Raw genomic sequence first — 72,089 nt, forward strand, 5'->3', positions numbered from 1 at the left:
TGGTTGCTACAAAACTTAATTTTCTAATAGTTTCCAGGTTTCTTTGGAGGGAGGGTGTTTGGACTGATTCTTATACCATTTTACTGGCATCACTCAATATATCAATATATATATATATATTTTGGGGGGGGGGGGAGGTCCAGTCATGGGGCCTGAACTCTGGGCCTGGGCGCAGTCCCTCAGCTCTTCAGCTCAAGGCTAGAACTCTACCACTTGAGCCACATCGCCACTTCCGGCTTTTTTCTTTTTGCTTATGTGGTGCTGAGGAATTGAACCCAGGGCCTCAGGCATGCAAGGCAAGCGCTCTACCACTGAGCCACCTTCCCAGCCCTCGATAAATATATTTTTAAAATGTGTACAGAGAACTTTCTTACCCTAAAAAAAGAAAAAGGTTAGTTCCTTGTAATGACTTAGAACAGCCTTTCTGAAATGGCTCCATGTGTGGGATTTTAATTCTGATCTCTAAAAAGTCTTAGCCAAATAATCGGGAAAAACTTACATCTCAAAGACGTAAAGAAATGGGTTGAATGTTTATTTTAGTCATTTTCCAGATTTATTTCACCATAATATCCTTTCTTAATGGCAAAACATACTGGCATCTAAAAAGCACCAATCCTTATGTTTAAATGAGAGGGGCTGGGTGGTGGCTCAGTAGTAGAGTGCTTGCCTTGCATGCATGAGGCCATGGGTTCGATTCCTCAGCACCACATAAGCAGAAAAAGCTAGAAGTGGTGCTGTGGCTCAAGTGGTAGAGCATTAGCCTTGAGCTGAAGAGCTGAGACCCAGTGCTCAGGTCCAGAGTTCTGGCCCCATGGCCAACAAAATAAATAAATAAATAAAATAAAAAGAGAAAAAATGGTCTCAGTTCCTCAAAGCTGTGTGAGCTCTGTTACTCCAATACCACAGTTGTGGGATTAGGCACATACCTGAGGTAACTAGTACTATTTGGGAACAAATAGGATTTCTTTTCTCTCCAGGAATTCCCAAACACACCCCTGGAATTCTCCAAGGGTACCTAAGGCTATGTGAGCTGTGTAACTGGTAAATCTCAGGCAGGTAGGGATCTGTGGCAGAGTTGGTAGGCAGAGGTAGATGTACAGGGCTGCAGTGCAAGTTCAGTTCCAATCCTGGCTACTATGAATAGCAGAGACCACGTCAAGCTGGAGTTATTTTTAAAGAACAAATGATGTTTAGAAACAAAAGAAAATGACTAGGCTGGTGGTAAGAAGTAATGTTTTAAGTGCCCTTGGAACTGAGTGGTTTTATTCGAATATAAAGTAGATCCCAAGTGATGGGTTGAGAGGAAGGATAGGTGGGAGCCAGTGCTACTGTTCCTAGACCCAATTCAAGCATATGAAAATAGAAGAAAACTTATAGCAGGTCTGTACAATCATTAGGTGCCTTCCAGGCTGTGTATCCTTCTGGGGCTAAGATTGTGCTTCACTTTGTCTCTAGTGATGCCCATCTAAGTACATGAGGGCAAAAGGAATCCTTAGCACGAGAATGAGCCCAATGTGTTCTTCCTTTAGCCTAAAAGCAGGAAAGGAGAAAACATGACTTCTTAAAAAAAAAAAAAAATCACACTAACTCTAGATTTAGATCATCTGAATGGCTGAAAAAAAGCTTGTTATAATGTATCTAGTTGTCCAGTCATCAAAGACAGCCTGGGTGCTGTCTTTGAGCTCTTTTGTTCAAGGCTAGCGCTCTACCACTTAGAACCACAGAACCACTTCCAGTTTTCTGATCGTTAATTGGAGATAAGAGTCTCACAGGCTTTCCTGCCCAGGCTGGCTTTGCACCAGGATCCTCAGATCTCAGCCTCCTGAATATCTAGGATTACAGATGTGAGCCACCAGTGCCCAGCTTGTTTATCTTAGAATAAAAATGCTCAGAGATTATGAACATCATGTAATTCCAGTACAATTCTGTGAAGAATCTAGCTGGATAATGATAAAGTAACATCCTGTCATGTGGATAAATCAGGTTTTCCCAATTTGACCTATGGATTCAATGCAATCCCATTAAAAACCACAAAAAGTTATTTTGTGGATCTTAACAAATTGATTTTAAAGTTTATATAAAGTCTATATGAATAATGAAGTCAAAAGACAAACATTACCTGACTTTGTGTTAATATAAAACTTCAGTCATCAAAACACTGTGGGGCTTTTCTTCAATGCTGGTGCTTGAACCCATACCTGGCAAACACTCTATCATCAAGCTACATCTCACCCCTTGGCTTTTGTGCCCATCCTGGGGCCCAGACACTGTCCCTGAGATTTATTGCTCAAATGGAGTCACAGCTTCACCTCTAGCTTTTTTTGGTAGTTAAGTGGAGGTAAGAGTCTTACAGCCTGCCCTGGCTGGCTTCTACAATCCTCAGACCTCAGCCTCATGAATAGCTAGTATTACAGGCATGAGCCACTGGCACCCAGCTACCCCTTGTTCTTTTTGAGATAGTCTCACTATTTAGCGCAGGTTGCCTTAAACTATTGGTCCTCCTTCCTCCATTTCCCAAGTGCAGGAATTACAGGAGTGTGACAACATACCAGGTCTGGTATTGGTGAAAGAACAATCAATAAAGTAAAACAGGCAGCCCAGAAGTAGACCCACATAAAACAGTCAATTCAGCTTTAGCAAAACAGTAAATGCAATATGTCAGTTTTATCATCCCCCAAAAAATGAACTCAAAGGAAGACAGACATAACTTAACTTAGGGTTTTGGTCTATCATGGTGAGGGTGGAGCAGCTAGGAAGCATAGGGAGAATGCCTACATATGCTGTTTTGCTCCTTTCATCCCATCTGGGAGCCCCCCAGCCTAGGGACAGTGCTGCAAGCATTCAGGTTTAGTATTCCCCACTTAGCTAATCCTCTCTGGGAAAATCCTCAACAGACCTACCTAGAGGAAAACTTTATTAATCTAGGCATTTCTCAGTCCACTGTTGCTCACAATCAAGACACCATCACACAATGCAACAGGAACAAAAGTCTTCTCAACAACTGGCTGAACAAAGACATCCACATGAACAAAAGGTGAAAAATTAACTGACATATATACTGTATACCCTTCATAATGGAAATAGACCTAAATGTAAAACACAAAACTCTTAAAAGATAATTGGAGAAAACTTCAAAAACTCTTGTGTGTAGTTGTGACTTAAAAAATACAGCATGAAATGAGCTTAAATGCATGAATAAAATAGTCAGGATTTCATTAAAAATAAAATGTCTCTGCTCTGAGAGAAGAGAAGCCACTAGAGAGAACCAGAGAAATATTTAAAAGACACACCTGATAAATCAGTTTATCCAAAATCTACATTAGAAAATTGAATAAAGACTCAGAAAAATCCAGTTAAAGGTAAGAAAAGGAGCCAGATCCTTCACCAGTGCTGATTACATACGCAATGTTGGTTTGATGGCATTCAAAATACCACTCAAAATATGGAAGACCACAAGTTTGAGAGCCATCTGGGCTACTTACTGAATCTGTTTCAAAAAAAAAAAAAAACACAACAAAAAGAAAGCAACAAGTATACAGATGACAAGTACATGAACAAATGTTCAATATTGTACCTCTTTAGTGAATTGCAAATTACAACAATGAGGTATTAATACACACACACACACACACACACACACACACACACACACACACACACACACACACTACTGGAATGGCAAAAATCTGTATCACCACCAAATATTGACTAGTGTAGGGCACACAGGTCTTAGACTAAAGGGATCTCTCTGGGTGTGAACCCCAGATGTGCCACTTTCTGATGAATTCAGATATGTCACTTCAGCAAACTGAGCAGTTCCCCTACGACAGTGTTGTAAACTCTCAAACACTAACAAAGAGTGCTATTGTAGAGTAGCACTTTGTACTTCCATGTGTATCTCAAGAATGTCTCAGAGGTTTGTGAGAACTGAACATGACAACAATCAGACCTTACCACTTACTGGTCAGTTACTGCTTCGAGAAGGTGCCGAAGGTCCATTTGCAGGCACAGGCAGAGTGAGGGTGGAAATCTCACAACTATCTGTTCTGCATGCAACTTGCAATAGAAAGGGATGAGGCTGCAGACAGGCACATACACAAGATGGTAGAGCACTGCCATCCAGACAACAGAGTAAGAGGCACAATTCATGAGCACCTTTTTGGTTAGTTGGTAAAATGCAGAAAGGTGGACCCTCACAACACATCTACAAAGGTTGGAGAGTAACATCCAGAGCAAACTCCACTTCTGCTGAGTTTCCAAGTCCCATGTATACTGGCTACACAGCAACCTCTTCTTTCCAAGGTCAACATAGGAACAATCTGAGAGCACACTTGGAGTCACTGCACATGACAATCTACAATGGGACCAAGAGTTAAAGCAGAAATTTATTAAAGTCCTTTTATATAGTGTTTTACACACACACACACACAAAAATGTACAGAGTCCTCAATGTTCAGGCAATCAACGCTGAGAATAGCTTCATGAGAAAATGGATTTCTTTGCCCTTCCCCCAGTAAAACAGTACTGCTGTTTATGTTCCTGGAAATGACGCATTTAATCACATCACTTCCAGAAGAACAATCCCTATGAAATCCCAAAAACTCTGCAGAGAGTGAAGAGATATTAGCATAGAACCTTCCTGAAAACACAGTGCCTCGTGACAGAGGTGTAGTGCAAGAGAAACATGAAGTGGCAGCTCTTCAGAGGCACATGTGCACTGGCAGAGGACTGAAGGGAGAGCCTGAAGGTTCTGCTGGGCAGCCTTAGCTTCGCAGTGTGGCCAGCCGGGACTGCATGGCCTCCAGGGCCTCTTCCTCCTCTTCCTCCTCTGAGGCAGCTGTTGCTCCTGCAGGTTCAGGCTCAGGAAGAGCATCTGTCACTTTACTGGGCGCTTTACCCAAGGCCCCTGAAAAGAGAGTAAGCAGATGAACAAGTGGGCCTCAATCTTCCTGCCCCTTGATTCTTGGGCCAAAATGGCATGACAGAGGATACTAAACAAGATTATCTTGGGAGTGCTGTGCTCACTAGAGCAATCTCTCATGATGACAAGGTCATGATGACTGTTTTTTGTTTTTGTTTTTTTTGGGTCCGGTCGTGGGGCCTGAACTCTGGGCCTGAGCGCTGTCCCTCAGCTCTTCAGCTCAAGGCTAGTGCTCTACCACTTGAGCCACAACGCCACTTCCGGCTTTTTTCTTTTTGCGTATGTGGTGCTGAGGAATTGAACCCAGGGCCTCAGCATGCAAGGCAAGCGCTCTACCACTGAGCCAACTTCCCAGCTATGACTGTTCTTTTTTGAGATGTGGTCTTGCTGTTTCCCTTGCTGGTCTGAACTCCTGGGAATAAGCAATCCTCCACCTCTAGCCTCCTGGGAGTTCACTGACTCAAGTAATAATAATTCTAAGGATTTTAAGAACCTTGGATCTGCTGGGCATTGTGGCATGTGCTACTCAGAAGGCCAGGAACCAAGGACTGCTGAACCCAGATGTGTGTGTGTGTGTGTGTGTGTGTGTGTGTGTGTGTGTGTGTGTGTGTGTGTGTGTGTGTGTGTGTGTGTGTGTGTGTGTGTGTGTGTGTGTGTGTGTGTGTGTGTGTGTGTGTGTGTGTGTGTGTGTGTGTAAGGACTGCTGAACCCAGATGTGTGTGTGTGTGTGTGTGTGTGTGTGTGTGTGTGTGTGTGTGTGTGTGTGTGTGTGTGTGTGTGTGTGTGTGTGTGTGTGTGTGTGTGTGTGTGTGTGTGTGTGTGTGTGTGTGTGTGTGTGTGATTATTTGGATATAAAAGTCTCATCGACTTTCCTGGCTTTGAACACAGTCCTTAGAGCTCAGCCTCCTTGGTAGCTAGGATTATAGGCATGAACCATTGGTGCCCAGCTTGAACCCAGATTTTGAGCAAGCCCAGGCAATACAGTGACATTACATCTTTTAAAAAAATTAAAAATTCTTGGTTTCTGAAGCACCTAATCAAAATTCCTAAAAATTACCAAAGATTTAATTTTAAATTCCTCCGAGTAAAATTAAATTGTTAGCCAGACATGGTATTTATGTCTGTATTCCTAGCCTTCAGGAAGATTGCAAAGTTCAAGGCTAGCCTGGGTTACATAGCAGATACTGTCTCAAACAACAACAACAAAACAAAAAATTGTCATTCAATCTTCACTAAGTTTTCTTGGTACCAGTTCTTTGTTCCAACAACTTAATTTTTTTTTCAACAACAACTTAAATTTTAAGACGAACAAATCTTTCTGTATTAATGAATTTATTCAGTGTTCCATTTTAAAAAGACATAATATTCTACCATTAGAATATACTGTTAGTTTTGAACTTTTCAATGTGATAAACAATACTACTCCAGATATCCAGAGTTAAGTCTTTTCAGCCTCTTAATTATTTCACCCAAAATAAGCTGCAAACTTTTGAGAAGGCTACTGCCAAATCTGTTTCAATGAAGTCTGTATCATGTTAAATTCCCAACAGCAGATATGAAAGTAGTATCTCCCCCTTATTATGAAAACTCTTTAAATTTAAAAACCATCTTAAGTTGGTTATTTTGTGCCAATTCCCCCATGAATAACTGGCATCCTCTAAAATTAAGAAAACAAATGTAGACGTGTGTTTGATAACTAGAGAATGAAACTACTAGCTAATTTAATGATTGCAGAAAAAGGAGACATAAAAGGGAGAAAAGAGCCTCATAATTATACCTGCAGTAATTTCAAACAAAATTTTGTCAATTTCCATTTCTGCTTCTTCTTCCATTTCTTCCTGATCATCCATGCTTTCGAAGGTGTCCTCTAACATCTCTTCTATGATGCCAGCCTAAACAAAGAAAAACATGGTACTTCCGACAACTGTTAAATCTGCTTCTACCCAACAATCCTAGACACCACCTGGCCCAAACTCTAAGTCCAAGGCTGACTTGGAAGACAAGTAGCAAACACTGGGCTCTGATCTCTCCGCAAGAAAGGAAAGACTCAAAGGGAACCAGCTCTCCAAACTTAGCTCAAGTTGGGGAGGGCTGCTTCTGGCCATCAACAGCACTGTGGAATAACTGCAACTATAATGGTAGCACTGGAGTACAACCTGCCTATAGGTGAGTATATGCCCTAATTTGATTTGGAAATATCTGCTCTAACATGGCTAAAATAATACGTGATCACTGGGGTACACAATGCAGTATGAAACATTCAGTTGGAGCCATAGGAGGCACTATAACCAAGGTCACAAGCAGAATGGACCCGAAGAACATTCCAGTATGTCCAGGTTTTACACCTGCTGGCACATAGAGTTCCTCTGACTAGTCTATAAGAATCAATCACATTGTCAAAGTGTGATCTTCAGCTCCTGGGAGAAAACAACAGCGTTTGTGGACCCAATAAGGTAAGGACATACACTATCCTGGCAGCCTATAGCTAGCTTCTCATCTTCCTCCATTTAGAAGGTAGCAAGATCACCATGGGGCACGGCAATTGGCTCTACACTATGGGCCCAACAGCAAGGCTCCCACTTAGCAGTGTCAACTTCTAGATGAGGTACTGAGTTTTGTTATTGAAGCAAAGGTCAGAATAGCACCCCCAAATGTCAAAACACAAACATTCCTGGAAGGAAAAAAGTCGAAATGGGCTAAGTGGCTGTGGAGGGGGTCAGAAGGAACGTATGATTCAGTCTTCTGAGAAGCCGCCAGAAAAGAAAAATCCTCATGGGCTTTGCAACCTGAAAGAACTGAGCTCCCTGCTCAGTACCTTAGCACTGTGGCATTAAAGAAGCAGAAAGTCGTATGTGACAGTCCTAGCCCTGGTTCCCATGGGAGTGTGATGCTCACTACGATAAGGGAGTCAGACATAAATTCATCCCTTTTCCCTGCCTGCCTTGCTGCTTTGAGAACCCTCCAGTCACTTTAAATTTCTGACCTTTTCTAAACCAAAAGATACAAATAGACAAAATTCCCATTCATGGTTCCTAAGGTAGAACCCTATGGCCTTGCTGTTCAGCAAACAGCACTTGGGAGTCTGAGAAAGGAGGATCATAAGTTTGAAACCAGTCTGAGCTGTCTCAAAAAAAAAAGCTAAATAAAAACAAAAAACAGTAAAAAATACTTGTTAAGAGATTTAAAGAGCCTATCAAAATCTAGTCACTATAGCCTTCACATTCTAGAGGAAGGAGTTGTCATTCATTTGCTTACTCATTTTGGCAGTACTGGGGTTCTGAACCTAGTTGATCAGGCAGGCACTCTACCACTTGAGCCATGCTCCCAGTTCTTGATTTATTCAGGCAGCAACCATTCATCAAAATTATGCTGAATGCTACATATACCAGGCACTGGGGATAAATGCAATAACTAGGAGCATATCTTAGGGCTAGGTATAGTGATTCCAAGTACTATGGAAACAGTCCAGGCAAAAAGTTAGTGGACCACCAACTCAATAAGCCAGCTGCAGTGGCCCACAGCTGCAATCCTAGCTACAAGAAAGTCTGTAGTATAGGTAGATTGTAGTGTGAGGCCAGCCCCAGGTCTATCTTGAAAAATAATGAAAAGCAAAAATGACTGGGACCTAGTTCAAGTGGTAGAGGGTTAGGACTCAGTTATGTTCATTTGTTTAATTATCATCTACGGCTATGTTTACACTATAGGAATTGAGTAGCTACAACAAGCATATGGGCAAAAAAGCAAAAAGTATTTATTATTCTCCATTTTACAGAACATATTGCAAATCCACAGTTTTGCCAGCTACAGGAATACCACCTTGGAGCAGAAGGTAGAACCAGGTTTCTTCCCTTCTTTACATATTGGAGTTTGCAAACCCTACCTTCTCTTGCCCTGAATGACTGACTGATCTCTGGATCTCCTCTACAGCACCGAGTATACTTGTGCTGCTTCTAAACAACATCTGACATTCTGACCATACTCAGCTCCAACAGTGTCAACTAATGGTAACAGCTGCTCCTCTATCATCAAATCCAGCCAGTTTTTTCATTCCCACACACCCAATCCCTGTCCCTGGTACTTGCTGAGAGCACTCTCAGTGGTTTGGAAGGGCCAGCAGTGCTAGCCTCGGTCACCTTCATCATCTCTTTGGACAGCTCCCTCATGGTGGCCTGTATCTCAGGGATCTTCACAAGACTTTGCATAGCCTTCATTACTTCTGTGCTCTTCTGCAAGGAGCCAGCCACTCGCAGGACCGCTGAAAGGGAAATACTGCAGTCAGGATGGGTCAACAGGAAGGAAAACACAAGAGATGACCAATTATGAACCACTTCAATCAAAGTGAACTCACAAACACACACTGATGTGCCTTTGGGGTGTACTACTGGGCTAGATGAGCGAAAGCTTTTTTATTTTTTCCCTTTGTCTCCCTATTCACAATACAGACTAGGCACAGGCCTGGGCTGAGGTGTATATGGGGTAGGTTTACTCTGCCTCCTCTTTCTATACAGCCAGTGTAAGAACACAGCCTGTGGTAAGCACCCGGAGGCCAAAAGCTTATTTTTCTAAATTGAGGAATATCTGGTATACTATTGTATGAAATCTCAGAAGGTATCACTAGATACCTTCTGAAGGCAAGCTAGAATGCATCTTCAGGGAAGGAAGCAAACTCAGTACGACCCTTTAGTAGGTGAATAGATAAATTGTGGTATACTCAGACAATAGAATATTACTCAGTATAAAAAGAAATAAGCCAATAAGAGTTGAAGATCGAGGACTGTAGTGAACATCATCAGGTAAAATTGTAGAGATGCCTATATCTCAATACACTGAAAGCAAAACAGGGATGAAAAGTGTGGTTCAAGTGGCCAAGTGCCTGTATAAGCACAAAGCCCTGAATTCAGAGCTCAATTTTTCTAAAAATAAAGATAACAAATATTCTGGATTCTAGTGGCTCATGCTAATAATCCTAACTATTCAGGAGGCATAGATCTGAGGATTGTGGTTTGAAGCCAGCATGGGCTGTGAAACTTTTCTGTGAAACATCTCTAATGAACACCAAAAACAAAAAAAAAAAAAAAACCCAAGAGGTGAAGCTGTGGCTCAAGTGGTAGAGTGCTATTTTTGAGCAAAAGAGCTCAGGGACAATGCCCAGGACCTAAGTTCAAGCCTAAAGATGAGCATGCACACATACATACATATACACATCAACAACAACAGCAACAACAACAAAATTTCAACAGAGTAGGCATAGATGCCATCAAAGAAGAAACACATTTAGATACGAGAATGTGAGTAAAATCAGGATAGTGGATGTGTACCACTGTGTGACCAACACGCTGAACACAGAATATAGTAAGTAGTTACTAAATGAACAAACAGATCAATAACCAAACTACAAAGGATTATCTAGTGGCACAAAGTCCCCAAAAGCATTTATTATAATAAAGAAAAATTTCTACCTAAAGTCCTCAAAAATCAAATATTTTAAGTATTGTCTTATATTTAATCAGTTCTAAAATACCAAAAAACTGTCAGAAGCCATTGGCTCATACCCCAAATCCTAGCTACTCAGGAGCCAGCCTGAGGAGGAAAGTCAAGGAAACTCTTATCTCCAATAAATTATCAAAAAAGCCTTGATATATGGCTCAGCTTTGAGTAAAAAAAAACAACTCTGGGACAGTGTCCAAGGTCTGAGTTCAAGCCCCAGGACCGACTAACACACACACACACACACACATACACACACAAACAGAAAATTATACACATGAAGTCAAGAGCAGGTGCTGGTGGCTCACTCCTGTATTCCTCGCTACTCAGGAGGCTGAGATTTGAGGATTGAGGTTCAAAGCCAGCCCTGGTTGGAAAAGTCTGTGAGACTCTTATCTCCAGTTAACCACCAGAAAACTGGAAGTGGCGCAGTGGCTCAAGTGGTACAGTGCTCACCTTGGGCTGAAAAGCTCAGGGACAGTGCCCAGGCCCAAAGTTCAAGCCTCATGACTGACCAAAACAAAAAACAAAAACAAAAAAAGGAGTCAAGGAGAGTCTTTGGTGACTCACACGTGTAAATCCTAGCTATTCAGGAGGCTGAGATCAAAGGATCATGATTCGAAGCCAGCACAGGCAGGAAAGTCTGTGACTCTTTTTTTTTTTGCTGGTCCTGGAGCTTGAACTCTGGGCTTATGCACTGTCCCTGAGCTTCTTTTGATCAAGACTAGCACTCTGCCACTTGAGCCACAAGCCACAGTGCCACTTCCAGCTTTAGAGTGTCATGGACTTTCCTTCCCAGGTTGGCTTTGAACCGTGATCCTCAGATCTTAGCCTCCTGAATAGCTAGGAGTACAGGTGTGAGCCACTGTTACCTGCCTATATGGCAAATTTTATGTTATATATATTTTACCACTGTGTTAGCTATACATTTTCTACCATTGACAAAACATGTCAGATAAAGAACTGTGAAGAAGAGATGTTTATTTGGCTCATTGTTCCCAAGGTTTTAGTTCTTTGTCACTCAGGCCTATGGCAACACTATACACCATGGAGAAGTACAGAGGAAAGTAGGACTGTTTACCTCATAGTGGTGGGAAATAAAGAGAGAGCTGGGGTCTTAATGTCCCCTTTAAGGGCTAGGAAATTTCCCAGTTACATAACTTCCTCCCATTTGACCCCTTCTACAGAGGTCCACCACCTCCTAATTGCATTAAGCTACAGATTAAGCCTTAACATTATGGGCCTTTAAGAGACATTTAAGGTCCAAACCATAGCAACCATTACAAAAAAAGATTCTCCTAAAAAAGATTAAAATTCTGTAGAAAACATTACTGAGCCAGCATTATAAAAACTAACTGAATACATTTAAAATTAGAAATAACCAAGTTATACAGGAGGAACATAATATAAAATGAGTAGTTCAACTTTTGGGAGTTGAGGTCCTCTCCTGACCCCAGGTTCTTCTGCAGCCCTGTGTTCCAGGCTCCCTCCAACTTAAGGACTCCTCCATAGTCCCTTCCCAGTAGAAACCTGATGGATGGACGAGGATTTTTCCTTTTTTTTTTGGTCAGTCATGGGGCTTGAACTCTGGGCTTGGGCGCTGTCCCTCAGCTCTTTAGCTCAAGGCTAGCACTCTACCACTTGAGCCACAGTGCCATTTCTAGTTTTCTGGTAGTTGACTGGAGATAAGAGTCTCACGGAGGTGATCCTCAGATCTTAGCCTCCTGAGTAGCTAGGATTACAGGCGTGAGCCTCCAGTGCCTGGCTTTTAGGTTTTTAAATTATTATTATTATTATAAAGGTGATGTACAGAGGGATTACAGAAAGAAAAAAAAAGAGTCTCATGGACTTTCGTGCCTGGGCTGGCTTTGAACTGCAATCCTCAGATCTCAGCCTCCTTAGTAGCTAGGATCACAGCACCCGGATTCTTTTCCTTTATAATATGGAATTCCTCATGAATTTGAATTCATCTTTGTATAGTTAACATATGTGCTGCCTTATGGAACACTGGAGAGGGACTAATTTATTCCCAATACCTAGCATTGTGCCTAACACACCTAGTATTCAAATATTTGTTAAATAAGCCAATAAATGAATTTAGAAGTAAATAAGGAAATGTTTCATATTTAAAAGGAAACCATTAACTAGATTAATATTGTGTGTGTGTGTGTGTGTGTGTGTGTGTTTGTGTGTGTGTGTGTTGTAACTGGGCTTTTAAACTAGGGCCTCGTACTTGTCCATGAAATTAAGCCACATCTCAGCCCTAAATTGTCCTAACAGCAAACATCACTGAGGTAGTTTTCTTATATTTTTTGGTCGGCCATGGGGCTTGAACTCTGGGCTTGGGTGCTGTCCCTGCACTCTTCAGCTCAAGGCAAGCGCTCTACCGCTTGAGCCACAGCACCACTTCTGGTTTTTTAGTGGTTTATTGGAGATAAGAATCTCATGGACTTTCCTGCCCAGGCTGGCTTTGAACCATGATCCTCAGATCTCAACCTCCTCAGTAGCTAGGATTACAGGCGTGAGCCACTGGCGCCTGGCCAAGAAATGTACTCTTTACCTGACTTATGTAACCATAACCCCTCTGTATATCACCTTCACAATAACAATTTAAAAATTCATAAAAAGTAAACATGCAAAAGTTGAGAAGCTTCATTCATCAAAGAAGAATTATGGATAGTTTGTTCACTTCGGGAAACGTAACTAAGGACTATCAGCATCACACAAAATGGCTAAACTAGCAGCAATACTAAATGTTAGGGGGAAGGAGAAAACTGGACATCATACTATGGGAACTTAAAATGGTACAGCCATCATTTCTTTCATGTAAATATCAACTCAACAATTGTTCTTTAACAATTGAGCATATCCCAGAGAAATGCAAAACCGGTACATTTATATAGCAGCTTTACTCATAATAAATTGCAATAAACTGGAAACAACAATTGTTTTTTAACAATTGAGCATATCCCAGAGAAATGCAAAACCGGTACATTTATATAGCAGCTTTATTCATAATAAATTGCAATAAACTGGAAACAACCATCCACCTTAAACAGGTGGATGATTAAACAAACCACAATATATCCATGCCTAGCCTGAAATAAACTACTGATACAAGCAAAAACCTGGGCTGATTTCCACAGGACTATGTAGAATGAATTAAAAACCAATGAGGGATGCTTACATTGGATGGAACTGTTCCTTAAAAGTTGACTGCCTCAAAGTTAATATCTGTTTATGCCACTACACTCTAGTTTTGCAATACTTTACCACTGGGGTAAACTGAGACTCTCTTTTAGAACGAGTGTATGAATATATAATTTTCTCAAATTAAAACTTTTTTGTTATTGTTGTTGGTCGTGGAGCTTGAACTCAGGGCCTGGGTGCTTTCCCTGAGCTCTTTCGCTCAAGGGTAATGCTCTACCACTTGGAGCACAGTCACTTCCAGTTTTTCTAGTGTTTAACTGGAGGTAAAACTCTCAGGGATTTTCCTGCCTGGGCTGCTTCAAAATGTGATCCTCAGATCTCAGCCTCCTTAAGTAGTTAAGATTACAGGCATGAGCCACTGGCGCTCTGCAAAATTAAAACTTTTAAATGCTGGGCCTTGGTGGCTAGTCTTGAGCAAAAGGAGCGTAGGGACAGCACCAGGCCCAGAGTTCAAGCCCCAGGACTGGTAAAACAAACAAGCAAACAAATACAACTTTTAATCAAAAAACAAACAAAAAAACTAAGAAAAGAGCATTGAAAACAAAGCAATATCATATTCCCATGTTTGTCAGAGATATCAATGGGAAGGAAATAAAGGGTATTATATACATCATAATTATTGTACTATAATAGCCAAAGATGGAAACAAAATAGCGAAATATAGTTTCTTGATCAGAAGATATAAATACCAATACAGTCTAAAAAGGATAATAAAAGCTACAAATGAAAGTAACTCTCTACCTATCATAGCTTTCATGGGAACTGTGATTAAACTGAAAAATCAGAATGAGAAGATATTAGAATAGATTGGTAACAATGGCCAAACTAGATTGACAGTGTGGTTTTTAAAGCCGACTTAAAATAGTCATTACAAATTGATTAAGATGATAAGAAATATGGAATCCTATATGACATTTCACAATTATGACAAAGTAAAACCTAAATAATGTAAAAGGCATTTTAGCTATGATGAGCCTGGTGGTGGCACTATACCTCTAATTTCAGCTACTCAGGAGGTAGAGGTAGGATTATAGACAGAGGCTATCCCAGGCAAAAGTGTGATACCCTATTTGAGAAAGGACTGAAGTGTGCAAAAAGACTGGGAAGTGGGGCTGGGAAGTTGGCTCAGTGGTAAAGCGCTTGCCTTGCATGCCTGAGGCCCTGGGTTCGATTCCTCAGCACATAAGCAAAAAGAAAAAAGCCGGAAGTGACGTTGTGGCTCAAGTGGTAGAGCGCTAGCCTTGAGCTGAAGAGCTGAGGGACAGCGCCCAGGCCCAGAGTTCAGGCCCCGCGACCGGACCCCCCCCCAAAAAAATAAATAAATAAATAAATAAAAGACTGGGAAGTGTTGCTAAAGCAGTAGAATGCTTGCCTAGCAAGCCTGAGGCCATGAGTTCAATCCTCAGTATAGACAAAAAGAATTTAACAAAAACACATTTAAGTGTAGAGATATATTCACATTACTGTGCACTCACCACCATCCATCTTCAGAACTTTTCTCATCATCCCAAACTAAAATTCAGCTCACATAAAATTCTTCACTTCTGTTTCCCTGGCCCTTTTACCCCTGGTGATCACGACTCCACTTTGTGTCTCTCATCTCACAACTCTAGCACCTCAGGTAAATGAAATTACATAGTATTTGCATTTTCTTGATATGCTTCTTTCAGTTGGCGTAATTTTCATGGCTCATTCACGTAGTGTTCTCAGAAATGCTTTCCTTTAAAGCTGAACAATATTTTATATTATGGTCAGGTGCTGGTAACTCACACTTGGAATCCTAGCTACTCAGGAGGCTGAGGTCTGAGAATCATCGTTCAAAGCCAACATAGGCAAGAAAGCCTGGGAGACTCCAATTTACAACCAAGAAACCCAGAAGTGGAGCTATGGCTAACTTTGAGCAAAAAAAGCTCAGAGACAGCACCTAGTCCCTGAGTTCAAGCCCCGGGACTGGAACAAAAAACAAACAAAAATCTTTTGTGTCCACATTTTGCTCATCCATCCACCCACCCATCTATCCATGAACACTTGGACTGATTCCACCTTTTGGCCTTTATAATTCCTAACTACATGGTAGAACAAGTACCTGTTTTAAGTCTCTGCTTTCAATTTTTTTGTGTATATAAAATTAGAATCAGAACTGATGACCATATAGTAATTCTGTTCCTGCCCCATTTCTGAACCTCTACCTTACTGCTCACCTCCAATCAAAACATATTCATCATCTATCTTTTTCTGCAAGGACTTGCTGCCAGAAGGTTGTCACTTGCCAAGAATCTAATCATGACAATATATTAATAGCTGACAAGATCTAACCTATTCTCCCTCCCAAAGTATCTGCATTTTAACAAACCAAATCTTAAGCAAAAAGAATGACTTCATCAAAGCAGCAATAAATAGGCACTATGTACCCTGTAGGGACACTCTTGTCCCTTCAACATGAACACAGACCCCTCAGGAACTCTGGTTATATTGTTTCTTTTTCCACTCTCAAAGACTCTTCTCAAGTTCAATCCTATAAACCTCTCTGCTGTATTTAGTCTCTCAACATGCAATGCTCCATCATAAGACTGCTCACTTAACAGCTCTCTCTCAGGCTAGCACTGTGCTTAGGGTCTAGGGAAGCAGATCTCACAGCTAGATGGATGGACCCAAATGTAATCTTTCTGTCTTAGGTCTGTTCCTCTCTTGAGTTTTCAAGATCTTTTATTAATGGCTCTGCAATCATTTCAGGCTCAGAATCTCAGACCTTGTTATTCTTCACTTTGTCTCATGTACTCTATACCCACAACAGCTCTTCCTCTCCATTTCCACTCAGCTAACCTACCCAGACCCCTACCAGACTCTTAACACATTTCAGGCCTCTCCACTCGTTCCATCAGACCCTCTCTGCACACCAGCCAGGCCTTACAAAATTAAAGTTTGTCAGCCTACCTCTCAGAACTCTGACTCTAACTCACTTTTCCAGCTTTTCCTCCTACCTCTCTTACTGCACTGCTGTCAAAGCATTTCCTGAACACAGCCTGGAACCTTTGTGCACTTGTTCCTCAACTCAGATGCCTCCTTCTTTCTCCCTAAAATACCTTTCCTCTGAACTCTACTGCATTTTATCTGCACCATCACTGCAGTTTGCCTCACTCTGAACTCAATTTAAGAGTCCGTCTCCTTAACAGCCATAAAAGTGTCTTTACCAATCTGCTTAGTACCTCAGTCTCCCAGACCTTCCTTCAGTACCTAGTCTTTTTTTTTTTTTGGGGGGGGGGGTCAGTTGTGGGGTTGAACTCTGGGCCTGGGCACTGTCCTGAGTTCTTCAGCTCAAGGAAATCACTCTACCACTTCAGCCACAGCACCACTTCTGGTTTTCTGGTTGTTTAGTGGAGATTAAAAGTCTTACCAGACTTTCCTGCCCAGGCTGGCTTTGAACCAGGGTCCTCAGATCTCAGCCTCCTGAGTACTAGGAATACAGGCATGAGCCACTGGCGCCCAGCTTGTGCCTAGTCTTTAAAAGATTCATTTATTCATCAGAAACTGGTGGCTACTATCTGTAATCCTAGGTACTTGAGAGGCTGAGACAGAGGTTTGTTAATGAAGGCCAGCTTGGGTAGAAAAGTTCTCAACTGAGAACTGGACACAGTAGTGTGTACTTATTATCCCAGAAGCCTAAAATTGGATCACATCCAGGAGCTTGACTGGAGAGGGAAGAAGGAGGGACAGGAAAGAAGGAAAAGGGAGAAAAGAGAAGGGAAGAGAAAGGACAGAGAGCAGCAGGGAACAGGTGATGGGAGGAGAGGAGAGAGAGAACTAGAACCGAACAAGGTGTGGTCCAGCAGGGAGGGTGTTTGCCTAGCAAGTGTGAGACCGAGTTCCAAATGAGTACCATTCCCTCCCTGAAGAGAGATTTTTATTTAAAGAATGACTTAATACTTGGCTGTTTGGAGTAATCTGCCTGTAAAGATTGGGGAAGGCTATCCTTAATCCAGCCTACCCTTTCTTCTCTCTCAGCCACTGTTTCTCTCAACATTTTCTTGAAAAAGGAGAAGAAAAAAGAAGCAAATGACTGGGAAAAGGAACTCTGAGAAATGATGCAAGGAATATAGTTAATATAGTTCAATTCTGCATCAATAACAGAGTGATAGTGGTTTTATTTTTAAAGTGATTTATATCTGTAATCCTAGCTACTGAGATCTCAATCTGAGGATGTAGATCAAAGCCAGCCCAGGCAGAAAAGTCCATGAAACTCTTTTTTTTTTTTGGTCCGATCGTGGGGCCTGAACTCTGGGCCTGAGCGCTGTCCCTCAGCTCTTCAGCTCAAGGCTAGCATTCTACCACTTGAGCCACAGTGCCACTTCCAGCTTTTTTCTTTTTGCTTATGTGGTGCTGAGGAATTGAACCCAGGGCCTCAGCCATGCAAGGCAAGCGCTCTACCACTGAGCCAACTTCCCAGCCCTCCATGAAACTCTTATCTCCAATTAACAAACAAAAAGCTGGAAGTGGTGCTATGGCTCAAGTGGTAGAGTGCCCAACAGGAGTGGAAAAAGCCAAGCAACAGTATGAGGGGCTGGGAATGTGGCTCAGTGGTAGAGTGCTTGCCTAGCATGCATCAAGCCCTAGGTTTGATTTCTTAGTACCATATAAACAGAAAAGACCAGAAGTGGCACTGTGGCTCAAGTGGTAGAGAGCTAACCTTGAGCAAAAGAAGCTCAGGGAGGGCTGGGAAGGTGGCTTAGTGGCAGAGCGCTTGTCTTGCATGCCTGAGGCCCTGGGTTCGATTCCTCAGCACCACATAAGCAAAAAGAAAAAAGCCGAAGTGGCGCTGTGGCTCAAGCGGTAGAGTGCTAGCCTTGAGCTGAAGAGCTGAGGGACAGCGCTCAGGCCCAGAGTTCAGGCCCCACGACCGGACCAAAAAAAAAAAAAAGAAGCTCAGGGACAGTGCCCAGGCCCTGAGTTCAAGCCTCAGGATTGGACAAAAGAAAAAAGACATGAAAAGAACATGAAGTGCTGAATTCACCTCCCTTCTGAAGGGAGGGATGGGATGGGGAACAATGGAGCAGAACAATGGAAGGGGTGACATTGTACTTAACAAAATTAAATATATATATAAAAGTCTCCTGAAAATTAAAATTAAGATAGCCAAAATGAAGAATTCAAAAAAAGAAATAAAAAGTAAATTTGAAGAAGGTTCTCAGGAAGAACACAAATGCAAAACTGATGATGATGACAGTTATTTCGACCCTACAGATACACCAAGTACCATGAACCAGGTAATGAATTAAACTTCATGAATAATACTTTCTAGAAGGAAATTATTATCTTCAAAATGGAAACTAGAAATATTAACGGATCTGTGTAGAAGACCAAAGTGACCTGAAGCTTGCTGAAATATATATGGAAAATGGAAAGGAAATGTACATACACATATCCAAGAAATGAAGTCCCCAGACAAGCCCACCCAGGAACAGATGGACAGAAGTTTTACCTTTTTTTTGGTTGGTCATGGGTCTTGAACTCAGGGCCGAAGAGCTGTCCCTGAGCTCTGTTGCTTAAGGCTAGCACTCTACTACTTTGAACTACAACTCCACTTCCAGTTCTTGAGTGGTTAACTGGAAACAAGAGTCTGTTGGGGACTTTTCTGCCTGGGTTGGCTTCGAACTGAAATTCTCAGATCTCAAGCCTCCTGAGTAGCTAGGATTACAAACAGGCATGAGCCACTGGTACCCAGCTCAGAAGCATTATCTTTTAAAAATCCACATGAAAACATTTACAGATGAACTTATATGCTGTCTTGGATTCCCCACAGGAAACTACAGGAACTTGTTGAAAATATAAATGAAGTGAAACCAGCTAGCTTGAGACAGGGTCTCCGTATGTAGCCTAAGCTAGCCCTGAACTCAAGATCCTCCTGCCATGCCTCCCAAGTACTGAGATTACAGGTCTGTACTGGCTTTCCCAGCTTGTCATACTTTTTTTTTCCCAATTCATGATTATTTTCTTCATGCAAAGAAACCTAGGACTTAGGCATACTTAAAAATCAGGGCTGGGAAGGTGGCTCAGTGGTAGAGCGCTTGCCTTGCATGCATGAGGCCCTGGGTTCGATTCCTCAGCACCACATTAAAAAAAAAAAAAAAAAGAAAGAAAAAAAAATCATATCTAAATGTTAAAATGTTGTTTAAGTTATAAAATGTTAAACATGAAAAAAATACCTTTCCAGCCCAAAATAAGCAAATACTGGACTAGATATAGGTAATTCACTTGGTACTACCCTCTCAATTGAAACACTGAATTTTCTAACTTATGACTGTGCTGTATTCATCAATGAAGTATCTTAACACAATGCGAAAGATATTCTTCAGTTAAAAATCTCTTCTGCCTGTAATCCTAGCTACTCAGGAGGCTGAGATCTGAGGATTGTGGTTCAAAGCCAGCCTGGGCAGGAAAGTCAGTAAAACTCTCATTTCCAACTAGCCAACAGAAGACTGGAAATGGTGCTCAAGTGGTAGAGTGCTTGCCTTAAGCTAAAGAGCTTAAGGACAGTGCCCCAGCCCAGAGTTCAAGCCCCACGACCTACCAAAATAATAATAATAATAATAAAGAAAAAAATATCTCCTGACAGGGTCCTGGTGGTTCATATTTGTAATCCTACCTACTAAGGAAACTGAGATTTGAGGATTCCGGTTCAAAGACAGCCAGGTCAAAAAAGTCTGTGAGACTTATCTCCAATTAAGAACCAAAAAGCTTAAAGTGAAGCTGTGGTTCAAGTGGCAGAGTGCCAGCCTTGAGAGGAAAAAAATCTAAGGCATAGTGCTCAGACCCTGAGTTCAAGCCCCAGTACTGGCCAAAAAAAGAAAGAAAAAAAGTCTATCCATATTTGTGAGTCCTTCTTCAGTCTATATATCTGACAACCACTTAGTATCATATGAAAGAATGTGAGGAGGAATTAAATGAAGTGTCAGAGATGAAGGAAAGAGGAAGTGAAAACCAAAGCCTTATTAAAAATTTTGCCTGGGGTTGGCTATACTGAGCTTAGGACACAGCAAGGAGCTTTTTCTTCATCCTTCCTACAAAAGCATAGCCATGCTCTTACTCCTACAGCATGATTCGCCCATCCCGTAACATTGTTCAATATAGTCAAACTTCTAAACAAATCAGATTTTCTTTTTTGTCGGTTGTGGGGCCTGAACTCTGGGCTTGGGCGCTGTCCCTCAGCTCTACAGCTCAAGGCTAGTGCTCTACCACTTGAGCACCACTTCTGGCTTTTTCTGTTTATGTAGTACTGAGGAGTTGAACCCAGGGCCTCTACCACTGGGCCACCTTCCCAGCTCACAAATCAGATTTGTAGGTAGATTTTTGTCATTGTTTCAGAAACACTGGCAAAATAACAATAAAATAACAATAATAATTATACTCCAATGAGGACAATATGAAAAATAAAACACAGAAAGCCATATGGACACTAACAGTGCCTGCGTCAGCACTTTGATGTGGGTGCTACAGTGAGGGTTGCCTTACCCAGCTGGTTCTTCATGCCCATGAGCACAGAATTCATGTGCGCTCTGGATGCATACAGCTTGTTCACAGCCTTCCTAGACCTTATCATCTCCTTGGCCAGAACCACACAGACATCCTTCTGGCCCTTCTTGGCAGCATCTTTCACAGACCGCTTCACTTTTTCTTCTTCTCTTTGAATGTCTAGAGAGATTGAGAATAGAAAAACTCATATATACTTGGAATAAAACAAGTAGGGGAAGGTATTTATTATTTGTAGAAACAAAACTAACCAAAGCAGTTTAACAGTAAAAAGAGGAGTATAATCCTATTATACCTGACAAAAATAAAAAATGAAAGCCTTTTGTGAGTTTGTGAGACATTTATTGGTGCCTGTACCAAGAAGCTTGAAATGCATTCTAGAGCTTGTTATAAGTAGCACTCTCACAATTATGTGGTTTATAAATAGTTTGTAAAAACTTGCAACTTGGCTAGGAATGTGGCTAGTGGCAGAGTGCTTGCCTAGCATGCATGAGGCCCTGGGTTCGAATCCTTGGTGCCACATAAACAAAAATAATTTTTAAAAACAACAAAAAACCCTGCAACTTAAGAAAAAATCTGAATATATTCAAAGTATTGTATCAGCATCAACTAGAGGTAAAATATGTCTGTGTTATATGATTTAAAATCAGTAGACTGTGTGGCTGCGAAGGTGGCTCAGTGGTAGAATGTTTGCCTTGCATGCATGAGGCCTTGGGTTTGATTCCTTAGCACCACATAAGCAGAAAAAGGCAGAAGTGGTGCTATGGCTCAAGTGGTAGAGTGCTAGCCTTGAGCTGAAGAGCTAAGGGAAGAGTTCAGGCCCCATGACCAACCAAAACAACAACAACAACCAGTAGACTGTTTTCAACTTTAAAAACCAATAGTATCATTGGGTGACTATGGCTCAAATGGGTAATCCTAGCTACTCAAAAGACTGAGATCTGGAGGATCATGATTCAAAGTCAGCCTGGACAGAAAAGTCTAGGATTCCATCTCCAAAATAACCAGCAAAATGCCAGGCTGGAAACATGATTCAAGTGGTAGAACCCCAGTCAAGCAAACAAGCCAAGCCATGTATGAAGCCTTGAGTTCAAACCTTAGTACCGCCACTGCCATGAAACAAAATACAAAAACCCTGTGGTATAGGTTCAATCTCCAGTACCACAAACATACACATACACAAAATTCACCATATTACTTATTCTTAGGTATACACTTCAGTGATATTAAGCCTATTCATATTGCTAAACAATAATCATTGTATCTATCTTTAAAACTTAAAATCTATATCCATTAAACAATCCCTTCTCCTCAGTCCCTTTTAATCACGCTGGCTCCATGAATCTATCTATGCTAGTAGTTCATATAAGTGGAATCTACAGTATTTTTTTGTTGGCTTCCATCAATTAGCGTAATGCCCTCAAGTTTTATCCATATGCAGCATGGGGCAGAACTTTCCTCCCTCTTCAATAATATTCAAAGTGTATACTCCATACTCTGTTGTGTGCAACTTTTAGCTATCATCAATAATGCTAGCTACTAATATATATATATATAAAGTATATGTGTGTGTGTGTGTGTGTGTGTATATATATATATATATATACACATATATAAAATACATATATATTAGGCAACAGTGGCTCACACCTGTAATCCTAGCTAAGATTGTGGTTTGAAGCCAACCCAGGCAGGGAAGTCCATGAGACTCTTAAATTCAATTAACAACAAAAAAGCTAGAAGTGAAGCTGTGGTTCAAGTGGTAGAGCATTAGTCTTGAGCAAAAAAACTCAGGAACCTCACCCAGATCCTCAGTTCAAGCCCCATGACAATCACCAAAAAAGAAAAAGAAAGAGAAGAATATGTATACACACAAGCTAGGCAGTGGTGGCTCCCACCTGTAATCCCAGCTACTCAAGAGGCTGAGGGCTGAGGATTGAGGTTTAAAGCCAGCCCTAGCAGGAAGGCTGTGAGATTACCTCTAATTAAACAGCAAAAAGCTGAACTAGAGGTGTGGCTCAAGTGGTAGAACACCAGCCATGAACAAAAAGCTAAAGTACAGACCAAGATGTTCTAGCCTCAGTATAAGCACCAAAAAATATATATATATACAAATAGTTCTTTAAGACTCTGCCTTCAATTTTTGTATATATAAAGTAAAATTGCCAGATCTTATGGTAATTCTACTTTGATTTCCTATTTTCCACAGCAATGGCATCATTTTTACATTTCTACTAACAATGCCCAAGGGTTTCAATTTTACCACATCTTCATCAACATTTATTTTCTGGTTTTTTGTTTCTTCCTTTTGAATTAGCAATCTGCTAGACATGAGGTAATATTTCCTACCAAGTTGGTTTTAATTTACATTTCCTTAACTAAACATTGTTTCATCTGCTTGACTGGCCATGTATATAGCTTCTTTGGAAAATGTCTATGCAAGTCCTTTTGCCCATTTTTGAACTGCATTTTTTTGTTTTGCTTACTTTAAGTTTTAGATGTGTTCTAAAACTGTAAATATTAATATAGTAATTCCTGATTACATGATTTGAAAATATTTTTCCCATTCTAGAAGCTGTCATAATTGTGCTGATAGTGCCCTTTGATGTGCAAAAACTTTAATCTGGCTTGATCTCTAGCCCTCACAGCTCTATTTCCAGCTTTTTTTTTTTTTTTTGTAGTTTAGTGGAAGTAAAAGTCTCACAGACTTTCCTGCTTTGGCTACCTTAGAATTGTGATCCTCAGATCTCAGCTTCCTGAGTAGATAGGATTACAGGTGTGAATCATTAGTGCCAGGCTCCATCTTTTTTTTCTTCCTATACTTTTAGTTTCATCTCCAAGTATGCCAAACCCAATGTCATGAAGTTTTATTCTAGGTTTTAATAGTTTTAGCTCTCATGTTTAGGATGATGACCCACTTTTAAATTTTTAGCTATGGTGCTAGTTAAGCGGGTTCAACTTCACTATTTTTATATTGGGAGGTAGGGAGAAAAAAACAGAAGCAGCCCTACATTGGGCTCTATTTTTAACATAATCTTATCCCATCTTTAAGACTTTGAGGAAATTAACTATGGTTAGGTACGGTAGAACACATATATAATGGAAGAGTGTGGCAGGCTGGGGCAGGAGAAATGTAAGATTGAGGCCAGCCTGGGCTACATAGTAAGGGGTGGAGAAGTGGAAGAGTTGAAAAAACCCAGGTGTAATTATTTTGGACATCACAGCAGCTAGAAGGCCCCTTAGGCCTTCTATCTGGCCTCAGACTACATTTGAGAATCCTAGGTTGGAGGAAGTACTGTTTTCATTCCTCATTCCTGGTGGGACTGTTGGTGACCACACAGTAATAGAGACCAAGCAAGAATCTTGATGGGCTGGTGATATGGCTCAAGGGTTAGAGCATTTGCAGAGAAAGTAAGAAGCCCTGAGTTCAAACCTCAGTACCACCAAAATGACCCAAGAATCTTGAGCTCCATGCTTAGGAAGCTTGTTAAAGAGAGCTCTCTGTGTGTAACTCAGCTCCGTTGCTGGCAGCACACACTCGCAACTTTATTTTTTTTCCTATCAATTTATAGTCTTCTCAGACCCATTTGTTGAAAATTCTGTTCTCTGACTGAATATTCTTTTTTTTTTTCAGTCGTGGGGCCTGAACTCTGGGCCTGGGTGCTGTCCCTCAGTTCTTCAGCTCAAGGCTAGCACTCTACCACTTGAGCCACAGCGCCACTTCCGGCTTTTTTTTTTCTGCTTATGTGGTGCTGAGGAATCGAACCCAGGGCCTCAGGCATGCAAGGCAAGCGCTCTACAACTGGGCCATCTTCCCAGCCCTGATTGAATGGTCTTTTAATTTTTAATTTTTACTGTTATTATAAAGGTGATATACAGACGGGTTACAGTTACATAGGTCAATTAATGAGATCATTTCTTTTGGGACAATGTCACCCATTCCCTCACTCTCTCCCAGTTCCACTGAATATTCTTAACACCCTTACAGAAAATCAGCTGACAATAAGACAACATGGTTTTACTTCTTTGTTTTTTGTTTTTGTTTTGTTTTTTTTTTTTTGGTCAGTCATGGGGCTGGAACTCTGGGCCTGAGTGTTGTACCTCAGCTCCTTAGCTCCTCAGCTCAAAGCTAGTGCTCTACTGCTTGAGCTACAGCACCACTTTTGGTTTTCTGGTGGTTTATTGGAGATAAGAGTTTCATGGCAGCCGGGCGCTGGTGGCTCAGGCCTGTAATCCTAGCTACTCAGGAGGCTGAGATCTGAGGATCGCGGTTCAAAGCCAACCCGGGCAGGAGAGACCGGGAGACTCCTATCTCCAATAAACCACCAGAAAACCAGAAGTGGCGCTGTAGCTCAAGTGGTAGAGCGCTCACCTTGAGCTGAAGAGCTGAGGGACAGCGCCCAGGCCCAGAGTTCAAGCCCCACGACCGAAAAAAAAAAAAAAAAAAAAAGAGTTTCACGGCTTTTCCTGCCCGGGATGACTCTGAACCGTGATCCTCAGATCTCAGCCTCCAGCATAGCTAGGATTACAGATGTGAGCCACCAGCGCCCCATTTTACTTCTTAGTTTTACTTCTTGACTCTCAATTCTTTTCCATTTGTCTACTGATGTATCTTTACACTCAGTATCGCAATTTTTTTTCTCTCTGCAGTTTTGTAATTAAATTTAAAAATCAAGAAGTGTCTTCTAACTTTATTTTTCCTTTTCAAAGTTTAGAGTTTTGTTTGATCTTAAGATTCCAGATAAAAAGATGTAACTAGCAAACATGAGGTTAAATGTTACCTCAGTATTGCCAAAAAATATCTGGATTCCAGGTGAAGTGTAGGAAGAGTCTACTACAGCATGGACATTTGAGCCATATCTCCATTTGCTAGTCAAATGGAGATAAAAATCTCAAAGGTTTGTCTGCCCAGGCTGGCTCTTCAAATCTCAGCTTCTTGACTAGCTAGAACTACAGGCATGAGCTAAGAATTTATTCTTATGCATTTTAAAAACTGCATTTTCAGTATATATAAGGAAAATAATTTCCTTTCCTTTCTTCCCTCCCTCCCCCCCCTTTTCTTCCTTCTTCCTCTCTCTCTCTCTCTCTTTTTCTCTGGTTGTTCAACTTGAACTCTTGGCCTGAGCACTGTCCCTCAGCTCCAGGCTCAAGGCTAGCACTCAACCAGTAAGCCACAGTGCCACTTCTGGTTTTCTGGTGGCTTGAGATAAGAGTCTCAAGGACTTTCCTGCCCCAGCTGGCTTTGATCCGTGATCTTCAGATCTCAGCCTCCTGAGTAGGTAGGATTATGGCCGTTAGCCATCGGCACCCAGCAGACAAATGATTTTCTTATACTGAGGCATCTCTTAAGCATCTTTTAAGAAATCACACCATGTGTGTGATCATTAGCATTGAAAAATAAATGACAAAAAATGATGACCTAACATAATAAGCCAAAACCATTTTTACTAATCTTTGTCCATCTATTTGTCCTCTATTGTAGCTCACTGTGGGAATTTAGATATAGTTCTTGGCTCAGAATTGTGGCTTAGTGGTAGAGTGCTTGTGTGGCATGCATGAAGCCCTGGGTTCAATTCCTCAGTACCACACACACAGAAAAAGCCAGAAGTGGCTCTGTGGCTCAAGTGGTAGAGTGCTAGCCTTGAGCAAAAGAAGCACAGGGACAGTGCCCAGGCCCTGAGTTCAAATCCCAGGACTGGCAAAAAAAAAAAAAGACACCACATCAAAGTTGTCCAAGAATCAAATAGTAGAGCAATAGATGGCTTCATTGTTGACACATGACACAAACCACCAAAAAGCAACATAAGACACAAAACAGGTAAAAATAAAACACTGTCACTAATACCAGATAATATGAAATCATTATATCACTTAAATTTGCTACATTAGAAATAGTCACTTCAGAATTATTAGGTAAATAATTTACAAAGCTCCAAAAATAACAGCACAAACCCATAAATATGATAGGCATTTTAAAGATAGCAACAGAAAAAAACCAAATGTAAGAAATATTAATGCATGGCTGGGAAGTTGGCTCAGTGGTAGAGTGCTTGCCTTGCATGCCTGAGGCCCTGGGTTCGATTCCTCAGCACCACATAAGCAAAAAGAAAAAAGCCGGAAGTGGCGCTGTGGCTCAAGTGGTAGAGCGCTAGCCTTGAGCTGAAGAGCTGAGGGACAGTGCTCAGGCCCAGAGTTCAGGCCCCACGACCGGACCCAAAAAAAAAAAAAAAAAAAGAAATATTAATGCAAAAGCAATTAACCAAAATGTTTTCATTCCTTTCTGATTTCCTTTTCTGTATGTTGTATAGCTATTTTCCTTAAGAAATGTTTTCCCAATACTAAGCTTGAGTTTCTTTATTAATGACTATTAATGGTAAGCAACTGAAAATATCCTTGGAAGAGTTATGGCTTAGAAGACCATTTAAATGAACAAATAAGCTACAGCTATCAAAGAGATAAATTTAAAGAAACAAGGTATGGTGATATACACCTGCAATTTTAACACTAGAGAGGCTGAGGAACAAGGATCAGAATTTCTAGGCCAACCTGGGCTACCCAGTGAGGCCCTGTCTCAAAAACCCAACCTGAACATCATCGTCATCATCATCATCATCAAAATCATCAAATTTTAAAAACAGGGGAAAAGAATGTAATGAACAAAGCACAAAAAAGGAATGAAAATGCTTGTGAGATACTAACTGAATTTGAAATTTTAAAAGTGAAATTAATCAACTATGCTAATATCACTGTACATTTTACTTCATGTTATAAGCTACATTTACTTTAAGCAAAGCATGAAGGACTGGGAAGGTGGCTCAGTGGTAGAGTGCTTGCCTTGCATGCATGAGGCCCTGGGTTCAATTCCTCAGCACCACATAAACAGAAAAAGCCAGAAGTGGCGCTGTGGCTCAAGTGGTGGAGCGCTCGCCTTGAGCTGAAGAGCTGAGGGACAGCGCCCAGACCCAGAGTTCAGGTCCACGAATGGCAAAAAAAAAAAAAAAAAAGCAAAGCATGAAAATTACTTCCATTTTCTCACAGATTTCCATTTCTAAAATGTGTCATGCCTTGTACATATCCAAGTTTGTATTTGGTGTTTTTTTCCTTCAGCCTATAATTTCCTTTACATCTCCGATATTTACCTTTGAATGATAGTTTCACTGGATATAAAATAACATTTTTTTCTTTAACATATTAACAGATATTCTACTTTAGAGTATAGATTCTGATAAGCAATTTTTTTAGCTTTTCCATTGTTTCCTGTATATACTTTTTGGAGTTGGGTGTTATTAAACTTAGGGCTTTAGGCATGCAAATACTCTCTCAGGTACATCTTCAGTCCTTATTCCCTATATTTAATGGTTTTTTTACTGGCTTTCTTTGTTGAGTAAGGTGATCATACTATTCTTTGGTATGGTTTTCACTGCATTTATCTAGTTTGGGAATGGGTGTTCGGCTGGGCATGAAATTTTCATCATTTCTTCTGATCTCTGATTCTATTCCTTCTGAGATTCAAATTACAGATGTTAGATCACTTGATATGGTTCCACTGGTCAAAGAAGCTCTGCTGGCCGGGTACTGGTGACTCACACCTGAAATCCCAGCTATTCAGTAGGCTGAGATCTGAGGAGCATGATTCAAAGTCACCCTGGGCAGGAAAGTCCATGAAACTTTTTTTTTTGGGTGGGGGGGGGGGGGGGTGTCCGCTCGTGGGGCCTGAACTCTGGGCCTGGGCGCTGTCCCTCAGCTCTTCAGCTCAAGGCTAGCGCTCTACCACTTGAGCCACAGCGCCACTTCTGGCTTTTTTCTTTTTGCTTATGTGGTGCTGAGGAATCGAACCCAGGGCCTCGAGCATGCAAGGCAACCGCTCTACCACTGAGCCACTTTCCCAGCCCCTCCATGAAACTCTTATCTCCAATTAACCACCAGAAAACCTGAGTGCTGCTGTGGCTCAAGTGGTAGAGCACTAAAGTGGTAGAACTGAATTGCTCAAGGACAGAGCCTAGGCCCAGGGTTTAAGTCCCACAACCAGAAGAAGGGGAAGGGAAAGAGGAATAAGGGGAAGAGGAATAGGGAGAAGGGGAAGGGGAAGAAAAGGGAGGAGGAGGAGGAGAAAGCAGCAGCAGCAGCAGCTCCGCTGGTTTTCTTTGTATGGCAGTTTGGATAGTTTGTGTTACTATCTTTAGTTTTACTGATCATACTTTTTAGTGGTTATCTAATCTGTAGTTAAAATCATACAGGGAACTCATTACATCTCTGGATGTTGAATTTTGTTCTTTAGTATCTTCTTTATTTATCTCCAGTTCTTGTTTTCCTTCAAATCTCCCCAAATATTTCCTAACATTGTTTTATTCATCTGTTTCTGGGTCTATTTCCCATTTTGGTTTTTTTTTGACAGTCTTAGGGCTAGAACTCTGGGCCCAGGGACTGTCCCTGAATCCTTTTGCTCAAGGCAGGTTCTCTACCACTTGAGGCACAGCTCCACTTCCAGCTTTCTTTTTATTGGAGATAATGTGGCTTAGTGGTAGAGTGCTTGCCTAGCATGCATGAGGCCCTGAGTTCCATTCTTCAATACCACATAAACAACAAAAACAAAAATAAAATAACAAAACAAAATTGCAAAAAAAAATATGTCTCAAGGACTTTCTTGCTCTGGATGGCTTCCAATTGCAATCCTTAGATCTCAGCCTCCTGAACAGCTGGGATTTCAGGTGTAAGCCACCAGTGCCAGGCTTGAATCTATTTCTATTGTCTAATTTTCCCACCAATTTGGGGTAAGATTTTCCTGTTTCTTCCCAGGTTTTTCTTTTCCCCACCCGGTCAATGGCTCCATTTTTGGATGTGTGAAGTTCATAGTCTTCCATTACTTTGGTTGATAACTAAGTTCCCTAAAAACAGCTTCCAGACTTATTTTTAAGTTTATTTCATAAGTGTTTATGGTGCCCTTATTCTTTGCATTTTTATTAAGATGTGACTTTCCTGGTAGTTGCTCTGTTTCAAGTAGTTGTTCTTTGTCCAGCCTCTTAAAATTTCACTCTAAGCAAGCATATTGCTTAGATTAGTACTCACACAAAAACTCAAATGGTTGAGTTCTTTCTCTAGGTATTTTCCTCTTTAATACCTTTCAACTCAGCAGAACTACCATTCTCTGCTTTGGAATGCCATCCCATGAGCTACACTGCAAAAAGCTAGAACCATATTGGGGATATTTCTTTTCTTTGTAATCAGAATCCCAAAGTGCTAGTTGTCCAAAATAGTGCTAGTTGTCTTGCTTTTCAACTTTTTGTTTACAATCAAAACCAGTTACTTCATCATGGCTGGAATGGTATTCTCATTTCCTTTTTCTTTTTTTTTAAATGGTGGTACTAAGCCAGGCACCGTGGCTCATACCTGTAATCCTAGCTACTCAGGAGGCTGAGATCTGAAGATCACGGTTCAAAGCCAGTTCAGGCAGAGAAGTCCGTAAGACTCTTATCTCCAATAAACCACTAGGAAACCAGAGTGGTGCTGTAACTAAAGTGGTAGAGCGCTCGTCTTGAGGTGAAGAGTGCAGGGACAGCACCTAGGCCCAGAGTTCAAGCCCCCAACAGACAAGATAGATAGATAGATAGATAGATAGATAGATAGATAGATAGATAGATAGATAAATAGATAGATAGATAGATAATAAAATGGTGGTACTAAGGTCGAACTTAAGGCCTTTGCTAACCAGGAGCTCTAATATTTGAGCCACTTCATCAAACCATTTTTGTGTTAGGTATTTTAAGATAAAGTCTTACTTTATCCTGGGCTTACCTAGACTTCGATTCTTCCATTTGTGTTTCTCTTTCTGAAAAGTCAGTTGTGCACCACTACATCAAGCTACTGTGTTTCCCCCACTAGTTTGGATGACAGACACACTACTGTACCCAGCCACTGAGATGGGAGTTTCATGAACTTTTATGCCCAAACTAGCATTGAACTGTAACACCTTCCCAACAACGCTAACTTAGAAGTAACTATAAGCTTGAGCCACAGTATTTGGCTCTAATTCTTTTTAAAAGTTAGTAACATTAGAATACCTTTATTCTATTCTTCTCCAATCATATCACCTTAATTTCAACTTATTTGAATTGAATTACAAAAAAAGCCATTTGTTTATATAGCAGAGGTTTTGTTTCCTCTTATAAGACATGTTTCTTTTAATTGTCTTTTTTATTCTGACAATAAAAATAATAGCAGGGTGCCAGTAACTTACACCTGTGATCCTGGCTATTCAAGAGGCTGAGATCTGAGGTTGGAGGTTCAAAGCCAGCCCCAGCAGAAGAATCCATGAGACTCACCTCCAATAAATGACTCAGAAACGCCAGAAGTGGCTCTGTGGATCAAGAGGTAGAGCACTAGCCTTGAGTACAAAGAAGATCAGGGACAACACCCAGGCCCTGAGTTCAAGCCCCAGGACAGGCCAAAAAAAAAAAAAAAAGCAAATAATGAGGACATCTACAAATTATTAGTATGTGAATAAACTATCTTATGACATCTAGATAATTTTTTTTGTTTTCCTGGTCGTGGGGCCTGAACTCTGGATCTAGGTGCTGTCCCTCAGCTCTTCAGCTGAAGGCAGCACTCTACCTACCACTTGAGCCACAGAGCCACTTCTGGCTTTTTCTGCTTATGTGGTGCTGAGGAATTGAACCCAGGGCCTCATGCAAGCAAGGCAAGCACTCTACCACTGAGCCACCTTCCCAGCCCCATAGAATGACATTTTTAAGAACTGAAGTGAAACATATCAAGAAAGTATAGGACAAGAACACAGAAAAACAATTTACCTCTTACTTGCCGGTCGATAACTCTCATTTCCTTTCTTATCTTCAAGGACCATTCATTAACCTAGGACAAATTTTAGGTAAAGAATTTCAAGAGAAACAAACACAACCAATTTTAAACAATTTTGATTAATTCTTCTTTTTAGACACAAGATAAACTATTTTCTTCCTCAACACTTTACTCATAATGCACAGACATTGCAGGTTTGTTAAAGTTTCCTAAATGAAAGCAGGCAGGAAGAAGTACTCAGGAGTATGGTATTCTGCAGTTACTCAAACCTTTTTTTCCTTTTCCGCTGGGATTTGAACTCAGTGCTTGAAGATTATGCAATTTACTTGCTTAGCTGGTATTCTACCACTTAAGCCATGCTTCCAGCCAGACTTTTGGAGGCTATTTTGGAGATGGACTCTCACAGACTTCTGACTGGCTTGGCTTCAAACCTTGATCCTCTGGATCTTGGCCTCCTAAGTAGCTAGGACTATCAACATAAAGTGCCCATAAACATTTTTTTCAGGAATGCATAGACAAAGACATTTTTTTTTACAAGCACAAGATAACCTTTTAAATATAGTTATTTCAAAAACTAGTCTATGTGTCATGTAAATTCATCTTTTCCTTCTCCCCTTTAACATTTTTTTTCCATTTTGCACAAAATATTCCATTAATCCACATCCCTTATTATCATAATATAATTCTCAGTAAGGAAAAACCCATGAAGCACTAATCAGGGAGTCAACTGGAAATACTGGTGTAGGTGTTAACAGTAAATAACTCTGATTATCAAATTTTAATGGTAGTACTGGAATTTGAACTCAGGGCCTTGCAAGCTACCACATCCCTAGCATTTTTTGCTTTTTAATTTTTTTGTCGGTTGTGGGTCTTGAATTCTGGGCCTGGGCACTGTCCCTCAGTTCTTCAGTTCAAGGCTAGTGCTCTACCACTTGAGCCACAGTGCCACTTCTGGTTTTCTAGTGGTTTATTGGAGATAAGAGTCTCATGGACTTTCCTGCCTGGGCTGGCTTTGAACCCTGAACCTCAGAGCTCAGCCTCCTGATTAGCTAGGATTATAGGCATGAGCCACCAGCACCCGGCTTATTTTTTTATTTTTGTGTATGGGTATTGGTATTTGAACTCAAGGCTTCACTCTCTCCCTTAGGCACTCTACTACTTGAGCCACAGATCTACTTCCACCTATTTCCTGGTTAATTGGAGATGAGTCTGGATTTGTTGGCCCAGGCCCATGACTCTTCTGCCCCAGCTGGCTTCAAACAGAAATCCTTAGATTTCAGCCTCCTGTGTAGCTAGGATTACCAATGAGCCTGGGTGCTTTCATTATTTTTGGAATAGGGCCTGACTTGAAGTAGCTTGGATTATAATTCTATTTATACTTCAGATTATGATTCCACTTATACTACCATATAGCTGGGATGATAGGTGTGTGTCACCATGCCCAACTTTTTTGGGGGGGATGGGGTAGGGTAGGGGGGCCCGTCAAGCTTGAACCAAGGGTCTGGGCACTGTTCCTGAGTTCTTTTTTTTTTTTTTTCTCAAGGTTTTAACCATAGTGCCAACTTCCAGTTTTCTGGTGGCTAATTGGTGGTTAAGACTTTCTTTGCAGGCTGGCTTTGAACCATAATCCTCAGATTGTAGCCTCCTGAGTAGTTAGGATTACAAGAGTGAGTCACCAGCACCCAGTTACAATATCCAACTTTTTATTGGTTGAGTTAAGGTCTTGCAAACTTTTTGCCTGTGTTGGCCTTAAAATACAAGTTTCCCAGTTTCAGCTCCCAAGAAGCTAGGCTAACAAGTATGGGGACTTAACTACCAAACTCTTATGCAAATAAATTTTCTAATTCTTCACTTTTTTAAATCACTGAAGGAAAATCAAGAGTTGTCAACTGATTAATCATTAAAAGTAGATTTATATGTGCTTCCTAGTAAAGGACTCATAAGAAGTTTTAAAGAAGTGGCACTGTCATTTAAAAACCCCTCTCTTGGGCTGGGAAGGTGGCTCAGTGGTAGAGCGCTTGCCTTGCATGCATTGAGGCCCTGGGTTCGATTCCTCAGCACATAAGCAGAAAAAAAAAAGCCGGAAGTGGCACTGTGGCTCAAGTGGTAGAGCGCTAGCCTTGAGCTGAAGAGCTGAGGGACAGCGCCCAGGCCCAGAGTTCAGGCCCATGATGGGACCTCAAAAATAACAAAACAAAAGAAAAAAAAACCCTCTCGTTAGGTGTTATGACTAATGACTGTAACCCTATCAGAAAGCTGAGATCTAAGGATTTCAGTTTGAAGCCAGCTGGGGCAGAAAATTCATGAGGTTCTTATCTCCAATAAACAATACTCAGAAAGAGCTGGAAATGATGCGGTGTCTCTAGTGGTAGAGTGCTAGCCTTGCACACAAAGATGCTCAGGGATGGCACCTAGGCTGAGTTCAAGCCCCAGGACCAACAAAAACAAACAAAAACAAAATAAAGCAAAAAAACCCTCTCTGCTGGACACTGGTAGCTCAGGCCTGTAATCCTAGTTACTCTAGAGGCCAAGATCTGAGGCTCACATTTTAAAACTAGCCAGGGCAGTAAAGTCCTTGAAATTCTTTTTTTTTTTTCTGGGTCCGGTCATGGGGCCTGAACTCTGGGCTTGGGCGCTGTCCCTCAGCTCTTCAGCTCAAGGCTAGCGCTCTACCACTTGAGCCACAGCGCCACTTCCAGCTTTTTTTTTTCATTTTGCTTATGTGGTGCTGAGGAATCGAACCCAGGGCCTCAGGCATGCAAGGCAAGCGCTCTACCACTGAGCCATCTTCCCAGCCCAGTCCTTGAAATTCTTATCCCCAATTTATCACCAGAAAACTAGAAGTAGCACTGTCACTCAAAGTGGTATAGCACTAGCCTTGAGCAAAAAGAGCTCTTAGTTCATGTCCCATGACCAACAAAACAAAAAAAAAATCACCAACCCTCTACATTCCCATCTTCTCAAAGAGATATTGCAACACTTAAATCTAATAAAACAAAACAGGAATAGAAGACATTCTGAATTCTGTATATTTATCCATGAACACAGAGACTAAAAAACATTTTTGAAATGTCCTATCATTAAGCCAGGCACCAATGGCTATTGCCTGTAATCCTAGCTACGTGAAAGGTTGAGATCTGCCATCCCAGGCAGTAAAGTCCCTAAGACTCATAATTATCCAGCAAAAAAATAAAAATAAAAGCTGGGAGCTGGTGGCTCACGCCTGTAATCCTAGCTACTCAGGGGGTTGAGATCTGAGGATCATGGTTCAAAGCCAGCCAGGGCAGGAAAGTCCATGAAACTCATCTCCAATAAACCAGCAGAAAATGGGAAGTGGTGCTATGGCTCAAGTGGTAGAGGGCTAGCCTTGAGCTGAGGGACAGCACCCAGGCCCAGAGTTCAAGCCCCACAACCAACATAAATAAATAAATAAATAAATGCAAAGTAAAAATAAATGTAAGTAGAGGTTGGCTCAAGCTTTGAGTGTAAAAAGCTAAGGGACGATTTTTTCCTGTGGATCTACCCCCTAAGCCTGTGAAGACCCAGACTAGCCTCGCCAGCAGAGCGTCATGCCATGAGTGTCTCTATGATCCTGTCCTGTCTCCAGTCTCCTCTTCAGTCATTAATGGCATCCCAGTGCAGCTCTCCATTGGAGCTGAACTGGACTGGTGGTATTGTTTTTTTATCTTTCTTTCCTCTCTAGCATGTTTCCTAACTGTGTTATGTGTATTTGGGGGCTGCAGGCCTTTGTAACAACTGGCTTTCTGCAGCCTGCTAACCGTGTAATAAAGACTCCAATATTCTATTTTTTTTTAAAAAGCTAAGGGACAATGCCTGGCAAAAAGCAAATGCTGAAATAGACATTTTATGAGTTTCATAAAGAAGGGAGAACGATTTTCAACCATAAGTAACACTTAACAAAAATCTCCAGAACCTTCCTTGTAAAAATTGCAAAACAATCTGTTAGAAAATCCATTTTTAAACCTATAAAATCAAAAGGAATTTTTCAAAAGAAAAAGTTGCCTAAGAGAATTGGAAAAAAAAACACAAATAGCTAGTCATGTCTTAAACCAGTGCTTATAAATCTGAACCACACAGAAAGGCACCTGGGAAACTTACTTATCAATTCTTTTGGTCAATTGGTCTTGGGACTTGAACTCTGGACCTGGGCTCTGTCTCTGAGCTCTTCAGCTCAAGGCAAGCGCTCTACCACTTGAGCCACAGTACCACTGCTGGTTTTCTGGTAGTTTATTGGAGGTAAGAGTTTCTGGGACTTTCCTGCACGGGCTTGTTTTGAACCATGATCCTCAGATCTCAGTTTCCTGAGTAGTTAGGAATACAGGTGTGAGCCACTGGTACCTGGCCTTACTTATCAATTTAATTGAGCTGAAGTAAAACCCTGATGATAGCGTTTTAAATCTCTCCCAATGGTTAAAATGCTTTTTTAGGATATGAAATACATATAGTTCAAGACAGGCATTGGTGGCTCATGCTTGTAATCCTAGCTACTCAAGAAGCTGCAATCTGAGGACTGAGGTCTGAAGCAGGAAAGTCTTTCTTACCTCCAACTGACTACAAAAAGCCAGAAGCGGAGCTGTGGCACACTTAGCAGAGCTCTAGCCTTGAACAAAAAAAGCTTAAGGACAGTACCCAGACCCTGAGTTCAAGTCCCAGGACACACACACACACACGCACACACACGCACACATGCACGCACGCACACGCACGCGCCCCTGTCTAAGACAAAGAGCTTCAAGAATATATATCAAACAACTTTCATAACTGTAAAGACCACTACAATTTTTTTTTTATCAGTTGTGGGGCTTGAACTCTAGGCCTGGGCTCTGTCCTTCAGGTCTTCAGCTCAAGGCTAGTGCTCTACCACTTGAGCCACTTCGCCACTTCCCATTTTCTGAGTGCCCAAGCTGGCTTTGAACTTGGATCCTCAGATCTCAGCCTCCTGAGTAGTTAGGTTTACATGCATGAGCCACTGGTGCCCGGCCTCACTACAATTTTTAAAAGGAATTTTAAAACAGATAAAAAGGAAAATCAACATTTGTTAATCTAAATAAAATTTTAGTAATAGATGAAAGCTACTTATAATAAGGAATACAGTATAAATAAAAACTAAGCAATATGTTGTGAAACCCATAGGAAATTCAAAGTTTCTCATTATTAATATATATCCATTATTCAAAGCTGGACCTTAAGGTTCAAAGTCAGATTGTACAGAAAAGTTTATGAGAGCCCCTTCTCAACCCATTGCTAGATACAGCGACATGTGCCTATCTTCTTAGCTATGATGGAGATTTGGAAGACCAAAAAAGTTTCAGGCCAGCTTAGGCAGAAAACAGGAGACTCTATCTTAACAGAAAAAGTTGGGTGTTGTGGCATGTACCTGTCATCCCAACAATGACTAAAGTGGAAAAACAGGATTGTGGTCAAGGCAAATGTCAAGCGAGAACATTAAACTTTCTCAAAAATACCAGTGCAGCCAGTCACCTGTGATGGCTCATTCCTGTAATCCTACCTACTCAGGAGGCTGAGACCTAGAAGACCTAGAAAAATCAAAGCCAGCCTATGTAGAGGAGTTTATGAGATTCCATCTCCAGTTAACCAACAAAAGGCCAAGCTGGAGGTACATCTCAGTGGTAGAACATCTACCTAGGAGCACAAAGCCCCAAGTTCAAATTCTAGTATCAACAATAAATTCATAGTCTACTGCATGCCAGGCAAATTAAACAAAGGAGACTAATTTTAGTAAAAGCCATTTTCAATAAACAGTGCTGAGAAGATGGTAAGCATGGGAATAAAAAACTATACTCATGAAAGTAGAACTGTGGCTCAAGTGGTAGAGTGCCAGCCCTGTGCACAAAAGCTCAGGGATAGCACCAAGTTCAAGCTCCAGGACCTGTACCGACAAACAAACGAACAACAACAAAAACCCAACCATACTCAAAAGTCCTCAGTTTGTCCATCCTGACACAGAAATTAAAAAGCTCTCTTGTGACTAAGCTTCCCATTTCTCAGGATCTTCATTTTACAATTTCTCACTGCCTTGGTGGCTTCTAGTGATTCTAAATAATTTTATTTTCTCTGCTAGTTATTTTCAGCAGAAGAACTGGTTTGATGCAATTTAGTCTATAATCAACTTTATCTTTTTGTGTGTGTGTGTGTGTATGTGCCAGTTCTGAAGCTTGAACTCAGTACTTGGGCTTTTTTTGCCCCCTCAATGCTAGCACTCTACCACTTGAGCTACAGCTCCATTTCCAGTTTTTGTTTTTTGTTCTTTTGTGGTCAGTTATAGATGAGTCAAGTAGACTTTCCTAACTGGTCTGGTTTTGGAATTTGTTCCTCAGATCTTAGCCTCCTGAGTAGCTAGAATCATTTTTTAAGTAATATGTCATATTTTTTTTTTTTCCGGTCACGGGGCCTGAACTCTGGGCTTGGGCGCTGTCCCTGTGCTCTTCAGCTCAAGGCAAGCACTCTACTGCTTGAGCCACAGTGCCCCTTCTGGTCTTCTAGTGGTTTATTGGAGATAAGAGTCTCATGGACTTTCCTGCCCGGGCTGGCTTTGAACCGTGATCCTCAGATCTCAGCCTCCTGAGTAGCTAGGATTACTGGCGTGAGTCACCGGTGCCCAGCTAAGGAATATCTTTTGTTTGGCTTGATGGCATTCTCCTGTAACTGTAATCTCAACGTGGGAGGCCAAGGCAGGAAGATCATGAGTTTGAGCTGGCACTTATAGGAGTACTGAAAGGAGAAACTTTTTGGTATCACTGAAATTTATATCAATTCCTTATTCTAAATGTTGGCAAATTAAAGAAAAAGCCATCAAACACTATCCTGACATTTCAGTAGAAACCAAACAGCCTCAGCTAATATAAGGAAGAGTGTCAGGTAAGAAATGAGGAAATGGTAGAATTAGAATACCATTCTGAAAACCCTTCATCACTAAGAGATTCAGGAAAAGGAGACCAGTGAATGCTTAAGTATTTAACTGAAGGAATAGTTCAGAACTCCGTAATTCCTCTGGCACCTAAGAATCATACCTCAATATCACTTTCTAGCAATGTTAAAAGGAAAATTCCTTAGACCAATTAAATTTAGTCCTTCATTTGAACAAAACAAATTAACTGTAAATTACATAGATCTCAAAAACAGCAAGTTCTAAGAAGTCCAATGTGATCAAAAACCACTTATAAAAAAATGAGATACAAACCTATTTTGGGGGCTACAACTTAATCAACTGGTCACTTACAGCTTAAATAATTAATTGGCTAAGGGCCTCCTGTAACTAATTAAAGCTCAGTTAATGTGATTAAATTTTACTGATCTGGTCTGTTGAGTCTACTATAGATGTTCAGTACAAATCTATACCTTCAAACAAAATTTTACTTAGCAGCAGTAAAAGAAAAAAATATGACATATATGGCTGTTATGACTTTAACCAGGTAACTGGTTATTAGCAACATTAATAACCAGACATCATATGCCTCCCAATACTACAAAGTACACAGATTACTTGTGAAAAACTCTTGATAAAATTGTTTAACCTTAGTGTAAGAAAGTTTACCTCCAACTTTCATTTCACAGAAAATACAAGATTAAGATGAAAAAGCTAACCACAAGAAGCACAGTATTGGGCTGACACGGTGGCTCAGTGGTAGAGTGCTTGCCTTGCATGCATGAGGTCCTGGGTTCAATTCCTCAGCACCACATAAGCAGAAGAAAAAAAAAAGCAGAAGTAGTGCTACGGCTCAAGTGGTAATGCGCTAGCCTTGAGCTGAAGAGCTGAGGGACAGTGCCCAGGCCCAGAGGTCAGTCCCCACGATCAGACTCCCCTCCCCCACAAAAAAAGAAGCAGCATAATATCTCATGACCATGAATTACAAGTTACTCATGCAATTAACATAAATTGGTCAAAGGATTTAAGAAGCTACCCAAGGTTAAATCAGTAAGGGACAGGAAAACTGGCAGAACTTCAAGTCCCAGAAAATAATTTTTTTGAGCAAAACCTCCTCTTCCTCACACTTATTCCAAAATTGTTACAAGAGTTGGAAGATTCAGGTTCCAAGCCAGCCTCAGCAGAAAAGTCATGAGACTGCCTCCAAACTAATCAACATAAAGCAGGGCTGTATGTCTCAAGAGGCAGAGCACCAGCCAAGTAGAAAAGCCAAGTAAGTGAGAGGCTGTGAGCTCATTCTCCAGTACTTCAAATAATAAATTCATTAAAAAATAGGTCTCCCCACCAAGACTTCTCTATCCAAGTGTCTGAGACGTCTGAAGGCAAAGCATTCAATCTGCAAAGGCTCCCCATGTAACTAACGATCCCCTGGAGTTGTTCTTGAAAGACTGTTCCATCTTATGACTACTTGACCTTATTGTAATATGTTATTCAGAAAACATTTACTTAGCACCTAAGTCTATGCTGCACACTATATAGTTCTTATAACACTGCCCTTACTTGCTTGTCCTAACCTGTCACCATGGCCTGTATGTACAGGACCAAGTTCAACACCATCATGGTGTGGCCTGGCTACATCTGGCCCCTGCCTAGCCTATGCCAGTACCACATGCCTGCATATTCCAGTTCCTATTGGAAGGCATAATGTAAATTTATCCCAACTCAAGTGTCATCTAGGGCTAGGTGTAGTGGCACAAGCTGTGAGGCCAGCTGTGATGCTTGGAAGGCAAAGATAGGAATTTCATGGCCCCAAGCCAGTCAAGCTAGCACAAGACCGGATTTGAAAAACTAAAAGCAAAAGGTCTAGTGGCGTGGGTTGAGTAGTATAGCACTTGCCAAGAAAATTCAAGACCCTGAGCTGGCTCAATCCCCAGTACTGAAGGAGTTATCCAGTTTAAACTAGAACATTTATTCAATTCCTGTTCAACTCCTCTTTCCTCTCTTCTGTTATCTTTTAATTTTTCCCCTGTATTTAGCTTTTCTTATGAAGCTGAATATTTTATTTTATTTTCTATCTTTAAGAAAATGCCAAATTGCTGGACACCGGTGGCTCATGTCTGTAATCCTATTCAGGAGGCTGAGATCTGAAGATCGAGGTTCAAAACCAACCTGGGCGAGAAACTCTTAGCTCCAATTAACCACCAGAAAACTGGAAGTGGCACTGTGGCTCAAGTGGTAGATTGCTCACCTTGAACTGAGGAGCTCAGGGACAGCTTCCAGGCCCAGAGTTCAAGCCCACAACCGACAAAAAAAAAAAAAAAAAAGGTAATACCAAATTGCAATACATACTTTTTAAGAAATAAATAAGCCAAGAGCCAGCAGTCACACCCGTAACCCTAGCTACTCAGGAGGCTGGGATCTGAGGATCACAGTTCAAAGCTAGCCTGGACAGAAAATTTCCTATGAGACTCTTATCTCCAATTAACTACTCAAAAACTAGAAGTGAAGCTGTGGCTCAAATGGTAGAGTGCTAACCTTTGTAATAACCCTTGAGCGAGAAAATCCACGGAGGCACGGTTAAAGGGTAATAAAGTTGATTTATTAGTTGGTCTGCAACCCTGTTCTGGGTTACTCAGAACTAGAAGCAGCTGCAACTTCCAAGGGAGCAAGTTTTCCTTTTTCCTTCTTCCCACAGGCCTTCCGCAGGCTGGCTATCCACAGGCCTGTGGCCTCTGTGCAGGCCTTTCTGCTCTTCACAGCTCTCTCCGCCTCTTCAATCTCTGCAGGCCTCTCTGCTCCCCACGGGCCTCTCAGCTCTTCACAGGCCTTTCCACAGGCCTCTAGGCTCTGTGTGCACCTCTCCATCCGGGCCTCTGCGTCAGCCCAGTTCTCCTCCCAGGGCACTGCCCCGCTCCTGGAGGCGCGTCCCTTGCCGCATGTTATTAGAGGTGTCCCCCTCTCTATATTTCCTCCCCAGAACTCCTCCCTATATCTGGTGGCCAGCCCACCAAGCCGCACTTTTCACACCCAGGTGGTGAAGTCAGTGTGGGGTGGACTTCCTGCTCAGGTTCTCACACCTTGTGCAAAAAGAGGCTCAAGGTCAGCGCCCAGGACCTGTGTTCAAGTTCCACGACAAAAAAAAAAAAAAAGAATGACAAGAAAGTAAAACAATCCAAGAGCCAGTGGCTTACATCTGCAGAAGGCTGAGATGTGAAGATTTGAAGCCAGCCAAGACAGACAAATCCTCAACACTCTTATCTCCAATTAACCCTGAAAAGGCAGAAGGTAGATGTGGTTCAAGTGAGCAAGAAACTGAGCAACAGGCCCTGAGTTTAAGCCCCAGTACCAGCACACATGGGTACAGAGAGAGAGAGAGAGTAAGAGAGAGAGAGAGAGAGAGACACACACACACACACACACACACACACACGGAAACTAAAGTAAGGTTGGATGGGGCTAACAAAGAGGGTGAGTGAAATAAATATGGCTCACACAGTTTGTATGTAGAAAAACAGAATAATGAAACCTGTTAAAATTGATTAGGTTAGCTAATGGGATACATTGACTAGAGGTGTACAAATGTTACAACAAAACACTTCCTAGTACAAATTATGTATGTTAAACAAAAAAAGTTAAGCGAGGGAAGGGAGTGATAGGGGATAGTAAGAGAGAAGAGCTGATCAAGGTATATTGTATGCCCATATAGACATGTTAAAACCCCTTTTTAAAACGAATTGATGCTAAACTAACATTATTTTTCTTCTTATTCACATGTAGTTGTATTGTGTGTTGTGTATCAATAGCTCCACAAAGAAAAAAGTAATTGACCCTAGCTCTACTGTGCTTTCTGGAATTACAAATTCAATGCTAAGTAAATGTGGCAGGTAACAAAACACTCTGGTCCCAGTCACACAATGTAAGAGAAAGCCTACCGTTTAGCAGAAGCTGAAGTATTTTACAACAAACTTAAGCAAGAATAAAACAGAACCGAACAGATACTCTGGTATGCTGAGATGGAAATTAAAAGAAAATCTTGGTTAATAGTATAGAGTCCAAACTTTTACCACCTCAATCTAAGAACTCCAGTAGCTGTATAGAGAATATCCAATTCCAGACTGGAAATGGAAGCAGCATAAAAGGCATGATAGTTATGAGTTCCTTTTTTTGTCGGTCGTGGGGCTTGAACTCTGGGCCTGGGCAATGAGTTCCAATTTTTGAAGAAAAAAAAAAACTTACTAGATTATAACTGCTTGTTCTGTAAATTTATAAACTGTAAGCCAGGTGCTGGTGGCACATGCAAGTAATCCTAGCTACTTAGGAGGCTGGATCTGAGGATCGAGGTTCAGAGCCAGCCCAGCCACGAAAGACTAGAGACTCATCGCCAATTAAGCCCCAGAAAGCGGGAAGTGACACTGTGGCTCAAGTGGTAGAGCGATTACCTTGAGCTGAAGAGCTCAGGAACAGGGTCAGGCCCAGAGTTCAAGTCCTATGACCAACAAAAAACAAAAAAACAACTTAGAAACTGTAAACCTTGGGCAAATTCTCAGCCTCAATTCTATATCTGGAGTGTGAGGATCATTAGAGGTCCTACCTTGTAACACTAAGTAGACTGGCAGAGTGCTGAGGTCAACATGTTTTAGCTAATAATAGTAGGCAGGATTGACTGGTCTTTTTTTTTTTTTTGGTCGATCAAGGGTCCTGAACTCTGGGCCTGGGTGCTGTCCCTCAGCTCTTCAGCTCAAGGCTAGCACTCTACCACTTGAGCCACAGCGCCACTTCCTGCTTTTACTGCTTATGTGGTGCTGAGGAATAATAACACAGGACCTCATGCATGCAAGGCAAGCACGCTACTACTGAGCCACCTTCCCAGCCATGACTAGTCTTTTAAAACCCTACAGACTTGCTACTCAAGAGCCAACCAGCAGCATCAACACAACCTAGGAGCTTATTAAACTCTAGAGCCCAACCCCAGAACTACTGAATCCAATTCTGAATTCTGACAAGATCCCTACTAAGTTTTATGCATATCCATGATTGAGGAGCTCCTCTCTGTAACACCTAGACTAGATGGAAGAACCCTAAAAGCCTTTATTTTGAGTTAAAGGTCTCTTTATGTAATCCAGAGTGTCCTCCAACTTGTGAGCTCACTCTCCTGAGTAGCTGGAACTACAGGTGGATATCACTATAGTTTAAAATCCTTTATTAAGTGGTTTTATCTACTAAATGGTAGCCTCCAGTAAAATATACAAAATTAAATGAGAAAAGATGTATTAACACCATTTTGCAAAGAGGAGAACATTATGTAGACACATTTTGTGGTATGTGTACATTTTAAGATGTTTGTTATTGTAGAAGTATGTCTTTAAGGGTAGGGAAAGCTGTTACTTTCAGTGTGTGACCTTAGCTTTGCGAATCAAAGATAATCTAAGAGTCTTAAGAAAGTGTATCATTACTGTTTAAACTGGTCTGTACACATAACCTGTAGTAACACCTTGGCAATTTTTAGAGGATAAATATAATTACTGGGAACATAATGTCAACTTAATTTTTCAATAGGACAACCTATCTGGGAAAATGGCAATTAATGTATGAAACCAGTTTTTACGGTAAGCCTACAGAGCTGAACAAGGTCACTTAGGAAAGTGCTTTTCCAGTAAGAAAAGTCTGGATGTTGTACAGAATGGCTTCTCAAACACCAGTAAACATACTAGGGATTGTCTGAACACAAAATCTGATTCTAGCCAGGCCCAGGTGGGTCATGCTTGTAATCCTAGCTAGATATGAGGATCATGGTTCAAAGCCAGCCTGGGCAGGAAAGTTAGTGAACCAAAGTGGGGCTGTGGCTCAAGTGGTAGAGTACTAGTCTTGAGAACAAAAACTCAGTGACATCTCTCAGGCCCTGAGTTCAAGCCCCAGGACCAATGAATACACCAATACACGAACACACACACACACAGAACACACACAATCTCGAGAAGCTCCTGGTAATGCTGATGCTGCTGGACTGTGCTTGAGGAACTATTACCTCTCTCCTGACTGGGGTGGTGGATCGTGACTATAATCCCTGCTACTCTGACAGCAGAAATCAGGCGGATGACAATTGGATCCAGCTCCATCAAAGCTCAAGACTTCCTCTCAATAAATAAGTCCTAGCTGTAGTAGCATATCTCCACTCCAGACCTGCCAAAGCCAAAAAGTCAAGCCCCAAACTGAAAAATAACTACAAGCAAAACAAAAGGGAGTGGAGGTGGAGGTGTGGATCAAGTTAATATAGCTTGCCTAGCAAGCTTGGTGCCCATGTACAATCCTCAGTACAACCACTCCTCCCACCCTACCACCACCACCCCCCAAAAAAGGGAAAGAATTAGCCATCTCTATTAGTTTAAACCTCACATCTTCTAGTCTTCAATCACCTTGAGGTAAAACAAATTATTCTTACTTGGTAAGAATGCGGCTGAAAGAAGTTAACTTTCAAGAGATCGCAAAAGCTGAGAGTCAAAACTTGGGCGGGCAGATTCTTGTGCAGGTGCTTCAAACAGCTTGCCTCCTACCATAAGTCAATACACGGGCAGATCTAAAAGTTCAGACCGGGTCCAGGGCTGCTTTCGAAGGCAGCGTTCTTCTGGGTCGGGTCCCTAATACATAACAGTATGCCTCCAGGGTGAACAGAAGTCGGTTGGGAGAGGGGAAGGAAGAGACCACTTCCCTCCCTCCGCAGAGGAGTGGAGAGCCAGGCGCCTCGGGGTCCTAGGACCGTGAGTGCCCCCGGCACAGCGCTCCGGCCGGGCGCGTGAGGGGCGGGGCCGCCGCTGGAGAAAGGTTCCGGGCGGGCTGTACCATCGCGTGCGGGGCAGAGGGGGCCCGGTTCCTCGCCGCCTCAGCCTGGGAAGGGGAGGCCGCCCAACTCCTCACTCACTCCACGGCACCCCCTCGAAAGCCGGGGTACCGTGGGATTTCGCTCACTCTCCCCCCCGCCAGCGCTCAAGAGACTCCGTGTCCGGGCCCCTCGGTCGAGTGGGAGGCCCCGGAAATGGGGGCCGGGCGGTACCAGGCCAGCCAGGGAGGGAAGAGACGCCAGCCGGTTACCAACTCCGCAACGCCCCCCCTCCCCAGTCCGCCCACTCACTTGCCGCCGCCACGGGCCTTACCAGCTCTTTGGGGGGCTTCTCTTGTGTTTTTCCAAACAGCCCCATGGCGAACTCCAGTGGCCCCTTCCGGTTTCCCGTTCCCGGCGCCCAGGCAGGTCACCGGCAGCCGACGGGGCGGGGCGGGGCGGGGAGGGCCGAGAGTAGGAGTCCTGATGCCCAGAGAAGGGCGCGGCGGCAGGAGGCGTGGTGCGCATGCGCGAGGCTTCTGCGCAGAGGCGAGTTGGGCGGGGTTTTCTAGTCCCAAAGGCTGGTGCTGCTGGTGGTGGTGGTGTTAGGCTCCTCCTGGGAAGGCAGATAATAAAATTGAATTGCACGCATCTTAAGAGTCTATTGATTGCGCCCCGGACCGGGAGCGTGCAGAGCCAGATAATCCTTATCCCTACTCAGACTCATATATTTACGACGGCGCTCCTGATAACCTCACGCTTCAGCTTTGTGACAAGTAGGCACCTCATAACTAAGTGGAAAAAGCCACTTCCACCAAATCCACTGCCCCTCGCATGGCACTACCATCGCCTACTCACTAAATCTGGGGCATCATTCTTTTTCCTCCACTTTATATCAAGTACCAACCATTCTAACTTTTCCCAGAAAAAAAGATCATGAGATGGCCCACATATCAACAGAAAAAGCTGGGCTGGGAGATACATGCCTGTCACCTCAGCTTTGGGGGAAGCTTAAACAGGTGGATTACCGTCCACGCTGCCAGGGCAAGAATCAAAACCCCTTTTGAAAAATAAAGTGAAAAGGGGGAATACTAGTTATCTATAACTAGTATAATACTAGTTACTCAGAAGGCTGAGATTTGAGGATCGTGGTTCGAGGTCAGCCCTGAGTCTGCTAGATTCATATTTCCAATTAACCATCAAAAGAGGAACTGTGGCTCACGTGGTAAAATAGCAGAATAGCTCAGGGACCAGCACCCAGGCCCTGAGTTCAAGTCCCAGGACCTGCACCCAAAAAAAATGGAAAGGGGAATGCGTAACAAGCTCAAGGCCCTGAGTTCAGACCAAATACTGAAAAGAAAGAAAAAAAGGACAAAAAATTATTGATATGTACAACAACATGGATGCATTTCAAAGTAAAATAAGGCAGATAAAGAAGAATACGTAGGCTGGGCACCAGTGGCTCACGCCTGTAATCCTAGCCAGATCTGAGGATCATGGTTTGAAACCAGCCTGGCCAGAAAAGTCCTCTTATTTCCAATTAACCATTCAAACACAAACAAACAAAAACCCAACAACCCAGAAGTGGCTCTGAGGCTGAAGTGGTAGAGCACTAGCCTTGAGCACAAGAAGGCTCAGGGACAGTGCCCAGGCCCCGAGTTCAAGCCCCACAATCGACAAAAATAAATAAGAGCACATACTAAAGGATTCCATTTATATTACATTATGAAAATACAATATAGTGACAGAAAGTCATCAATAATTGCTACAGATTAGCCAGAGAAGGGCAATCCCAGGAAGGATTACAAAGAAACCCAAGGAAGTTTGGGAGTGTGAAAGGAAATTGATTCTCATGATTTTAGTGTATAAAATGTCAAATTTGACACTTTAAATATGTGCAGTTGTTTTATGTCAAGCATACCTCAATATAATGTTCTTTTAAAACATATTACATATTCATTGTGCAAAGAAACCTTTCTATTCTTACATAGGAAGTGTTAGTATGGAGCCTTTGAGATCTTTTTTTTTTTTTTTTTCTTTTTTCTTTTTTTATTGTAAAGCTACTATACAGAGGGTTACAGTTACATGAGTGAGGTTATGAGTACACTTCCTCTTGAACATTGTTACCCCCTCCATTGTTTTCCCCCTACCATCCCCTCCCTCCCTCCCTTCCCCGAGGTTCTTTTTTTTTTTTTTGATTGTGATTAAATGATTACATAATTTCAAAGTCACAAGTTCATTCTAACTTCCCTGGAGCAAATTGTCTACCACAGTCTGTAATATATAACAGTGTTCACATGTTATATACCATATTTGTGATCAGCAGCATGAGGATATTTAGTAGTGGTTCAACCAGATGAGCGGGAGTTCTTTGTTTCTTAAGTCCTGTTAGTTTTGTCGTATCACCTAACCTTTTGGATTTAGCATCCACTTATGAGGGAGACCATGTACCGTTTGTCTCTTCGTTCTTGGCTTACCTCGCTCAACATGATTCCTTCTAGCTCCATCCATTTCCCTGCAAATGCCATTATTTTGTCATTTCTAATGGCTGCATAATATTCCATTGTGTATAGATACCACAATTTTTGGATCCATTCATCTGTGGTGGGGCACCTAGGTTGTTTCCATATCCTAGCTATTGCGAACAGTGCTGCAATAAACATGGAGGTGCACGTGTCCTTGTATATTGGTTCCTGTTGTTCAGGGGCCTTTGAGATCTTTCTCAGTACATAATATACTTTCTTTTCCTAAAGGGGATTATATTATATGTTATTCTGCATCTCCTTTAAATTTTTACATAGATTTTTATCAGTGACATGATTCTATAGATGGACTATTCTACAATTAATTTATTTTTCTGTATAAAATTATTTTTCATTTTCCCTATTAAATAATGCTACAAGGTGGGCACTGGGCTACTGGTGACTCACACCAGTAATACTCACTACTTAGAAGCCTGAAATCCAGAGGATCACAGTTGAAGTCAGTCCAGATACAAAAAATCTTTGAGATGCCTTCTCCAAAATATCTAACAAAAATGTTACCTGGAGGCATGGCTAAGTGGTACAGCACCAGATGAACAGACAAGAGCATGGTGCTCTATGTTTAAATCCTAGTACCACCAAAACAATGATGCTACAAACATAGACAGAGCTGAAACCTTAAAATATACTACTAATTTAGTTTACATAATATATTGAAGTACTACAAACAGTATTTTAAAGTGCTCTATTCCTTAAATCCTTGATAACAATATTACTTACTTTTAAAATGTTTGCCAGTCAGAAAAAAATACTGTTTTTAAATTTTAATTTCTCTGGCTATTAATTTACATGAGCTCCTTGGCTATTTGGAGTTCTTTTATACATTACATTTTCATATCATCACCTTTTTTAATTTTTTATTATCTTTAAGTAGTTGTACACAGAAGTTCCCGTTCTACAAACCAGTATAGGAATACAAAGTGTCTGACAACATTGTTGGTCGTGAGGCTTGAACTCTGGGATTGGACACTGTCCCTGCACTCTTCAGCTCAAGGCTAGTGCTCTACCACTTGAGCCACAGTGCCACTTCTAGTTTTTTGGTGGTTAGTTAGAGATAAGAGCCTCACAGACTTTCCTGCCTGGGCTGGCTTTGAACCGTGATCCTCAGATCTCAGCCTCCTGAGTAGTTAGGATTACAGGCGTGAGTCACTACTGGTGCCTGACACCTTTTTTTTTCTTTCTTTCTTTCTTCTTTTTTTTAAAGAAAATGGAATCTCTTCTTCCCTTCTTCCCTTTTGTCTTTTGATAGTTAATGTGGAGTTCTTAAAAAATGAGAGATCTTAAGAAAATTTTAAAGTCTTCTTTCTCATATCCCTCTTCTTTTATTCAAGAATAAACTACAAAAACCAGGAGAGCTGTGTGGTGCAACCTGTAATCTCAGCTATTTAGGAGGTAGAACAAGAAGATCATGAGTTTACCAGCCTCAGCAAATTAGTGAGACCCTGTTTCAAAATTAAAATGCAGGGTCAGGCACTAGTGGCTCATACATTCAATCCTACCTACTCAGAAGGCTGAGACCTGAGGACCATGGTTTGAAACCAGCCTGAGCAGGAAAGTCTGAGACTCATTTCCAATTTACTACTAAAAAGCCAGAAATAGAGCTGTGGCTTACGTGGTACGATACCAACCTTGAGTGAAAAAGTCAAGGAACAGTGTCTAGGCCCTGAGTTCAACCGTAGTACCAGCATGAGTGCATTCACACACACACACACACACACACACACACACACCCATGCATGTGCATGGGTGTGTGCACGTGCATGAATAAAAAGGGTTGGGGAATGTTGCTTAAGTGATGGAGTCCTTTCCTAGCATGTAGAGGTGGCCTTGGGTTCCATCCCCAGTACTAAAATAAGCCAAGAATTTTTCAAATAGAAGGATATTAGAGTATTATTTATAGTCAATGATGCACATGAAATGCCTACTGTGTGCTGGGCATTCTTGCACTTCTCACCAAATTGTATTTGAAGCTCTCTTGTCTGATGAACATAAACTAAGCAATTCAAGAGCAGCAATGGGAAGAAGGGAATAACAGTGAAAGATGAAACAGCTTACACTAAGCAAAAGGAAAGAAATGTACACATCACCCAATTTGGAAGAAATAGTTGTAGTATCAAAGCTTATAGAATTCACAAACTTTATACACTATGATAATGACAATTTGCCTTGTGAAGATTAAAATGTGTTTTTGACTTTAACTAAGTATCACTATCCCCCCCCCTATTGTGACATTTATGTAATCACTTAATCTCAATAAAAAAATTTAAAAAAGAATCTCTCTTGTTGACTAATTGTTTTCCTAGAGCTTAGAGAATTGAGATCATTACTAGAGATGTGCAAACTTCTTGTTTAAAAAAAATCTGGGCTGGGCAATGGTGGTTCATGCCTGTAAGCCTAGCTACTCAGGAGGCTGAGATCTGAGGATCATGGTTCAAAGCCAGCCTGAGCAGGAAAGTCTGTGAGACTCTTATCCCTAATTAACTACCAGAAAACCAAAATTGGCACAGTGGCTCAAAGTGGTAGAATGCTAGCCTTGGACAAAAAGAGTCCAGGGACAGCACCCAGGCCCAGAGGTCAAGCTCCATAAGCATAAAAATAAATCTAATGAGAGGGGGGAAAATCAGTGAGAAAGCAAGGGAAGGGGTGATACTGTCAAAAAAGAAATGCATTCCTTACCTGACATGTAACTGTAACCCCTCTGTATATCACCTTTATAATAACAATTGTAAAAAGCAAAAATCTGATGAACAACAGAATGGAAATCAGTGGCTCTCCCCTAAGCTGAGAATGGAAGCCTATGCTACAAGAGAGATGAAGTATATGCCTTTGGAGTAGATGCCTTTACCTCATGCCTGTAACCCTTAGTTATTCAGGAGGCTAAAATCTGAGAATTGTGATTAGAAGCCAGACCAGGCAGAAAAATCCATGAGACTCCATAAGTCCAATTAACCAATAAAAGGCTGGACCAGAAGTTATCTCTCAAATGATAGAGTGCCAGACATTGGCAAGCAAACAGTGAGAGCTAAGAGAGAGAGAGAGAGAGAGAGAGAGAGAGAGAGAGAGAGAGAGAGAGAGAGCGCACGAGAGAGAGCACGAGAGAGAACAAACAGCATGTGCAAACCCAGCTGTCCCCGTTTTGGACATTTTGGATTTTAAGCTGCACTTGCTCTGATGTTGATCATCAGGGGCAGAGTGGGTGGAAGAAGGCTGGATTTGGTACACAGGCTCCAAACAGGATATAGAGCCCACTGCGGTTCACAGCCCTACACATGCATGGATGCAGCTGCTCCTGTGAAACTGAAAAGTAGTGTGCATGCTTCCTTCCATGTATTTTTTTAGGCTCCATCCTTAGTGCAACATAGACTCTTTCCCCACATGCCGATATTGCTTCCCTCTGGAGCTTCGGCTGGGATTGTAGTTTGTCCTTCTCATACAAACCTCAGGAAACACTCCATGGATCCTTCCACCTGCTAAGACTGTCACATCTGAGGAGGAGGGAAGAGCTAAGTGAGCAGGCATTCAAGCTCATTCTTCCTGCCAAGCTCAGCAAGCGTTTAACAGGATCCCACTCTCCCGCCATATGTTCTCATATTTATTCACACATATTTTCAAAGGCTTCATAACGTGTTATCCTCCTAATCCCTAAAAAACTATTATAAAGAGATGCGTGTCTTTAACTCTAGAGATACTGCAGCACGTATGGTTTAAATCGTTCCCTAGATTTGAAATGGAAAATAAAATGCTTTGCTCAACTTCCCAGCCTGTTCTTGCTGATTTCACTAAGATAACTGATATCAGAGAGCTTCCTGGCTCACGCTTCGACATGTGCCATGCAATTTGTTACATAAATAAAATGCTTTGAGCAAGAAATTTACCATCTAATTCCCAGCAGGAATTTTTTTGCCTAATAAAAACAAAATATACCTAATTTTATACAACAGATGGACTCTGCTGTAAAATGCATTAGATACAAACTGACCTTTGAGCTGGTGGCTCACACCTATAATCCTAGCTACTTGGAGTCAGAAAGTGGGAGGATCATGGTGCCAGGTCAACCTAGAGGAAAAAAGTTCTCAAAAACCATCTCACACCTGTCAGCCCAGCTATGTGGGAAGGGTATGTAAGAGAATTGTGGTCGAGGCTGGCCCCCCGGTAAAAATCAAAACTCTATCTTGAAAGTAATCAAAGCCAAAACAAACAAAAAGCTGGAGATGTGGTCAAGTGGTATAGCACCTATCTAGCAAGTGTGAATTCCTGAGTTCAAAAGAAAGAAGAAGGAGGAGGAGTGTTAGAGTAAATTAGATTACAAGGAGAAAGGAGTGGGAGAAGGAAGAGGGAGGAAAAAGGGAGGAGGAGGGGAAGAGAGGGAGAAGGAAAGGAAGGAATAAAGTAGGAAGGAAGAAGAGAGGGAAAGTGGGAAAGGAAAAAGGAAAAATAAACTCATTGGAAATGGAATTCTCCTCACTGACATATGATCATTTTAGAGTGATTTTTTTTTTTGTCAGTCATGGGCCTCTGGGCCTGGGTGCTGTCCCTCAGCTCTTCAGCTAAAGGCAAGCACTCTACCACTTGAGCCACTGTACCACTTCCAGTTTTCTGAGTGGTTTATTGGAAATAAGAGTCTCAGACTTTCCTGCCTGGGCTGGCTTTGAACCACGATCCTCAGATCTCAGCCTCCTGAGTAGCTAGGTTTACAGGTGTGAGCCACTGGCGACCGGCCATTTTGGAGTGAGTTTATCTTTACCTCTGACCAAACTTTGGGTCCACCCTATTAGTTTGTGACTTGAGATATGGTAAGGACAAGTCTAAGTCACCTTCTGGCCATTTCTAGTTGTCCTCCAGCAACTTTTCAGTATCACTTTGCTAAAGAGTTTTTCCCCCCGAAATTTATGCTGGAGTTTAATCCTTATTGTGAAGGATAAAGAAGTATTTAGAGGAAAGAGATGCTTGGGAGTAGATAAAAATCATTAGGATCCAGCACCCACTATTGGATCTTGGTAACTTTCTAAGAAGGAGTGAGACCTGAAGACACACACACACACACACGCACACACACACACACACACACACACACACACACACACACACACAATCTCTTGCCATGTTATGCCCAGGACTCCCAACAGCAAGAAGGCCATCACCAGTTGCAGTCCTTTGACCTGTGATCCAAAACAAACCCTTTTCTTTTATTCATCCAGTCTGTTGTATTATGTTAACCCTAGAAAATGGACCTGATGCTAGTGGCTCACACATGTAACCTTTGTTTCTCAGGAAGCTGAGATGTGAGGATTATGATTTGAACCCATCCACAACAGAAAAGTTTCGGTAACTCCAATTAACTACCATAAAAATAGAAGCAAGGTATGGCTCAAGAGGTAAAGTGTCATCCTTGAGAGGAAAAAGTCAAGCAAGAGCCAAGGCCCTGAGTTGGAGCTGAGGAGGAGGAGGAGGAGGAGGAGGGGGAGGGGGAGGGGGAGGGGGAGGGGGGGAGGGGGAGGGGGAGGGGGAGGGGGGAGGGGGAGGGGGAGGGGGAGGAGGAGGAGGAGGAGGAGGAGGAGGAGGAGGAGGAGGAGGAGGAGGAGGAAGAGGAGGAGGAGGAGGAGGAGGAGGTGGCAGTGGAGGAAGAACAGCAGCAGCAGCAGTAGCATCTGAGTTAGAGATATGGCTTTATTGGTAGAGCCACCTCAAGACTCTGAGTCCAATATGAACTAGGATGGTCTTGTACTAGTCTCTTAGGACTGCTATGACAAAATGCCACAAGCTAGATGGCTTAAAACAACAGAAATGTTCTCTGTCAAATTTCTTCAGAAGTCCAAAATAAAAAAGTCAGTAGGCTCATTCTCTGTCTGAGGCTGAGGCTCTGGGTTAGTATTCCTCCCTCCTTGCCTGTTCCTATCTTCTAGTATTGCCTATCACTGGCATTGTGTGCCTTAAAGTTACATCACTGTAATATACCTCTGTCATTACCTTGTTATATGTGTTCTTCCCCTCGACGTTTCCCACCAGTTGTTTGGGATTAAGGGCCAGTCTAAGTCCAGTATGACCTTATCTTAACTGTTTACATATGTGATGAATTTGTTCCTAAAGATCACATACTGAGGTAGAGGATGTTAGGTCTTCAACATACCCTCTGTGGGGGCACAGGGTGACCTGTGGAAGGGTTCATCTGCACAGAGTGCCTCCCTTTAAAGAATGAGCAATAGTGGGTGGATATGATTAGCTGGGACCTTTGAATATAAAACTTTTATCTCCATGATTATCTCCAAATTGGAAGTAGTAGTCTCCACATGGGAAGGAAGGAAGTCTCTCAAAGCTGACTAGTTTGAAGAACACATACTACTCTGTATTGTCAAAGTGATCACTGTGGCCACCACATTTCCCTCTAGAGCAATGGTTTACTACTAAGCCTGTTTTGGTTGAGGACTATGTACCTACTTTTAATGTCCTATCAAGGCATGAAGTCTGAAGTTATGCCCAGGAGACTGGGCAGGAAAATTATTGAGATTCTTGTTTTTTGTCAGTTGTGGGACTGAACTCTCAACCTGAGAGCTGTCCCTGAGTTCTTCAGAGCAAGGCTAGCACTCTACCACTTGAGCCACAGTGCCATTTCTGGTTTTCTGGTGGTTAATTGGAGATAAGAGTCTCATGGACTTTCCTTGCGAGGGCTGGCTTTGAACCTCAATCCTCAGATCTTAGCCTCCTGAGTAGCTAGGATGACAGGTGTGAGCCACCGGCGCCTGGCTCCTTGAGATTCTCCAATTAAACCTCCACACAGTAAGTAGAATGTGGCTATAAATTTACAACTAAACACACTGGATGGTTAAAAATATATACTGAAGCATGATAAGCTATTACAGGTCTCTAGAAATTCATACAGAGAGAGACTAAAGGAAGATATTATAAGAGGGTCACAAAGGCACAATAGCTTTGTGCAACTGATTATATAAAATAATATTTATCAAAATGATCTCCAGGAAATGAAAACAAGAGGTTTTTTTCCTTTGTTGCTGTTTTTGTTTTCTCTTCCTTTGTCTTAATTGTTCGTTTATCTGTCTTTGGGAATGTAAGATGGGACATAGAAAAGGAGGAACAAAGGGTGAACAAATGCAGCAGTGGTACTTACTAGATACTAAGTTGAAAATGAACTATGTACCTTTGTGGGTGAGGACTGGAGGGAAAAACTGAGAGCCAGGGACGGAGTGGCATAGTTCAAAAAGAAATGTGCTATTTATCTGACTTATGACAACTTTACAATTACAATAATTTTTTTATAAAAAGAACCTCCCCCCGCCCCTAAAAAAGCCAGAAGTGCAGCTATGACTCAAGAGGTGGAGCTCCAGTCTTGAGCAAAAGATCTAAGGGAATGGAAACAAGAAGGTTTTCTGTTTTGTTTTTAAAATTTTCTTTTTGGCTTATGTGATACCAAAAAATTGAACCCAGGCCCTCATGCATGCTAGGCAAGCACTCTACCACTAAGCTACATTCCCAGTCCCCCGCCCTGCTTTTTGTTTTCTTTTCTTTTCTTTTTATCTTATTTGTTCATTTATCTATCTTTGAGAGGGAAAGAAGGTGACACAGAAATGGAGGGACAAAGGGTGAACAAATACAGCAGTGGTATTTACCAGACACTATGCTGAAAATGAACTTGTGGGTGGGGATGGGAGGAAAAAACTGGAAGAGAGTGAAGGAAGGGTTAACATTATCCAAGAAGAAATATATTCATTATTTGACTTATGAAACTGTAACCCCTCTGTACATATATCACCTTTATAATAACAATTTTAAAAAAGAGCTAAGGGACAGTACCCAGGTCCTGAGTTCAAGCCTACCAAATCAGCAATAACACACAAAAATCCAGCAGAAGACCGATGGAAGGGGTGATATTAATCAAGCTGCATCATACTCATAGACTCTACCTTCTTTCCTTCCTTCCCTCCCTCCTTCCTTCCTTCTTTCTTTCCTTTCTTCCTTTCTTTCTTCCTTCCTTCCTTCCTTCCTTCCTTCCTTCCTTCCTTCCTTCCTTCCTTCCTTCCTTCCTTTCTTCCTTCCTTCCTTCCTTCTTTCCTTCCCCCCCTCTTTCTTTCTTTTTTGTTTGTCATGGGGCTTGAACTCTGGGCTTGTGTGCTATCCCTGAACTCTTCAGCTCAAGGCCATCACTCTACCGCTTGAGCCACAGCACCACTTCTGTTTTTTCTGGTGGTTAATTGAGGTAAGAGATCACAGACTTTCCTGCCTGAGCTGGCTTTGAACCGAGATCCTCAGATCTCAGCCTCCTGAGTAGCTAGGATTACAGGCATAAGCCACGGGCGCCTGGCCTGAATTGAAATATTTTTGCACACCAACTTAAACATAATAAAAATTTTGATCCAGCAGAAAAATACTTATATCCAAGCGCCTGTGGTGCATGCCTGTAATCCTAGCTACTTAAGAGGGTGAGATCTGAGGATCGTGGTTCAAAGCCAGCCCGGGCAGGAAAGTCTGTGAGGCTCTTATCTCCAATAAACCACCAGAAAACTGGAAGTGGCGTTGTGGCTCAAGTGGTAGAGCGCTTGCCTTGAGCTGAAGAGTTCAAGGACACTCCTAGGCCCCCAGTTCAAGCCCACGACCAACCAAAAAATTTAAAAAAAAAATACTAGAGACTAACTTATAGTGTACAGTTGTAAACATGCATTAAAAAATAAAATGTGGCACCGTCTACTGAGGAACAAAGAGTTGGTTGCCTTTGCTCTGGAGGACCTGCCCATAGAGCATTTCCTTTGGTATTCATGGAAGCCTTGGACAGGAAGTGCACTGAGATACGCAAGCCAATAATGTCTGGCCCTTTTCCTGGCCTTCTCCCAAGAGCCCTAATCATTTGTTGATATATTGTTTGTCCAGAAAGTTCAGCTCAGGAATTGGAAACTGCAAGAGCTAGAATTATGAAGCATACACCATATTCATGATCTATCCATCTAAACTAAAAATAGGAATCAAGCAGTGGGTGTCCATCCAGGTACAGAGATGAACTCATCCTCACAGGTGATAGTTGCCTTTTTCTGTGAGCTCTGTGTCCTGGGAAATTCAAATGTACTTCTCTGAGTGGGTACAGCAGAGGAAATATTTCATACAGCCATGCTGAAATGCTGATTTAGGGATTGACAACCTATGGTAGCAGGGCATGGCCCAACCATATTCAGTATACTGGAAATGTTAGGGCTAGTCTATCTCAGAGGTAGAAGCAAATTGTCCCTGGAACCTGTCCACCCTGACAATGTTTGCCAGATGACAATTCTGAACAGATTCCCTCCTTCTCAAATCTGTGTGTTTGAACCTATTTCTTTAAAACAACAAAGCAGATTATAATCACATTTGCTTCTCACTTAGGAAAACTTCATATAGCACCTCTATATGAATGGTGCCTAACTCCTTGAAGGCCATGTCTATCTGTACCAGGTGCGCAGTGCCTCTCTATAACCCCAAAGCCAGATTTCAGAATCATTTAAGATGTCTGGGAATCCACCAGCTAACCCATCTGAATCTAAGAGGTGTCAGATTGACTTATGTATGTCCTATGTCCCTGTGCTGTGAGTTCTGCTGGAGAGCATTGTGGCCACCTCAAATACCTTGAACTTGGATGAGCGTGGAATCAAGGACTCCCAGCTCAATGCCATTCTGTCTGCTCTGAACTCCTCCTCCTATCACATTCAGCTCTGGTGGGAACCACATTTCCATGTCTATCCACGACCAACTGGGCCATGATGCCAAGTTAAACCAGTTAGGCTTGCAGTTGTGCTCTGCCCTTCTGGAGAGCTACAATGATTTAGATGCTTCCTCACAGGGCAGCTTAATAAAAGAAGACCCATACAGACCTTGAATGCCAAATGTTACACAGCACTAATGAAAAGTCTAAGACAGAGACACATGCTATGTAATGGATTGGAAAATGCAACATAGTAAAGCTGTTAGTTCTCTCACCAAGTTGATAAATAGATTTAATACAATTTCTACCCAAAAAAGCCAATATTGTGGAAATAACAATCATGCAATGGTTGTACAGGCAATAATTAGAAAATGAAATTTGCAAAGTATCACTTACAATAGCATAAAAAATTCAGATACTCCAGAATAAACTGAATAAAAGACATAGAAAACCCCTTCCCAGGCTGCCTCCAAAACACAGGTGAAACAAATAAAATAAGATCTATAAAAGGAGAAATACTTCATATTCACAAGTAAGAAGACTCAATATTGTAAATATATCAATTCTCCCAGAAGGTGATTGATTAATTTAGTGCAATCCCCATTAAAATTCTAGAAGGGATTTGGGTGATAAGTAAACTTGAGAACCTTATATGGAAATTTGGAACACTAAAGTTGGAGGATTCGTGCTAGCTTGATACCAATAGTACTACAAAATTCTAACAACTAAAATATTGTGAGAAATGATAGGGACCAAGGGAACAGAATACAGAACCTAGTAGTTGAGACAGACACAAACACTGCCACTTAATTTTAAAGAAATACTATCACAACTTAATGGGAGAAATGATATCCTTTCCACTCAATGTTGCTGGGTCAATTTATATATCCACAAAGAAGAAATATGCACTTTAATATCTAACTCATATCACACACAAAAGTTAATTTGAAATGAACAGCAGATTGAAATAAGACAGGCAAAAAGTAAACACAATCCACAGCTTATAGAACACAGCATAAGAGAATATTTTGATGACTTTGAGAAAGGCAAATACGCCTTAAATGAAACACAAATTTTAATAATTATAAAACAAAAAACTGTTAAGTTGGGCTCCTGAACATTAAGTGTTTGTATTCATCAAATAGCACCATTAGCAGAGCCAAAAGATAATCCAAAGGCTGTTAAATATTTCAGACAAAATCTAATATTCAGAATATATGAAGAACAGGTACAACTTCATAACAAGAGACTCATCACAATTTTTTTTATTGTGAAAATATTGTACACAGGGGTTACAATTACATGGGCAAGATAATGAGTACATTTCTTATCAACCATTGTAGCCTCCTCCTTTGTTTTCCCTTCCCATCCCGTCCCATCCTCCCCCCTGTCCCCCCCTCCAATCTTCCCTGCCCCCCCCACACCAAAGTTGTAAAGTTCGTTTTCGTCATAATGACTTGTACATCTCATTGTTGCAATGGGTCCACCTGTATCCCTATTTAAACGATTTGTTTTTCCCCTTCCCCTCCACAAATTATACCGACATCAAATACAGTGAAAGCAGGGGTTATACTGTGGGGGAGGGACATACAAAGCAACAAAGAAATAATCTTATAAATGTGTTAGAAACAATCACATGAAAGATCATCACAATTTTTTTTTGAGATGGAATCTTGCTATAGCTCATGCTGACCTCAAACTCGTGATCTTCCTGCTTCAGGCTCCTGAGTTATAGGCATGCATCATCTTTTTTTTTTTTTTCAGTAGTAGGGCTTGAAAGCTGGGTCTGGGCCTTGTCCCTGTACTCTTCAGCTCAAGGCTAGTGCTCTACCACTTAAGCCACAGCACCACTTCTGGTTTTCTGGTGGTTAATTAGAGATAAGAGTCTCCAGGGCTGGCTTAGGACTTCGATCCTCGGATTACAGGCATGAGCCACCAGTGCCCAGCTTACAAATATATGTACATATATATATATATATATATATATATATGTATGTATATGTATGTATATATATACACACATATATTTAAGTTTGGAGGATGGAACTTGGTTTGCTACTAATATCCCCCCCCCCAAAAAAAATGATTAAAGAGCATCTGTATATAAGATCTGGAAAAGGTAAGACTATGGTGACAGTAGAAAAATCAATGGTTGGACTGGAGGAAAGGATGGAGTGCAGAGAATTTTTAGACCAGTGAAATTTCTGTGTGATCCAAATACAGTGGATACATGTCAGTAACCATTTGCCCAAACCCACTAGGAGACGATGTCAAGGGTGATCCCTAACACACACAATGGACATTGGGTGATAATGATGTGTCAAGGAAGGTTCATCGAGTATCCCACTGCGATAAGGGGTTGATGATAGGAGGAAGGCTATTATTTGTGACTGATGATGTGTTTGTGAAAGAGCAGTTCATATACGCGAAATCTCTGTATTTTCTGCTGTATTTTGCTGTGAATCTAACTTCTCTAAATAAAAAGTCTATTTAAAAAAAAAACATTAGTAATGAAAGAATGAAAATGGATTGGATGGTGGGGTAATCAGCAGAGTGCTTTGAATATATGTGCATCATCCAAGTGAAACAGCCAACAGTCTGAATAGGATTCTGGTTTTGAATACAATGTTCTGAACTGGAAATGTGGATTCCAATGCAGGGAGATTCCTAGAACACAGTCTAAATAGAAATCTGGTTTTGAGGGCTGGGAAGGTAGCTCAGTGGTAGAGTGCTTGCCTTGCATGCATGAAGCCCTAGGTTCGATTCCTCAGCACCACATAAGAAAAAAAGCCAGAAGTGGTGCTGTGGCTCAAGTGGTAGAGTGCTAGCCTTGAGCTGAAGAGCTGAGGGACAGCACCCAGGCCCAGAGTTCAGGCCCCATGACCGGACCCCCCCCCCCCCCCCACACACACACCAAAAAAAAGAAATCTAGTTTTGAATATTGTGTTCTAGATGGAAGATGTGGATTCAGAAGCCACCAGCATGTTAGTGGGAGCAAAGGTCATAATGAGACCTGATTACATTATCTGAATGAACTGGAAAGTGGAGCAGACTTCTGGGGGAACAATAAGTATAAAGGGGCAAAGGAGAAAAAATTTCGAGAAGGAAATTCTGAAGAAAAGATGAGAGAAATAGTTGAAAAGCAGGTAGAGTAGAACCACAGAAAGAAAAGGTATTTCAAGGAGGGAACAGATAATACAGTCATCATATGAAGAGTACAAATAATTGAAGTATAAAAATACATTTATTTTTAATTATTGATTTAATTGGATATAATAAAATCAACATATGAAGACTAAATTTGTGCAATAAAAGGACCCAAAATAAATAAAAGATCAACTGTGGCAATGGAAGAGAGTGATTTTTGGTGATGCTATACCTTCATGAACTGAAGTTGGGTACATGGAGATTAATTATATTAAACTCTGTTTTACATATGCTTGATGTTTTCCAAAAGAAAAAAACGTTAAAAAAAAAATCTCTTTTCCACTAAAAAAGGACACCCATAGAATTGGGGGATGTATTTGCAATAGACAAAGGAATCATATCTAGAATAGGTAAAAAAAATCTATCTAACTCAATAAAATGATAAATGGCAATCCAATAAAAAAAATGAACAAAAAGATTTTAACAAGCATCCCACGAAAGACATTACTCAAATTGATAATAGACACTAATCCATGGGAGAAATGTAAATTCAGAACACAAAGAGAAAGGTCAGGGATATAATTCAGTAGTTCAGTGGTATAGTACTTATAGATAGATAGATAGAGATAGCATCGATATATATTTCTTTTTTTCTTTTTCTTTTTTTTTGGGGGGGTCCAGTTGTGGGGCCTGAACTCTGGGCCTGGGCGCTGTCCCTCAGCTCTTCAGCTCTAGGCTAGCGCTCTACCACTTGAGCCACAGCGCTACTTCTGGCTTTTTTCTTTTTTGCTTATGTGGTGCTGAGGAATTGAACCCAGGGCCTCAGGCATGCAAGGCAAGCGCTCTACCACTGAGCCACCTTCCCAGCCCCTAGATATATATTTCTTTATACCCATCAGAGATGCTAACATGAATACATATTGCCAGATGGCAGCATATATATATACATATATATACATGTATACACATACATAATGTCAAATACCAGTAAGAATGTGAAATCTGGAAGTGGCACTGTAGCTCAAGTGGTAGAGTGCTAGCCTTGAGCTGAAGAGCTGAGGGACAGCGCCCAGGCCCAGAGTTCAAGGCCCACGACCGACATAAAAAAAAAAAAAAGAAAAGAGAATGTGGAATCTGGGAGTTCCCATAGACTATTGAAGAAGATACAGATTGTTACAATGACTTCAGAAAATCATCAGTGTTTACCAAATTGGGCAAAGGCATATTCAATAATGCAGAAATTTCACCCCCAACAGACATATAAACATAATAAACCAAAGTCAGATACAAGAATATTCAAAGCAGTACTATTTATAATTACCAAATACTGGAAATGAGCTAAATATTCATATACATACACACACACACACACACATATAATAGATTGAGTAATTAACTTGTGGTATGTTGACACAAAATAGAATCATGTGCTACATTATGACCCTTCGTGACAGACCATATGTATAATGCAATTTTTTGGCCATTAACTTACATATTGCCTAGTGATATACTCATCCTAGTTTGTGTAAGTACAATGTGTGATGTTCATATAATGATGAAATCATCTATTTCTCAATATGTACCCGGTTGTTAAGCAACACATAACTAATTTTACTCAATAGTGAAAATGAACAAACTACAAATACAATAAAACATAACAGAGGCAAACCTTACAAACATAATTTTAATTGAACTACACACAAAAGACTATATATGATTCCATTTGGATAACATTTTTTAAGGCAAAAGCAATCTATTGACTTGAAAAGTGATCATAGAGGTTGCGTTTGGTGGTGGTAGTGACTTGGAAGGAACCAGAGGGAGGTTTCTGGGTTATAGGAATGATTCTGCTTTTTATCTGAATGATGGGTTACTTGAGTAGGTTGACTGTGATAAACTTAAAATCTGCCGTTTGATGTTTCTGTAATTTTATGAAGAAACACTGCCTTTCAAAAGAATAAAAGCTTTAAGTAAATGGAAATAAGGAATGTATTTTCCCTAGTTGGCTAAAAGTGGTTAAAAGAGGAACAGAAAGAGGAAAAAGGAGGAAGAAATGTTGTTCCACCCTTTTCTGACCCAGCCCTCTACTTTTCAACTAACTAATGCATAGTTCAGTGCATAAAAGCCTTTCACAAATCCCACTTATGTTCTCCTTAAACGGTTTATTTAAAAAACTACTGCAGTCAGCTTGTGGATTAACTCTCTGATAAATGATGAAGCTTCTATTTAACACTACACTCTCCTTCACTAAAAATCTACAAGCTGTTTGAATAAACTCTAGGTCTCTGATGGCCAGATTCCATACAAAATCTATGCATTCATTTTCTGTTTTTATTTGGAACTTTTCTTTGTTGTTAGTTGTGGGGCTTAAACTCAGGGCCTAAACTCAATGCTAGTGCTCTACTACTTTGTGCCACACTGCCACTTGTTTTTCTGGTAGTTATTTGGAGACAAAGTCTCAGAGACTTTCCTGCCTGTGCTGATTTTGAACCACAATCCTCAAATCTCAGCCTCCTGAGTAGCTAGGATTACAGGTGTGAGGCACTGATGTCTGGCTATTTGTAATTTTTATTTAAGTAAGTTACTATCTAAATGCAAATAAATGGGTAAGTGCAGGCTAGCAAACTATGGTGTCCTTTCTTCCACTTCTGTGTAGCCTAGTGTGCTGCATGTAGTGCTACAATACAGGCTGCCTTTTACTTTGGTTGTCTGCCAACCACACACACACACAAAAATACAGCAGAGACTGTGAACCTGCCCTCCTCACTAAGAGTGGATCTCCTCGGCTGAAATGAGCAAATTCATCTCACATCTGCTACCATTTTTGGAGATATTTAGGGTCATGAAATGAGTTTGGTGCTGAATTCATGAGAAGAGTCTTTTTTTTTTTTTTCTGGTTGGTTTTGGGGCTTGAACTCTGGGCCTGGGTGCTATCCCTCAGCTCTTCAGCTCAAGGCTAATGCTCTACCACTTAAGCCACAGTGACACTTCGGTTTTCAGGTGGTTTATTGGAGATAAGAGTCTCACGAACTGGGCTGGGAAGGTGGCTCAGTGGTAGAGCGCTTGCCTTGCATGCATGAGGCCCTGGGTTCGATTCCTCAGCACCACATAAGCAAAAAGAAAAAAGCCGGAAGTGGCGCTGTGGCTCAAGTGGTAGAGCGCTAGCCTTGAGCTGAAGAGCTGAGGGACAGTGCCCAGGCCCAGAGTTCAGGCCCACGACTGGACCCCCCCCCCCCAAAAAAAAAAAAAAAAGGGTCTCATGGACTATCCTCCCCGGCTGGCTTTGAAACATAATCCTCAGATCTCAGCCTCCTAAGTCGCTAGGATTACAGGCATGAGCCACCAGTGCCTGGCGAGAACAGTCTTTAATATCTTGCAGTTTATAAGGTTCTCTCTCTCAATCAACCTTACAGTTAAGTATGGGCCATTTTCGCAAACAATGGAAATATACTTTGGAGAAGATAGGTTTTATTAGGACTAGCTTTTTCAAAAGGTGAATTCTAACTCATACTCTTCAAAGATGGCAATCTGGGATGTGTCCAACAAAGCATTCAGACCTGGCCTTCAGAGCTTGCTGTTGCTGGCTTGCCAAATAATTGCTTGCTTTTTTGTGGATCCTGGGTGGACTGTATATACATGTTATCAAATGTACCATGTCTTTTGTTAGATGATGAGTGCATGAATTCATAACAAGGATATCAATAATCCAAGTTAAGGCAGAAGATTGGACTAAATGACATTCAAATCTACTTCTGACATAATTTTATTTTATTTTATTTATTTACTTTTGTCGGTCTTGGGGCCTGAACTCTGTGCCTGGATACTGTCCCTCAGCTCTTCATCTCAAGGCTAGTACTCTACCCCTTGAGCCACAGCACCACTTCTGGTTTTTTCTGCTTATGTTGTGCTGAGGAATCGAACCCAGGGCCTCATGCATGCAAGGCAAACACTCTATCACTGAGCTACCTTTCCAGCTCCTCTGACATAATTTTAAACAGAGAAACTCTAAAGGCCAGACTCTTTTTTGTTACTCACCATCAAAAAACAAAAACAAAAAATTCCTAGGTACTTTCAAAGCAAAACAATATACATCATGATTGGTCATAGTGCATCAGGTTTAATACTAACAAATACTTTGAACAACACAATTTTGAAAGCCTATGCTATTTCTGTTCTTTTGTTCAGTGTCTCCTCTCTAAGCATATGGTGATAAAGCTAGGAGTCAGCTTGAGGCGTTTTGTTCCAGAAACCTACTGTTTAGCCACTTGGCTCAGAAACTAAGTAAAAATATACAGACCACTTAAATGATAAAGAAAACAGAGTTCTAACTTCCTTTCTGTCTGAAACCCTACTTTGTCTTTCAGAAAGGACTTCAGAAGATTCCAAATAAATTTCTCATGTAGAAACATGCCACTAAATCTTGCTTTACTAACAGATAGATGACATTTTCAAAATGCATTCCCAAATGAAAAGAGCTTGCAGAATTTTGTAAGTGTAGTCATATTGGCTACATGCAGATCATAAGTGAAAGCCATTTTATATTATCTGATTGATGTTATAGCATAGTTGATAACTGTTGGACATTAATTAAGCATCAAGACTTCAGTCCTAATACCATTACCCCAAAGGAATTTTTCATAAAATAGAACTTTTTCCCTTTGTCAAAATTAGTGACACTGTCAAGGCTAGAATCAAATATCCATGGAGGTGAGGGTCCCATTCTCTTCTTTCCTTCTTCAGGACAGAAGGATAACTTTCCTTGGCTGATCTGCTTTTAGCAGGATCCTCCCTCTATTCTGAAAGAATCCTCGAAGGTTCTCATGAATGAGAAAAAAATGAGTGCCTAACTTTGTAATCAATTTAGGTGCTATTCCCTGCCCCCCAATACTGGGGTTTGAACTCAGGGCTTTATACATTGGCTGGAGCTCTACCGCTTGAGCTATATCTTCACTCTGACTTTTTGCTGGTTATTTATGAGATGGAGTCTCACAGACTTTTCTGCCCAGGCTGGCTTAAGCTGTGATCCTCTGTATTTCAGCCTTCTGAGTAGCTAGCTAGGATTAAAGGCATGATCTACTGATACCTGGCTTGGGTGCCTCCTTTTAAGATGGCTTTTGTCCTGGATTATTAACTATGCCATAAATTCAACTAGGTATCATCTATGTTAATACTGAGAGTGTATTTAATAATTGTACTCATGGATTGGGGATAAGGCTCAGTATTAGATACTGAGGCACAATACAGTAATATATGACACAAAACAACAACCCCCCTCCCCAGAACACAAATGCATTTAATCAATTTTACATCTAATATAAAGATTTTATTTTCCCATCACATACAGTAACTGAGATAACTTGACAATAACAAATGTGCTATCTTGCACCAGAATCAAGTTTTGACAAAAGAAAAGGTGCTTGGGATCAAATATATGGTCTTTGGCATGTTAGGCAGGTATTCTACTATTGAACTACATCTACATCCCCATTCCAACTTCTTGTAGTTGCTCTTTCCATAAGTGCATTTATTACTGAGAGAATAAATGTGGCAGAAAAGGTCATGGGGACTTGGGGCTCTGAGGCTATATCTTCTTGGTGGCTGGAATATTCTTTTTCCTCTCTTTATGCTGGTCCTCCTCCTTCTTCTGTAGTACTGTAAAATCAACTGAGGGTCACTTGAGTCATCCTCTAGCCCTTTTAAGTTTTTCAGATGGGGTATTCTACTAACTTCCTTGGGCTGGCCTCAAATTACAATCCTCCTGTCTCCACCTCCCAGGTAACTAGAATTGCATGTGCATCAATGCTACTGGCTTTAAGATGAGAGCTTATCTCATAGAACTCATAAACTTTAGCCGGGCGCTGGTGACTCACGCCTGTAATCCTAGCTACTCAGGAGGCTGAGATCTGAGGATCGCGGTTCAAAGCTAGCCCGGGCAGGAAAGACCGTGAGACTCCTATCTCCAATAAACCACCAGAAAACCGGAAGTGGTGCTGTAGCTCAAGTGGTAGAGCACTGGCCTTGAGCTGAAGAGCTGAGGGACAGCGCCCAGGCCCAGAGTTCAAGCCCCACGACCGACCAAAAAAAAAAAAAGTACTCATAAACTTTATAGACCACGATAAAGACAATTTGCCCATGAAGGTTAATGTGTGACTTTAAGTATTACTATCTCACAATACTGTGAAATTTATGTAATCACTTAATCACAATACAAAAATTTGCTATAAAAAAGATGAGAGCTTATGAACTTTTTGCCTAAGCTGTCCTTGAACTTTGATATTTTTGTCCACTTCCAAGTGGCTGAGATTACAGAAATGTCTCACCAACAAGAGTAGTCCTGTGACACAATCTTTGAAACAATTAAAGCTGGAGCATACACAGTTGCCCCAACAAATACCACTTGAATTATTTTCCTGAGTCCTAAAGCTCTGTGAATGTGAAAAACATGTTCTAATTATATTTGTCCTAGGTTTCTGATGATTGTTGAAGTCTGAGTTATGTCTACTACTCTTGCAGAGGGACATTATGAAGTAAAAATGCTAGGAAGCAAGCCTAGGGACTCATGCTTGCCAGGCAAGCACTCTACCACTGAGTTACAACCCCAGTCCTATGGTCTATTCTACATGAAACAATAAACACTTGGCAGGGCACTGGTGGTTCATGCCTGAAATCCTAACTACTCAGGAAGCTGAGATCTGAGAATTGTAGTTTGAAGCCAGCAAGGTCAGGAAAGTCAGCAAGACTCTTATCTCCAATTAACCATCAGAAAACTGGAAGAGGCACAGTGGCACAAAGTGATAGAGCATTAGCCTTGAGCAAAAATGCTCAAGATCAGTGCCTAGGCTCTGAGTTCAAGGCCTCACAACAGACCAAACAACAATAATAACACCAAAACACTTATAGTGAGAAGATAGAAAATATTAAACAAAGCCAGGTGCCTATGGCTCACACCTGTAATTCTAGTTATTCAAGAGGCTGAGATCTGAGGATCACAGTTGAAAATTAGTCTAGGTAAAGTCTTGAGATTCTTATCTCCAATTAACTGTTAAAAAGCCAGAAGTGGAGGTGTGGCTCAAGTGGTAGAGTACCAGCTTTGAGTGAAAAAGCTAAAGGATAGTGCTCTGGATCTAAGTTCAATTCAAAGCACTGCAACAACAACAAAAAAGTAAATAAAATATTAAAGACATTTCCTAAATTAATCTTATACCAACAGCAATTATTGACAACAAAGACCAGGAACAGAAGATTAAAACATAGATGCTGCAATTAAATTTCAGTGTTTTCTTCTCTAAGTTAATCAGATCTAATAGCAAAATAGACCCAGCATTTCATCTGTTACTACTTTATATTCCTGGCAATTTTAAGGAATGATAAAATGGCCACATGAGAAAATGTAAAAAACAAAACAAAACAAAAAAACACCCAAAAATGTTTACAGGATTTATCTGCCAGGTTCTCAAGTAATCTAAAGAACAATTGAAAAGCAGTATATGAGTAGGAAAAATTTAAGATCTTTATCTTAGAATAGGTCATAAATATTGGCATCTTGTCATTATTAATGTGCGCTAAAAGTATTAGTCCTTCTCACCTATACTACGTAGGTAGTAAAAGGTTTGCTAAGTGGTAAAATTAAAATACTTTCTTCTTGCCAGAGGTTGGTGGCTCATGCCTGTAATTCTAGCTACTAAGGAGGATGAGATCTGAGGATTGTGGTTCAAATCTAGCCCAGGCAGGAAACTCTGTGAGACTCATCTCCAATAAACCACTCAGAAAACAGGTAGTGGGGTTGTGGCTCAAGTGGTAGAGTGCTCACCTTGAGCTGAAGAGCCGAGGGAGAGTGCCCAGGCCCAGCGTTCAAGCCCCAAGACCAATAACAACAACAAAAACAAAAAAACTTTCTTAAAGAATTCAAGCCAGGAAGTGGTGCTATGGCTCAAGTGGTAAAGTGCTTATCTTGAGCTGAAGAGCTGAGGGACAGTGCCCAGGCCCAGATTTCAAGCCCTATAACCAACAAAAACAAACAAAACAAAAAACAAAAAATTCAAGGCAATGATTATTTACTAAGTACATTGGTCTACTAGGTTACAAATATGAGTAATTATAGTACTGCCCTAATGGTTTACCATCCTTGGAGGATGAAAAGTTTAACACAAGAAAGCATTAAACTTTTTTTTGCTTTATGATTTTTAGGCAAGTGCTCTATCACTTGAATTATGCCCCAGTTCTTTTGCTTTTTAGTTTGTTTTTCAAACAGGGCCTCACTCTTTTTCCCAGCTAGCTTTGCACAGTACTTCAATCTTTCTATATCCACTACATCCATCTCAGAGAAACTTTTTTTCCCTTTGGCAGTACTGGGGCTTGAACTTAGGACCTATACTTGTTAGGCAAGGATTCTGCCACTAAGCTAAGTCCAGCCCAGAGGAAGTCTCAAACAGAACAAATCATGTGCCCTGCTCTCACAGTTAACCATAGAGTTCAGTAACTACAAAGCATTTGTACCCGGGATTTGCAGTTCATTAAATATAATAGGTAACTTTAAGAAAATAAGTTTTTCTTAAAAGAGTTAAAATATAGTGTCTGTCAATCTTGAATATTTCCTTCGATTCTACACCTCCAGTAAATTCAGACAAAAGTGTTGTTATGTTTAACAGTTAAGGGCTAAATCAAGCTCCCCTGATGACCCAAACCACTAGGTTTCCCGCTGGCCTCATTGTTGCATTCTTATTGCATGTCTAACGTTCAAAATGTATTACATCTATTTTATGCCATGCACTGTAGTTAGACAAAACACAGTTCCTACCATAAAAGAGCTCATCCTAAAAAAAGATATATGCAGAGTTTAGGTGACTGAAGCTAAGTATAATGGACATGTGCAACAAGATATAGAAAGGCACATATCAACTTATTCCATTTTTAGTGACATTGTATGAACATTGCATAAGGTGACATTCACCTGTCCACTGCATAAATATTGCTGACCCTTTAGAAGCCTGGAAAGGAAGATGAGTAAGAAGGGAAGAATTTAGAGAGAAAGTACCATCTAGCTAGGCTAAGTGAAAGAGGCATTTCCAGTAGTTCAATGCGATAACAAAGCCCCAAGTGAGAAAAACTAGAGCACAAGCTTGAAGTGACAATAGTATAGTGGTGTTTTTTTTTTTTTTGTATGGTGTTTTACAAGGAGTTTTAGAGGTAAATCAGAAACAGAAGGGCTATGAAAGCAACTGTTAAGATTGATCTGTCATGGGGCACTGTGGTTCAGGCCTATAACCCTAGCAACTCAGGAGGCTGACATCTGAGGATCATGGTTAGAAATCAGTCCACGTAGGAAAGTCCAATAGACTCTTACCTCCAATTAACTACCAAAAAGCCAGAAGTGGAGCTGTGGTTCAAGTGGTAGAGTGTGAGTCTTGAACAAAAAAAGCTCAGGGACAGCACCCAGGCCCTGAGTTCAAGCTCTAGGATTGGCACAAGAAAAATGAAAAGAAAGAACTTGCTTTGTAGGCTGATCATCTCTGAAATGTAGTGGCCCTAGAATGCTGGAACAGAAATTTTAACTGTCTTTAAATTTCTCTATTTTTGCTGGGAGCCAGTGGCTCACACTTGTAATCTTAGCTACTCAGGAGGCTGAGATCTGAGGATCGCGGTTCAAAGCCAGCCCGGGCAAGAAAGTCCGTGAAACTCTTATCTCCAATAAACCACCAGAAAACCAGAAGTGTTGCTGTAGCTCAAGTGGTAGAACGCTAGCCTTGAGCTGAAGAGGGACAGAGCTCAGGCTGAGTTCAAGGCCTATGGAGACAAAAAAAAAAAAAAAATCTCTTTTTGAGTACGTGTCATAATACTTGACTATATAAGACTGGGCATAGTGGTTCATGCCTGTAATCCTGACTAAATGAGAGATGGAGATAGGAAGATCATAGTTTAAGTCCAGCCCAGGCAAAAATGTTTGTGAGACCCTATCTCAAGCTAGGAGTAGTGGTTCATGCCTCTAATTCCAGTAAAGGAGGCAAAAGTTGAAGGATTACCATCTGAGATAGGCCTGGGAAAATGTGAAACCCTATTTGAAAAATAATTAAAACTTATTTAGCAACTGCAAGGCCCCGAGTTCAACCTCCAGTAATGAACACACACACACACACACACACACACACAACAAAGTCTTAAGTGGAGGATTTGAGGAGTTAATGGAAAACTGTGGTACTTGAAAACACCCAGAGCCAGGTACTAGTGGAAGACACCTGTAATCCCAGCATTAGGTAGCCAAAGGCAGGAAGGGTGCAAATTTGAGGCCAACTTTGGCTACAAAATGAGACCCTATCCCAAAAAACTCAGGGCTGGGGTATAGCTCAGTGGCAAAATGCTTACTTACTCTGAGCAAAACCCTGAGATTAACCCCAGCAAGTAAGAAATATTCCCACTACCAAAAAAGAAAAAAAATGCATCGAGAAGGAAAAAATTCAAGACCTAGGGAGATGAAAGCCATCTGCTGAAAACATTAAAGAGCAGTGGACCGATGAGAGAACCCCAGGAAACAACTACCAAAATGATGTGTTTTTTTTTTCTAGCAGGAAAATTAAGAGTGCACAAAGGGCATTCGCTACTGTTTATTTTTTTTAAAGCTCTCAGATACTAATATTCTCCACTTGGTTTTTAACATTTTTTCAAGTTTATGATGATGCAAAGGAGATGTTTAGCTTGAAAATTGTTTTTTGAATTGTGATCTTTTCTCAGGCTAGCAATATGTGGTATGATGCTGAGCAGTGTCAGAGCTCTATCAGCTATGTGATTGTATACTCTGCGGTATACTACATTGCTACAGTAAATTAGGTGCACCAATGGCATTTTTCATTTGTATTTTCAATTTATAATGGGCTTATTGGGACATAACTCCATAGTAAGGAGACAAAGATCTGGTTTCCTAGCTGTTTTTGAAATAATACCCAGTATACAATGTGGAAAAAGAAATATTAGTACCCCGGTGCAATTCAGAACAAGCTCATATTCTTATCATTTTGGAGGACAATCAAAGGATTTATAAATACAAAACAAGC

The 72,089-nt window shown here is 41.2% G+C and overlaps 1 protein-coding gene and 1 non-coding gene across 2 annotated transcripts; both read right to left on the minus strand.

Moving 5' to 3' along the window:
* Nucleotides 1–4,365: 4,365 nt before the first annotated feature.
* Nucleotides 4,366–46,161, minus strand: LOC122116629 (charged multivesicular body protein 3). The gene is made up of 6 exons (XM_042690381.1): nucleotides 46,010–46,161; nucleotides 31,948–32,008; nucleotides 21,125–21,304; nucleotides 9,055–9,176; nucleotides 6,699–6,813; nucleotides 4,366–4,906 (listed from the first exon to the last, which is right to left on the minus strand). The coding sequence occupies exons 1-6, from the start codon at nucleotides 46,052–46,054 to the stop codon at nucleotides 4,764–4,766; spliced, it is 666 nt and encodes a 221-aa protein (XP_042546315.1). The 5' UTR covers nucleotides 46,055–46,161; the 3' UTR covers nucleotides 4,366–4,763.
* LOC122116913 lies at nucleotides 9,339–9,469 on the minus strand. Its single transcript, XR_006149036.1, has one exon. It is a non-coding gene; the product is annotated as a small nucleolar RNA SNORA51 (small nucleolar RNA).
* Nucleotides 46,162–72,089: the final 25,928 nt, after the last annotated feature.

Source organism: Dipodomys spectabilis, unplaced genomic scaffold (assembly GCF_019054845.1).
Source record: "Dipodomys spectabilis isolate Male_0828 unplaced genomic scaffold, ASM1905484v1 ptg000137l, whole genome shotgun sequence".
Taxonomy (NCBI): domain Eukaryota; kingdom Metazoa; phylum Chordata; class Mammalia; order Rodentia; family Heteromyidae; genus Dipodomys; species Dipodomys spectabilis.

Excerpts from the sequence above, each read along its gene's own strand:
- LOC122116629 (XM_042690381.1), bottom strand. The coding sequence starts at position 46,054 with ATGGGGCTGTTTGGAAAAACACAAGAGAAGCCCCCCAAAGAGCTG. Across the intron at positions 9,177-21,124 it reads GGGCATGAAGAACCAGCTGG|CGGTCCTGCGAGTGGCTGGC; the intron begins GTAAGGCAACCC and ends TTTCCCTTTCAG. Across the intron at positions 4,907-6,698 it reads TTTGTTTGAAATTACTGCAG|GGGCCTTGGGTAAAGCGCCC; the intron begins GTATAATTATGA and ends CTCTCTTTTCAG.